Source organism: Musa acuminata, chromosome BXJ2-10 (genome assembly GCF_036884655.1).
Source record: "Musa acuminata AAA Group cultivar baxijiao chromosome BXJ2-10, Cavendish_Baxijiao_AAA, whole genome shotgun sequence".
Taxonomy (NCBI): Eukaryota; Viridiplantae; Streptophyta; class Magnoliopsida; order Zingiberales; family Musaceae; genus Musa; species Musa acuminata.
In genome coordinates this window covers 29,151,050-29,211,997 of record NC_088347.1, presented here as the reverse complement: position 1 = coordinate 29,211,997, position 60,948 = coordinate 29,151,050, and the positions used below count along the sequence as shown (strand labels likewise).

General features: G+C 42.3%; 8 protein-coding genes and 1 long non-coding RNA gene across 10 annotated transcripts; 7 read left to right on the top strand and 2 right to left on the bottom strand.

The window, feature by feature from the left end:
- Nucleotides 1-2,125: 2,125 nt before the first annotated feature.
- LOC135625760 (auxin-responsive protein SAUR78-like) lies at nt 2,126-2,509 on the bottom strand. Its single transcript, XM_065130850.1, has one exon. It carries the CDS (start codon nt 2,507-2,509, stop codon nt 2,126-2,128), a length of 384 nt encoding a protein of 127 aa, XP_064986922.1.
- A 3,673-nt stretch (nt 2,510-6,182) lies between these two features.
- On the top strand, nt 6,183-17,318 carry LOC135624987 (phosphoinositide phosphatase SAC3-like). Its single transcript, XM_065129161.1, has 16 exons — nt 6,183-6,886; nt 7,514-7,718; nt 7,844-8,009; nt 8,636-8,858; nt 9,080-9,156; nt 9,333-9,520; nt 9,594-9,691; nt 9,860-9,993; nt 10,161-10,271; nt 11,302-11,674; nt 13,050-13,171; nt 13,287-13,397; nt 13,744-13,941; nt 14,288-14,443; nt 15,567-15,675; nt 16,926-17,318. Exons 1-16 carry the CDS (start codon nt 6,764-6,766, stop codon nt 17,022-17,024), a joined length of 2,493 nt encoding a protein of 830 aa, XP_064985233.1. The 5' UTR covers nt 6,183-6,763; the 3' UTR covers nt 17,025-17,318.
- Nucleotides 17,319-20,423: 3,105 nt separating this feature from the next.
- Nucleotides 20,424-21,593, top strand: LOC103969790 (ethylene-responsive transcription factor LEP-like). Its single transcript, XM_009383438.3, has one exon. It carries the CDS (start codon nt 20,559-20,561, stop codon nt 21,408-21,410), a length of 852 nt encoding a protein of 283 aa, XP_009381713.2. The 5' UTR covers nt 20,424-20,558; the 3' UTR covers nt 21,411-21,593.
- Nucleotides 21,594-22,016: 423 nt separating this feature from the next.
- On the top strand, nt 22,017-23,507 carry LOC135625759 (pentatricopeptide repeat-containing protein At5g61800-like). The gene has a single exon (XM_065130849.1). It carries the CDS (start codon nt 22,017-22,019, stop codon nt 23,505-23,507), a length of 1,491 nt encoding a protein of 496 aa, XP_064986921.1.
- Nucleotides 23,508-23,551: 44 nt separating this feature from the next.
- LOC135625646 (calnexin homolog 1-like) lies at nt 23,552-27,173 on the top strand. 2 transcript variants are annotated; one of them, XM_065130708.1, is made up of 6 exons: nt 23,552-23,899; nt 23,985-24,054; nt 25,207-26,336; nt 26,439-26,510; nt 26,691-26,807; nt 26,867-27,149. In XM_065130708.1, the coding sequence occupies exons 1-6, from the start codon at nt 23,702-23,704 to the stop codon at nt 27,005-27,007; spliced, it is 1,728 nt and encodes a 575-aa protein (XP_064986780.1). In that variant the 5' UTR covers nt 23,552-23,701; the 3' UTR covers nt 27,008-27,149. The 2 variants fall into 2 exon arrangements, with proteins under 2 accessions (XP_064986780.1, XP_064986779.1); XM_065130707.1 differs by having other exon boundaries at nt 26,691-27,173.
- Nucleotides 27,174-27,901: 728 nt separating this feature from the next.
- Nucleotides 27,902-32,710, top strand: LOC135624984 (calnexin homolog). Its single transcript, XM_065129160.1, has 6 exons — nt 27,902-28,144; nt 28,227-28,296; nt 30,556-31,682; nt 31,779-31,850; nt 32,101-32,217; nt 32,312-32,710. The coding sequence occupies exons 1-6, from the start codon at nt 28,064-28,066 to the stop codon at nt 32,450-32,452; spliced, it is 1,608 nt and encodes a 535-aa protein (XP_064985232.1). The 5' UTR covers nt 27,902-28,063; the 3' UTR covers nt 32,453-32,710.
- Nucleotides 32,711-33,173: 463 nt separating this feature from the next.
- LOC135625757 (inositol polyphosphate multikinase beta-like) lies at nt 33,174-33,548 on the top strand. The gene has a single exon (XM_065130848.1). The coding sequence runs from the start codon at nt 33,174-33,176 to the stop codon at nt 33,546-33,548; it is 375 nt and encodes a 124-aa protein (XP_064986920.1).
- Nucleotides 33,549-35,910: 2,362 nt separating this feature from the next.
- On the top strand, nt 35,911-38,534 carry LOC135624986 (uncharacterized). Its single transcript, XR_010491861.1, has 3 exons — nt 35,911-37,799; nt 37,918-38,039; nt 38,229-38,534. It is a non-coding gene; the product is annotated as an uncharacterized LOC135624986 (long non-coding RNA).
- Nucleotides 38,535-53,076: 14,542 nt separating this feature from the next.
- On the bottom strand, nt 53,077-57,893 carry LOC135624983 (respiratory burst oxidase homolog protein C-like). Its single transcript, XM_065129159.1, has 11 exons — nt 57,168-57,893; nt 56,929-57,085; nt 56,803-56,851; nt 56,604-56,717; nt 56,088-56,519; nt 55,630-56,016; nt 55,334-55,545; nt 55,148-55,250; nt 54,995-55,077; nt 54,335-54,912; nt 53,077-54,109 (listed from the first exon to the last, which is right to left on the bottom strand). The coding sequence occupies exons 1-11, from the start codon at nt 57,742-57,744 to the stop codon at nt 54,000-54,002; spliced, it is 2,802 nt and encodes a 933-aa protein (XP_064985231.1). The 5' UTR covers nt 57,745-57,893; the 3' UTR covers nt 53,077-53,999.
- Nucleotides 57,894-60,948: the final 3,055 nt, after the last annotated feature.

The following is a 60,948-nucleotide window of genomic DNA, read 5'->3' as shown; positions in this document are numbered from 1 at the left end:
AAAAAATATTTTGTTTACGAGTAAGGGAAAGACAGTTGAGTTGATGACTTAAATATTATACCTTAGATAGATAATACGTAAGAAATATAATTCATTAAAATTGGATTCATTCTTGAGAGTTTTATTTATTTTTTGGAAAAGAAAAAAAAGTTCCTTGTAATTCTTTAGCAAGCGGTTTTCGTTTCACAAATGCATATCTAATGTGATTTTATATGCTATCTTTTATAATATTGCAATTCTAACTATATATATATATATATATATATATATATATTTATTTATTTATTTATTTTTGAGATATTTTTTCTTAGTTGCGTCACTCGGGTCCAACCAATGATGCTCGTAACATTCTAATTGGATTTGGCGCATTGGGCTCTCCAAACAAGTCGGGCCGAAGCCCACTAAACAACAATAAATGGGCCGACCTGCCGTGACCCAAGTCGCGTCCGCAGGTCTCGGAAGACTCGACCTTCTCCATATACCCACTTCCGAAACCTTCGTGTCTTTTGTCGTTAACAAACTTGTGTTGCTTTTCCTCTTCCATCCATTTCTTACGTTTTGGAAAACTGACTTATCCTAAATTCACAGTATCCTAAAGAAATAATCTTATCATTTCACTAAGTTTATATTTTTCGATTAATAACTTTTCTCCATTTCAATAAAATATGTTCTTTTTTATTTTTTATTTTAAAAAATAATAATTTTCATTATATTAAACAATGCAAACATATAATATTTTCATCAACCATGGAATAGTGCATTAACCAGTAGCATGTCAGCCTTCTTGAATTGCTTCTATACCAAAGAAGAAAGAAATTTTCATGTAAATATTGTTTTGTGGTTTGATTATTATTTTTTTAATTTCTTATTTTTTAATAAAAGATAAATATTAAGGACGGAATTCAAGCTATGATCTTACGATAGATCTCATTGTTTGTGGCTTTCAATTTGATTTAGACATCTTTTTCCCAAGTCAATTGGATTTTAACATGAGTTGGACGAGTCACGTATACATCTAAACCTCTCCGAATGAATCCAAACATATGCCAACAATCTGTCCATTGTTAGGGCACGCTCATCATGTCCCTAAAAGCCAGCCAAAACTCTCCCTTCGTTTCCCATCACGGATGATGCTGCTTCCCTCGTCAAATATTAAGGTTCAGTGCGTCCACCGATCCGCTCCACCCTGTGTGTCCTCGGAAACAACAATGGTTTAGATCATGCATGCGATTTGATGCAGCCCACGAGGAAAAGCTCCTCCCTATCAACTCCACTGTAGGAACCCTACCATCAGGTACGTTGAAGCCACAGAAAAGCAACCAAGCCATGTGTAACATTTCAGTGTTTTCAGGTGGTCCAGATGAGCTTTTTGTGTTACGTCGTCGAACCTGAGGTCATGCTTTGTCCCTGTGTGCCCGATCGACGTGAGACGTTCAAGCCCAGAAGGTGAGGAGGATGCATTCACGTCGGAATGGTAGAACAGGTTTGACGAACTGCTATAATTGTATGTGCTTCTATTACCACACACACTCTCTCTCTCTCTCTTTCCTCTTACACTCCCTTGAATTATTAACCCGCTTTACGTTGTTCATCAAGTGTAGGTTGTCAGAAGGCAATGTTCTCCACGGCCACACCTGCACATGGGTGGTCCTCTTATCAGAAGGAGACCCTGCAACGACTGACCTCACAGTCTTCGCACATAAGCAGCAGGACTTGATGGAGACTAAGAGAGAGAGAGAGAGAGAGAGAGAGAGAGAGAGAGAGAGAGGCTTTAATCAGCAAGAAGAGTCGGAGGAACTGCTGCGTTCTACGCCCAATTAGCTCCGGAGAACGTAGTAGTGATGTGATTGGTATTCAATGGACGGAGTAAGCTGCTCGATTTGGTAACCACATCGGAGGAAGGAGGTGGAGAAGAGAATAAAAGACTACCCATGTTGACATTACAAAGTACATTAACATGGAGATGGAAAGATATCCAACCTTCATGTTTTGAACAGGTTAGTTCATTTGCTTTTATTTTTGCCTCGCTCGTTAATAGACAGAGAATTAAACGACACATCTCACGTTAACTTACATGAAGACATTTAATGCGGATGCGTGCATGCGAATCAATCAACCACTGTCCTCAGCAGGTGTAGTACTCCACGAGCTCGTCGACAGAATCGGGCTGCAGGTCGGCGTTCACGAGCATCCAGAGGAGGTGCTCGAACAGCACCACCTCGCAGCCAACCACTGTGCCGGCGCCGCCGCTGCTGTCACCGTCTGCGTGACGCTGGGCGATGATCTGGAAGAGAGGGTGGTCGATCACGTCGGAGCTAATGAGGTACCGCCTTCGCGACTTACCTACGTAGACCAGGTGGAGCCCGTCACCCTGCTTGTCGCCGCCATCCACGGAGGCCACCCGGCACGCGGCGTCGCTCGAGGGGCCAGCGGCTGCGGGACGGTGATGAGAGGAGTGCGGCCGGTGCTTGAGCATGTCCTTAAGCTTCCGTAGCAGCTTCCCGGCCATTAGCTCGGCTTTTTGGGCCGGGGAGCGGCGGAAAGGAAGGCTTCGGAGATACTGAGGTCCAGAATGGGCGAGGGAAGCAGGCCAGCCAGCAATAGGTAATGCTATCGATGGCAGTGATGAGTCTTAAAAGAAGTGATCGAATCGCAAGCACCGATAAAAAGTATTAGCGCAATTTAAATTATATTAATATTTTATTAATGAGATAAACTTAAAATTCTTGTGGCCTCTTATTGTGCATAGTTATTTATTATTGTTATTATTATTTTCTTTTTTTCCAAAAAATATTTTCATTATAGACACTCAAATTCAAATAATTAATTGGATATATATAGAACAAGACTCGTAGCTGACGAATAAGACTTGGGACTCAAGCTCCTGACTAATCTAATCTAGATTAAGACTCCTAATTTATATAAACTAAGTACAATAACACATGTTCTTGGAGTGTCGGAAGTGCATGTGGATTTGATGGGAATGCTAATGTCTTCTATTAGGTCTTTTCGGCTACTCATGATCCGTTAAAATCCGATTAGATATTGGTTAATTGGATTTGAGGGGGATACTAATAACAAAGACGGGAAATACTTGAATATGTTAGTAATATCATATCAGATGTTTTTTCAGGCAACTCACATCTGTCCAGTCCTCTTTGAGATGAGTAAAAATAAAAATATATATGTAAATGTATCTATCTATATAACTAATAAGATTTGATAACAGATATATTAGATGTCTTATATTTCTTAAAATATTTATTATTTTTATTTTTAACCCACATTTCTTAGACCTCAGCATATTAGTTGTTTGTATTAGAACAGATCTCAGAAGACTAGTCTCGTATATCAATCAGAGTTCCCCGTGTTGTTTTCTCTCCAGACAGTACCTGAGTAGCTTCAGTGTATCTCTCCCCGTTTCTCGATGCATCATATGAGAACAAAACGAGCTTCTCGTCTCTTCATCACACACTTCTCATCGGCAGCCACTTGATGAGTTGAAACTACGTGCAGGAGAAGCTCTAGTGGCAATGAAGAACAAGACGAAAGGAGCTGCAGATATCTTCTGCCGTGGGATATAGCCAGCGGGGAACGATAGGACTCATCCACACCGAGTGAAACACCGCGCACGGGCGGAGGTGTGGTGGCCATGGCTACGCCCCAAAAGTCGTGCCACTTTAGAGATGCTCTTTACTTTATTGGGGTTTGTGGCGCCCGAGAATGGATCGCCCGCCTCGTCCTCCTCCTCGTCGCCACTGTCTCTATCCACAGGCCCCACCTCCTGGTGTTCCTGTCTTCACCAGGGTACAAAAGCTAGTGGGGGAACACGCTCTTCGTCTTCTTCTCCTCGCGCAAAGTAGGCGATTCACGACGTGTTTGCCAGGGATGCCGACGGCTCCCGAGTTGCAGAAGAACAATCAAACTCAGCTCGACTCGGCTGATGTTACAGATACGTCACTCGATACATTGCATCAGGTAAATTATTTTTATATGCTCGATTGCGACCATTTAAATAGGACATTTGTTTTCCCTGAATTATTGCCTCGGCTCTGCTGTCGTCTGAACCCTTGACTAGATAATCCCCTTCAGCCAATCGATGCGTGACACGTCGAGCGGTGCTGTTGACGCCGTCTCTCGGGTCAGACCTGCATGACTAAACAACATCTAAGGCGAGGAACACGTGCGACCAATTTACAAGTTGGCCTTACGCATTCTGGAAGCTTCTTCGACACTCGCGGTGTTTGACAAAGTCAGAAGCTGATCGAACTGTTTCCCAAACCCCGGTTTACTTCCGGCTCGGTCCGAATGTAACAAAATGGCTCGGTCGGCCCATGTATGCAGACCGGTGGTTGATCCCGTGGAGGAATTAGAGTTGTGTTGGACTTGTTTATTTTCATGTGTTGCATGAGTTTGATTCCATTAGAATTAATATGTGATAGGTAGTCAAGCGAACGCAGAATATAAAAAGTATGGGAAAGGGTTTATATATATATAATAAGCTCAAAGTGGTCAATGAACAAGAAAGGGAAATAGATATAATGACCCCAGAGAGTGGTGGTATATATATGTCCTTTTTAAATATATGTATATGTGCGTGTATAATACATCAAGCAACTGTATTATTCAAAGTTTTATATAAATTATATTATAAATATCAATATTAATTATAGATTATTCTCTGGACTTATTAGTATCATGGCCCTTATTCTTAAAAAAATTAAAATTTTATAATTTTAAAAATAAAAAAAATAAATTTATTTATTTATTTCGATATCTTCAGTTGTATTAGCGACAAATATAATATGTGAGACCACGTGCAAAAGTGATGGATAAAAATATAATTTTAATATTTTTTATTTTTAATAATTTTTATCAATAAAATAGATAATTTCAACATCTCATATATTAAAAAACGAGAAGGATGTTGAAATTATATTTTTTATTAATGTAACCGACGATATTAGAGTAAATAAGATTATTTATTTTATTTTTAAAATTATAGAGATCTTAATATAAAATTTTGAAATATAAAAAATATGATGCTAAATAGGGTCCGGGATATTATGTAATTAGTTCTAAACATCTCATCTAGCCTAACCCCTACCAATATATGATTCAAACTACCAAATTTGCTTGGAAAAGCTAATATAAGAGTATTTTAATATGAATAATTTTGATGCCTCGTGTCGCACGAACGTGATTAGGTTCCAAGATCTCGATTTATCTCACGAACAATACTTTATAGCCTTCTATCAAACCACAAAAAGCCGATCTGCGTGTCTTCATCCTTATGGCGATGAAGCCAACGTGTGGAAGCTACCACATTGGTCATGCGAGTCACATGAAGCCTAAAATGACAAGCTATTGCATATATTCCATGCGTTTGCCGTGCTCCCAACGATATCTATGGCTAATATCTATTGCAATTGCTTGTGATGGATACATCATTGTAAAGTAATTAATCACAAATAATTGTCATGCACCTCAATTTCTGACTGGACATGATAGGTATATGGCTCACTATTTTAATACCAAATTATAATTGTAGACTTAAGTAGATAGGGGCTATGTAGATCCTATTTGTAGAGGTTCTGTGCAAACACTTTTTTTATTTTTGGACTCTTACATATTTATCCTTTGAAAGTTGACAATATTATATTTACCCTTTCAATGTTTAATATGAAATATACAAGTATATCCCTTTAATTCCTTAAAACTTGCACATGTATATTATTTCAATGATATAAATTCTTCATAGATTTTGCCACATATATATAATGAGTTTGAAAAATAATATTTAAAGTATACCTAATTATTTTTCATTAAATAGATAAATAATATTAATCATTTGTATTATTAATGTTATTACGCTAATGGTTGATTAGAAGAGTCTTGGAAGGATATATACATCAAACTCAAATTTACAGGGGTAAAAATGAAAAAGACCAGTCAGTCAACCCAAACAAATAGTTTTTCTTTATATTCTCGAATCACACGATTCCCCGATCCGACAGCGTAAACCGCGATCTGTCATCGAGATCCGGTGATCTACTGGATTGATCACAGTAAGTAGTGACAGTTATATTTGTTAGAAGCTACAAATCCAAGATGGGTGTGGTGATAAACGCACTCCACCGGTTCCTAATTGTACTCTCATCTCCGTCTCCCCTCCACAAGAAACCGAGGGCAGATAGCCACGACCCAAAGATTGAGAAGAAGAAACAAAAGCTCATAATTTTGGGCTGCGTGTTAATTTGTGTGTAATTATTATTACTATTATTATTGTGTGGAAGGCGTCGGCCAAACCTCCCTGTGGTCGTCGTCCGCCCCGATTCTTCTATATCTCTCTGTTTCTCTCTTTCTCCATCCCACCCCGCAATCATTGTGGCAGATTCCAATTCCCAGCCGAGTCATTTATTGAGCGGAAGAAAGTTTCCTTTTTGATCGACCTTGGCTGCTCTTTCCCCTAAGGAAGGAAGCTTCTTTCCTTTTCTTACTCGCTTTTTAATTCGGTTTCCTCTTGCTTGCGCTCAAGAACGGATTTTTTGATCTTTTATTGGAAAGATCGCAAGCTGTTCACAGAGAGAGAGAGAGAGAGAGAGCCCGTTAGTATTCTTTTTCCTTCCCCCCCCCCTCAGTTCATTGAAAGATTCTTGCTTTCGTTGTCTCCGTGCCGTCAATGGAAGAGAGCGAGTGGCGGATTAGGGCGAGACGGAAGATCTGCGACTGACTAGCTCCCCGGGCCCGACGAAGGCTCGGGATGGGTTCGGCTGATCAGATGGTGGCGGACAGCGAGACGGCGGATCAGTTGGCGGCGGCCGGGACCGGCGCAGCTGCCGGGAGCGGGTGCCTCCAGAAGTTCAGGCTTTACGAGACTCGATCGGTCAGTTGGGTTTTGTCGTAGAAAGTTGGATCCTTTATCGTGATTTGTTTTGCTTCATGGGTTTCTTCAATCTTGTTTCCTAGTGCTTGTTGTCTATCGTTATTGATTTCTTCCCTCTCCTATCAGATCTTGGACTCAATGATCAAATCTGTATGGTTTGGAGGGAATATTTTCTGATGGTTGACGATTTTGTTGTTTTATGCTCTTATCGCTTCTTTCGTTTCCTGTGTAAGAAATTTCATTGCTGGATTTGCCTATGGTTGAATCGTCTTACGGAAATATCATATACTATTTTGGTTCACACAGGCTACAAATTCGGGATCCGTGTACTTCTTTTAGAGATATGTGCATGGCAGTTTCTTCGTTCTTATTGATCTTTAATTACCCGGTAACCTACTCGGGAGTTTTTCTTATGTCCTTCAACGCCTTCATCGAGATCTGTTTGTGTGATGGTTTCTCAAAGAATAGATATCTTTATACCATATTTCAGTTGCTCGTCAAGAACAGATTACTTTTATGCGTTTTCTTATGCACAAAATGATTGATTTTTTCCTCATCGTCAATATCTAAACTGTTTATCTGGTATTCATATTTTTGTTGTTTGTTACACCTGGTATGATGCTGCAGATGTTTTATATAGTTGGAAGCAACAAGAGTAGGGCACAGTGGAGGGTGTTAAAGATCGATAGGTTGGAGCCTTCTGAGCTGAATATTCGTGAGGATCCAACAACATACTCCACAAGTGAATGTTATGACTTGCTGAAGCGCGTACATGAGGGAAATATTTCAACTGGGGGATTAAGATTTGTGACTAAATGTTATGGCATCGCTGGTATGTGTAGCCTTGATCTTTTCCATACATGGATAAAATTGAAGCTTGTTGCCAACCCCTCCGTCCAACACATTCAAAGTTGATGTTCAAGAATTTCTTGTGACATACATGTTGTACATTTTCAGGGTTCATCAAGTTCCTGGGTCCGTACTACATGCTGCTCATTACTAGGAGAAGGAAGATTGGTACCATATTGGGTCATACCATATATGCTGTCTCCAAGAGCGAAATGATTGCACTTCCAAATTCGGCTGTGCAGTCCAATTTGGTCTACTCTAAAGATGAGAACAGGTCCTTTGTCCATTCTTTACATGAAAAATGTGCCATGTACAATTTATGTTTAATTGAGGCCGTAATCAGTCTTCAAAAGCTGCTATTGTATTGTAATTAAAACTAGTGCAAGTTTGAACTGCTATAATTGAAGTCTAGTATTTAACCATGGAACAAATGCTCTACAGTGCCAATGGATTCTGTTTCTGAATTACTCCATGACACGCTGCGGATATTTTCTGTAAAGTGACAATGACAATTTGTTGAAAGGTTGATAGTGTTTTTTTCTTGTTAGCTAAAGATGTAGAAACGCTATTCTCCTTGTAAGTATGTAACGTTCCTTGAGGTAACTCACAGTTGTTATGGGATCTTTAATCATCTCAAGTCATTACAGTTTCTTGGGGTCTGTGTGCCAGATCGGTTTCTTATGTACTGAGGCAAATTCAAGTAATCGAAAGGAATATTTATGTTGTCATAAAATGTCGATGGCTTAAGGTATTGAGGCAATATTGACTAGTTTCTTAATAGTTTTTACTACCGGAAAAAATGTGACCTTCATATTAAATTTATGGTTGTCATTTTTGTACTCTGTGTCTTACATATTTGCAGAACTATTCACAATGTTGTCTTTCTTCTTTATTGCATAGATACAAGAGGCTACTGTGCACTGTGGACCTCACAAAGGACTTCTTCTTCAGCTACTCATACAACATCATGCGTAGTCTTCAAAAGAACCTATGTGATGGCAAGACAGGGCAAGTTCTCTATGAAACAATGTTTGTTTGGAATGAGTTCTTGACGCGTGGCGTCCGTAATCATCTCAAAAACACTATGTGGACAGTTGCATTGGTTCATGGATTTTTTAAGCAGGTATGATTACATTGAAATGTCTGGTGTGGACTCTTCCGGATTCAATCATGCTGTTAATAACACAATAAAAAAATACACCACTTGTAAAGCCAACATTGACCATTTCCTGTTTTAGCACACTGATGATATTGCTTTATTGCTTTGAGAAGTATGCTCTTTTTCTCTTTTAATTTGTTTAGTGTTTAAAAACTCACTTATGTATCTTTCTGTTATGTTTTCAGGCAAAACTTTCAATATTTGGTAGAGATTTTATGTTGACGCTCATTGCTAGGCGCTCACGTCATTTTGCTGGCACAAGGTTTGTAGGTGAAAATGTGGTTTAATGCAATTCCTTGTTTTCTTTGATAATAGGTTTTGTCACACTAATAAATTGTTAATTATCTTTGATCTGTAATATGAGCGTACAGATTTAAGATCTTTAATCTGTAACATTGTTATGGTTAATGATTTAATATCTGCTTTGTCCCGGTTTAGGTACCTAAAACGTGGTGTTAATGAGAAGGGTAGAGTAGCCAATGATGTTGAGACGGAGCAAATTGTATTTGAAGATACTCCAGAAGAAATTCCTTCACAAATAACTTCTGTTGTACAGAATAGAGGTTCCATACCCCTTTTCTGGTCTCAGGAAACTTCAAAATTAAATATTCGGCCTGATATTATCTGTAAGTTTTAGTAATATTGTATTAGTTTCTTTGTAATACAGTTAAAGATTTACTTTGGCACATCTTTTTTCAGTGCATAAGAAGGACAAGAACTATGAAGCTACACGGCTACACTTTGAAAATCTTGTAAAGCGATATGGCAACCCAATAATTATTTTAAATTTGATTAAGGTGGGTAGTCTCAATCTACTTTGGCAAAAAGGTGGATGTAACTTTGTATCTTCTTTTTTGTGCATGAATACCTCAATGATGTCAGAGGATTTTGGGTTTGAAGTAATCTTTCACTTCTTGGTTAATTTATTATGTTTTTTTATTTATTTCATGATCTAATACAATTAGTCACGTGAGAAGAAGCCTCGAGAATCATTGCTGCGTGCAGAGTTTGCCAATGCAATTGATTTCATTAATAAAGATATACCAGAGGAGAGACGCCTGAAATTCTTGCACTGGGATATTCAAAAACATTCTAGAAGGTATATATTTGCCTTTTTAATTTCTCTCTTGCATTATTCTTCTGTATGTTGTCTTTTTTGCAGGAAATGGGTTGTTATTATATTCTGTTCATTATTTTCATGTCCTTGTGCAAAAATAATAACCTCTTCAACTTGCTACTAATTGTTGGTTGCTAAAATATGTCCAGAAAAGTTGCCAACGTGCTGGAATTATTAGGCAAAGTGGCAGCTTATGCATTGGATCTAACAGGCTTCTTTTATTGCCAAGTAACACCAGGCTTGCAAATTCAGGACCTTCCGTAAGAATCTTGTTTCATGATTTTTTTCAAGCCAGGTTTTTGTTTCAATATCAGTACTTTTTTCTTTCTTGATTCCATGATTAGTAATCTTATGTTTCAACATATTCTTTATGCTTATATCTAAAGTGTGAATAGGCTAAAAGGAATTATTATGAGCATGCAGCTCGATGATCAACCACATTGCATAGGCTTTAATCGTAATTGTTTGAGCATTCTGGCAACAGTAATCCCTACATTTGATGTACCAACTGAAGTATGAAAACACCAAATGCTTCTTTCATATAATAATTTCAGAAACATTTTTGCAATATGTTTATGTGCATGTAACACACAAACTAAATTCAAATTTTATCGAAATTCCAAAACTATCATGTAATCACGGATTCAAATATCATTCACACTGGTTTTACTCTGCGACATTCATTTTTTGTATTAGTAAACGGACAAGGCATGTATTTTGTATGTTAACTTGTAATTATTAAAGTATATAACCTTACTGTCATGTTTGTTTGAACTTGCATGTATGGTATTCTGTTATATGATTTGATTAACTTTGTATGCATACTAATACTTGTGCTTTTAGAAGATTTGTCTATGTTCTTTTATCATATGATTAATAACATGTCATAGTATTTAAAAGAACAAAACTGGTATCTAATCTGCATAACAGGGGAAGGGACTAGTCAGTACAATTGATACGAACAAACATAATAATAACATTCACTTTCATCCATACTGAAAACAAAAGTAAAGGCAGTCTTTCAGGCTTTTGCTGATCTCACAGAGTTAACATGGCACATCTATGAATTGTAAATTTTACTAGACATATGGTTATTGATTTAAATTCTGGATCTATGAACTGTTAGATATTTGAACTTCCATAATAATAACATTGTTTGATTTTATTTAGTTTCTTTTTTATCACTGCTTAAACTCTTTGTTCATTTATACAAGAGATGATGCAACTGAACGGTATTATATATATTTGAGTTGCTTTTTTCATTTAATCTCAATAATTGTTGTCATGCAGTAGCCGAGGCAGCACAGGAGAAGCCATTGGTTCTTATAGCAATTCCTTGAAGGATGAAAGTACATATTTTGGAACTGAACAGAGTCATGGTAATTTCGTTAATGAAGTTCAGAATGGAGACAATTTGGCTATATCACCTAGGTTCCAAAGAGGTGTCCTTAGGACAAATTGTATAGACTGCTTGGACCGCACAAATGTTGCCCAGTATGCATATGGTTTGGCTGCTCTTGGTCATCAGCTTCATGCCTTGGGATTTCTAGACATCCCAGAAGTCGATCTAGATTCTCCTTTGGGTGATGATTTGATGGTTTTCTATGAGAGAATGGGTGATACACTTGCCCTACAATATGGTGGTTCTGCTGCGCACAACAAGGTATTAAGTATGTTATCTCTTTTGAGGAATAAGCTGTTTGAGTGTTCATTTACTAATGTACTTATCAATAATATTCAAGTATGTTACTGAGTTTTTCTGTAAATGTCTTGAAGCATCTGAACTTGGGGTTGTGTTCCATCAGTTCAATATTGTGTTTTGTGCCTTTGAGGCACGTACCTTTTCTTCTTAAAAACTAACTGCTGATAGTTTCTTAGGAATCTTTGAGAGTGGCTTCCTGGTTGCATAAGTTTCAACGAAACTATTAAGTTGCTTACTGGAAAATCTCTTTCTTGACTGAAATTGGGCACCGACATCGAGGTTTGACATCAGATTGATCACTGTTTGTTGGAAAAGTTCCAAGGCTTGAATAATGATAGCTGAATATATCACACTGTATAGTTCTAATTTAATATCTCATCTTAGGCCTTATTTTAGTTTGTTTATATTAAGGTCCACAGAGGAGTCAATTGAAAAGAGTCTATAATTTGACCTCTTTTTTATGTAAGCTATTTCACACCAAAAATAAAAAAGTAAAAAGTACAGGACAAAGACAAAATAATGGTTTACTCCATTTGTTCCATTAATATATTTAGATCGTTTCTCTACTAAGAAACTTGTTGCTCGATCTAACAAATAACACACTTGACAAAAAGTGACATTCATTTTTCCTATTCTCATATTTCTCCATATTACAACTTATAGCTAGGTGCCTAGGTATTACATACATATGCATCAAGTATGCGTCTGGAACTAAGATGACTTTGGTTTTAATGAGTCTACTACTTTTAACTTCGGCTCAAGCATCTTGAGCAAGTGGTTCATACTCAACAAGTCTGATCATGATAAATGGTATCAAGGTCAAACTAGTATTTGAACACAGTGAGAGACTACCAGCATATAGGCTATTGGGCACTCTACAATGTGGAGCCACCATGACATTATGTACACCATATTAAGGTGCCATGTTAAGATTGATTCTAGGTTATATTGGTCCTTGAAGAAGATGTTAAAGATATTAAATCTTTAAGTGGAGAGATCACCTCATTTTAGTTACACATTGGAAGTCCATAAGTGGTCCATCAACTTGGGTCAGTAGTTCAAGCTCAACAAGTTAACGGATCTCTTATCCATTGGGTGGGTTCATAACACCTTGAGCACTCAAAAGAAAAAGGCAGTAGTGAAGAAATAAGTTTTTTGTTTTATTAGGTTAAAAAATCATAAGCTAGAATATTAAAAGATTTGGTTTCCATGATCCACTTACTGTTCTCATCTTGGACTGCTTGCTTGCCAAATAGTCTATTCCCAACTAGCAAAATATTTTACATATTTGCAGCATCACTCTGTTTTACTTGAACTGTTTCATAATTTTGCACAGATTTTCTCTGAAAGAAGAGGTCAATGGAAGGCTGCAACCCAGTCCCAGGAGTTGTTTAGGACCATCCAACGATACTATAGCAATGCTTATATGGATGCCGAGAAGCAGGATGCTATTAATATGTAGGATTTCACAATCTTTTCTGATAAATTACTTCTAACCTCCTTGTTACCACTGATTATAATCTTTTTTCTTCAAATAACACCTCTTTTTTTATAATTACTATTAAATTTGTAGATTCTTAGGGCATTTCCAACCTCAACAAGGTAAAGCAGCACTTTGGGAGTTGGATTCAGATCAGCATTGCAATATTGGTCGGCGTCATACTTTTGCCGATGAAAATGCAAGGTACTGAATTTTAGTTGAAGTGTTGATTTATCTATAGCATCTGGATTTTCTCAATGATATTTTCTAATTGTTGTGACAACTGAGTAATAACCATTGGAAGTTGTATATAGCTCGTACTTTATAAGATGATGCATGAGGTAGTGAACCTCAATATTAAAATTAATAATTTTGTGTGTGCTTTACTAGAAATTGTATAGTGCAGGACTCCTGCATGCTTACATGCATTTGTAAATCATATGATAACAATCATAGCTATTACAATTCATCTGGTTTTTTTAATGGTGTGGTTGAGGAAGTTTCAGGTGTATAAGTTAGGTTTGGTTTAACTTCAGCTTTTGTTATTCAGGTCATTTATCAAAAGATCCCTATCAGATGGCAATATTCTACGTGAAAGCCAAACACCTGTCTCTGGCTGTGATGCTGGACCAAACAAAGTAGCTTCTTCAGCACTGCCTTCAAGAGTACAACACGAGTCAAATGTCAAGGGTCTATGTGATTCTACACCAGAAATTTCAACTTGTGAAAATGACATGTCATATTCAAGGTAAGTTTCTTTAGATTGTTCATCGTTGATGCATTAATAAGCTCTCTACAAAACTGTTACTGCAGTCAAATAAGTAATTAATTGAATCGAGGGACATCTTTTTGGGCCTTATTTTTGTTTTATAACGACAAATAAACAAGAGAAATGTTGTGCTTTTCTTTTGTTGCATTTTTTAGCTTCTGATTGATAAGATAGAAAACCCACAGCAGCCAAAACCCTATAAACTAAGTGTCTAATTTCTTCTTGATCTCTGTTTCATCTGAAACTCCAGAAACAATGCCTTAGTAGGACATTCACCATGCATATTCATAAATAGCTTAATTCCTCTCTCTCTCATATGTATTAGGTGCACTCCGATGATCTCCAGGAGTCAACTCTTTTCAGATTGTGGGCATATATGTTTAAGCGAGCATAGATTTAATGATTCAAACTGTTCAAACTTCCTGGACTTTGATTGGCTTTCATCGTCGGGGAATTCATGTGATGATGAAGGTTATGAAAGGTAATCTTCTATGAGTGCTGTTTCCCCTATTTATATAATATTGTGATGGAATTTGATAATGTAACTAATGCATCATTTTTTTGTATTTGAACTTGATCAATATTAGTGTTTATGTATGTCATTGTTGTGGGAGAAGATACAGCTGTGTTTGAGATCATGATTTAAACAAATTTCTAGATGATCTTTTAACTTCCATGGTGTTATACATGGTGTATAGAATGTAATTTTTTGTGCATTGTGTAGCTTGTAATTGTAAATTGTTCTGCAGGTCAAGATAGTAAGAAGTAAGAACCAAGTAGACACACACAGTCATTGTCTTACATCAATGTGCATTCTTGAAAATATTGAGGGTGATAACTTTGCTTTTTGCTTGCTTTGAGCACATTAATGAAAATATTACTTATCCTGTATGTTAGGTGATAACCATGGCGTCAAACTGTCAATAAGAAAAAGATGGGTCTTATCACTTCATATCTATAGCTAAAGAACTCTAATATCTATAGCTCTTGTTTTTCACTTCATATTATACATGTTATGTAGATTTGATTGCTTGTGGAATTTAACATTGCTCAACTCTTCACAGACAAATATTCTCGTATTTCTTGATTATAATCAGATCCAATTGCTGTTCAAAACCATATATTAATACAAAATGTCATAGTTTGAGGAGCATGCAGTGTGCACATTCAGTAGATTTTATCTTCTAAGACTCGTGTATTGCAACCACATGTGTTGCATTCTGACATGACATTACATGCTTTGATAAGCTAACTTTGTTTTTTTATAAGAAGAACTTCCTTTGCTTGATCTAATGCTACAGTTTATAATGTTATCTTTGTTTAATGGTGTATACTAAGTTTCACTGGTTGAATTTAGAGAAGTCCCTGCAAATTGAGCAGTGTGATGCTAACTCATAAGGTTCACCATAGTTGAACTGCCACAGATGATTGAATTTCGTGCAAATATAGCACAGATTAAATGAGTATGAAAGAATTTGTTCTCTAAAATGAGCATGAAAGAGAAAGTGGTCAAGCCTTCTTGAGAAGTATTCTTCCTTCATTCCTTGATACAAATATTAAAATGGGTGTCTTTTTCAACCTCTTCCCTTTTCTTTTTACTACAGGTCACCTCTTATTAACTCACCGCCGAGGAATGTTTCCACTGAAAATGTCACTGATGGTGTAATTGCTGAAGAAACTTCAATTTTAAGTGAGGAAGGTCCTAATACTAAGGTTTGTTTCCTTTTGTCTTTGTTGTTTCACATCTTGAGTTCCTATTTGTGCAAGTTTAGCACTGATATTTTTAGAACTTGTGCTAAGCTTTTGCCAAAATTTTGAAGTTCAAGAATGGGTTCCTCTTGAATTGTTCTGTAGTTCGTAAAATATAATTAAGGTTTTAATTCTTAGTCTGGTACCAATAGCAGTCGGCAGATGGCTTGTTACAGTACCGATATGGGGTGGTATACCAAGTTGGTATGAATTAGTACTTATTGGAGGAGGCAGTGGAGAGGAGGTGGTGGTGGGAAGGAGGCATACCACTAGGAGATGACTGCAACATGCTTGGAGGAAGTAGTGGTAGCGACATAACGGGTAGTAGGAAGAGAGAGAGAGAAGAAAAATACATCTGACAGCTATAAAAAAAGCATGGGTATTGGGCCGTAGTCTTATAGCCTGTTAAAGTCTGGAATTGATTTGCTTACCATCTGGGTAATCGTAATATGATGAGCTTATTGAATGTTACATTCAGTTTATACCTGATCGAGCCACTTGAAAGTACCCAGCCCCATCTTGATTGGCTATCAGAGCAGCAATTAACAATTACTAGCCCATATGGACTGATAATTAAACCTTGAAAGGAACCGGTGTTGCAAAAAGTGCTAGTTAATCATAAAATAATACAATCCGCCTTAATTTATCCATTGACATTATTGAGTTCTGATGATAAGTTGATCGTTCTCTATGATTACCATAATGCCAAAATTGGCAAAAGTCCCCATGGTTCATCTATTTACGACTTGACTTCTGATCTCTTTCTGTAAAAATATAATAGTACGGTTGTAATTTCAAAATTTACATGATCCAGACAAGAAACTTCTTCAAGAACATTATATTAATTATTTTTCCTTTGAGGGCATCATTCCTTTGTATCTTTTAAATGCTTGGTAGTTCATGTTTAAAATTGGATTCTTATCGTTCCTCGGAATTATTATTCAAATATGCTACTTGTTTGATCCACATATGGGTTTACATTGACTACATCGATGTAGTACATGCCAAGGTAGATCAGTAGATAATTATCGGTGAAGCACTTGATGTGTGCCATACTTTGGCACAAAAACCTTAAGACCTGATCTAAAGAGCAAGGAGGCAATTCAAATTGATTCCATCTACCATACGAAAAATTAACTGGTGTCCAACTTTTGTCTTCTAATATCATGGAGATTTGGAGAACTTAACATACGTTACTTTTTTTTTTGACACAGGAAGCTGAAGCCACTGATGTTGCACAAAGTTCCAACCATGGCGAGTTTTCTGATAGTTTTGCGCATTGGATCAACCATGGTGGGGCTCTATGTTACTGATGTCAAAGCAGTCGTCGAATCATTCTCGGTATCACTCGCTTGCCTTGCGAATTATGTCAATGCTATAATTTCTAGTAAGGAGAGAAGAATGACATATGTAGGTGGAATTAGAACGTTAAATAGAACTTACGGCATTCATCTGTAAAATATTAGTTTATACTTTTCGATCAGTTTCTTGCAGAGATACAAGTAGTATATATTGGAACACAGATGCAATTCTTTAGAGCCAAGCTCAGTTATTTTTATGTCCAACAGGATGTTTTGTAAATAGTAATATAAATAAATATTTTATCACATGAGTCCAGTACATGTAATGTTATATAGCCGTCTCCAGGCAAATCCAGTATCTACGATAGACGATAAGATCGTCGAGCTTATTTTTCTGGCTTTGAAGCCTCTTCTTAGGCTTCCTTTCTGCTTTCTTGATATGTACTTAGTGCAATGATTTTAAGGAGCTACTCAATCTGTGTCATGCTTCAAGCACTTGTTTGTAAATACTACACTTCCACAAGCCTTGTATTATTTACTCATCGTTGCGTTCCTGACACGGAGATTGTAATTTTACTTGGCTCTACTTTACTAGTTGAGATCTGTGATGCATCTCCCATTTGATGTAGTATTGCATGAAGTAGATAGGCAAGTTGAAGCCATTGCTTGTAATCTTCGAATTGCCTCAAATATTTGGTTGAGGCCCTGCAAAGTGATTCTAAACCCACTTTACATTGCATCATTCATCTAATCATCTCCATGTTCATCCTATTTAAGTCAATCTACATCCCTATGGTTGTGGGATTGCAATATATATATACTCATTGCAAACTTCATGCAATCTCCTAAACAATCACTAAACTGGATTTTCCTTATCCGGAAAACATGCTAAATTTTGATGGAAAGCTTGCAGTTAAAGATCTGAGAAGAAAAGATCTGACATCACCTTACCTTGTTCGAGTCAGCGTAAGACAAGCAAGATCTGATGCACAGCAGTGGACCAAAGTTGCTCCAAGCTAAATCAGAGAGTATGTTGAAGGTGTAGGGTTAGAGTTGGGGGTTCTCTTTTTGGATCGAGTGTAGCATACATTGCAGAGCTCAAAGGCTTCCACATGCCTACACCTAAAACAATGTCCTCTCCTATCACACATCTATGCTTTTCTAGCTTTCCATGAGAAGATCTTTTGCATCTTATAGCAGCTAAAATCGCGCTTTAGATCTCGATGATGTACCTTAAGCACGAAGCTGGTTATAATACCAACAAGCATACTAGATGACAACCCAGTGCATGTTGCAGGATCTTTATGGTCCTTGTTTCCACACCCTGCAATACTCTCTTTCTGCTTGACTTGCTGCGATCTCATTCATGCATACGAGAAGTGAGGCACGAGTTTGAAGGTTGTGTTAGGATCCATGCATTCAGTGCATGCATGCATGATGATCCGATGGAGATCGAAGAGAATGGATGGACACTGAAGCAAGTTGTGCCTGTAGGTTTCCTGATGGCACACAACAGCAGGTGAGTCTTTTATCATCGAAAGAGAGATTGGTCTTGGTATGGTGTGTCCCTAAGAGCACATCAGACTCTGCAGTAAGCAATGACATGCGGTGTTGTCGGTCAGTCGTGGAAACTGTTTGTAGGATCACCAAAGAGCAAGAATAATGGAGAAAGGGTTGTCTTCTTCCTCTTACACTGCTTGATGATTAGAATATTAGGTGCCATGTGATCTCCTGCTCTTCGGAATCCATCCGACCGGCCATGAGACCAGTTGCGAAATCATTGACCAAAACGCATGCAGACAATCTTTCAATCCATCAGTTGTTGGTGACAGTGCCGATACTCTCAGAGGAATTCTATAGATAAACTACCCCGAGAAGAATTCTCCACTATCTCCGAAGAAACAAAAGATGACTGACAACGAAGATGAGGAGTCTGAAGATGTGAAAACATGCAAAAGTGTGTTTAGGTTTCCAAGATCTTGGAGAGTGAATGAATGCGAGAGACAACCGATAGCTATTTGATGCCAAGTAAATTCGGGTGAGATAAGCCTTGGATTCCATGCATTCCAAGTTCTCAGTCGAGCACATCATGGTTGGGCAAAGAACAAGATTGATCTTGTCAGAAGGATACTAAAAGGCACTATTAGTATTATTATTATTATTATTTCGAGTACATGAGCTTTCCAACTTTATTGATGTGCATCATATGGGTGATGAAAGTTTGTAGTGACCGAGTCATGTAATTACTTCAGAATATATATGCCAACAAGTTCTTCCTTCACATGCACCCCAACAAATGTTTTTGACTCATACAGGTTCCTGCGGGCCCTGCAACCAAACGCAGGACACAAAATTAAACTCCCAACACCTCCGAGACTGAACAGATTAAGGGAGACTTTGGCCTTCAAAAGGTGTTTTGGCTTGTGGAGCTTATCATTTGGTGGTTTTGCTCAATTTGCTAGCACATGGATGAGCAATGATAAGCCTTTCCTGCATCACCTATAGATTAATATTGTGTGTGTGAACTTCCCATAGATTAATGAAGTTTGTGTGTGTGTTTGTGTACCTAATCTTTTGATTTAACAACTACTTGGAATGCTCTTTACATGATTATTAGCAACACTAATAATGCCAGATAAAGTGGTGGTCAAGATGGCTTTGTGATGTCTTCCATGCCTCTCCATAACAAGCACCTCAGATGAGCCTAATGTGCAGTGTTCTTCATCATCAGGAAAGAATGTTTTGGATATGTTAACTAGTTTAATTTTCTGAAGAAGGTCTTCCATGTCATGGTTTGTAACACTACCACCAAGCTCTTATGAACATGGACTAATCCTAATATTGAGCATCCAAGATTCCACGAAAAGAAATGCAAGGGATAATATTTTCTGCAGGATACGATGAATTGATGATTAGCTTCTGAGATGCTTTGATGAATGCAGGCCAAGAACGAGGCAGTTGCCCACTGCAATATTGTAAGTCATGGCATCTGAAGGGAAGTGAGAGCACATGCTAATCATTTCCGGTGAGCCATGTAATCATGTTATGGCATTTGCTGTGGGATGGCCTCTCCTCATCATTAGCAACTCCATTCCATCAGAGAACAATCATCAGGCTTACATAAATGCAGGGGGGCCCATACCTGCGCTCTTTAATGCCGACCTCAGATCATGTTCTTCTTGCCCTGCCATAGATTTCCTACATTGCATCTTCTCCTCCTCCGACAGGAAAAGAACAGTTCCATTCCAGATTCTGAGTTTATTTGGGCATGAAGGGATCGACTTTGACAAGGTAACTGAGTTCATCAGTGGCACGGTGGATGGAGTCTACCATGAAAGTGATGATCACATACAATCCAAGTTACTAACTTAGAATCCACATTGACCATATGTGGACTCCACTCCCGATCAAAGAAAACATGGGCCGACCGTCAGAGAATATACATATCTATCCACCACCACCACCTCTTCTTGTATATAAGCCCCCCACCATGCAAACCTAATAATACACCTAAACATCATTGCTGGACTGCTCTTTCTCTTGGTAATGGGTTTCTCCTTCTTCTTCTCCTCTTCTTCCTCCTCTGCTTCTCCGGGCTCTGATGTCACTCAGGAGAAGAAAAGCAAACGCAGGACGCAGCAGGACAGCAGCAGCAGCAGCGAGAGCAACGGTAACGGCGCCAACAGCGCGAGCGCGGCTGGCGGTGGCATGAGGTACCTCGGCGTGCGTCGTCGGCCGTGGGGCCGGTACGCGGCGGAGATTCGCGACCCGGCGACCAAGGAGCGGCACTGGCTGGGCACCTTCGACACGGCGGAGGAGGCGGCCGTCGCGTACGACCGCGCCGCCCGCACCCTCCGCGGGGCCCGCGCGCGCACCAACTTCGCTTACCCAGACCTCCCGCCCGGCTCCTCCCTCACCCCCTTCCTCTCCCCCGACCTCCAGCCCCCGCCCTCCTCCTTCACCCTCTCCGCGCCATCGCCGATACAGGACTCCGGTCACCACGCCGCCGCCGCCTTCCCAGCTCTGGGAGGTCAGGGCGACTACAATGCTATTGCGGACAGTACAATCTCCGTCGACGGGACCCATTACTACTACCACAACCAGCAGCAGCACGAGGATGGGTTACAGTACACAGCCTCGACGCTGCCGGCGTCTCAGCCGGCGGTGGCGTTTCCTTGGGAGTCGAGTGGTGCTTCGGCAGCGGGCGAGGAGGACCTGGCGGCCATGTGGTGCGACCCGGGGGAGTTCGGCGGGTACGGCTCCCCGGCCTCGCACGGGATCTTCTTCGAGGAAGGCTACGTGCACAGTCCCCTGTTCGGGCCGATGCCGACGGTGGACGACGCCGCCGCAGACGGGTTCCAGCTCGGTGGCTCCTCCTCCTCCTCTTACTACTACTGACGAGTACGTAAAAGCTCGGGGTCTGCAGTTTGGTTGCGCGCCCGCCGGTGGACGTGGCGTTTTCCTTTTGGGTTTGGTCCGGTTTGGCTCTCTTCTCCTCTGGAGATTAGCTGGGGCCTTTTAAGAGTCTCTTCTCTTCCTCCTCCCTTTTAACGTTCTCTTCAAACTCCTCCCTCTGCATTGTATGTATTGCTTTCTATTGTCTCTCCAGTGATCCTTGTTGAGCTGTGATGGATGTTGTAATGAATTGGACATAAGATTCATATATATATATATATATATATATATATATATATATATATATATATATATATATATATATATATATATATATATATATATATATATATATATATATATGACTATTATTGACTTTAGTTTTGTATGCTGGTCTACCACATGGGCCTGAAATGTTCCAAGATTGGTAGATTTGACCGACCAAAGAATATCTAATGGAGGCATTTAAAGATTGAGAAGTGGAGTCTGCAAAGAAGGTTCCATGGCGGAGATGTGCAGTATGTGCCGATAGGAGGATGGGCTTCGGCATACAAGTGATGGGCTTTTAGGCTACCTGTCCAAGTATGCAAGCGATGCAAGTCTCCCACCATGACCGTTTCCGTCTCCTCCACGGCCACTGCAACACGCTCCGCTAACTCAAGTCCATCCATGCGTAGGCCACCGGCCTACGTCCTCACCCTCCTCATCCTCCCCCACCACCACCACCACCACCACCAAAGCCCCTCCTCCCTTCCTCCGGCCGCCGCCCTCATCGGCTATGCTCTTTCCCTCTTCCACAGCATCCCCAGCCCCTCCGCCTCCCCCGACAACCTCCTCATGAGAGCTCACACCCTTCTCTCCTCCCCTCTACCCGCCCTCCTCGTCTTCGCCCGCATGCGCCGCGCCGCCGTGAACCCCGACTCCCACGCCTTCCCCTTGGCCCTCCAGGCCTGCGCAACCTTCCGCTCCCCCGCCCTCGGCCGGGCCTTCCACTGCCAGGTCCTCAAGTTCGGCTTCGCCGCCGACTACTACGTCCGCAACAATTTGATTAGTGCGTACGCTCCATTCCACTCCATGCTTGAAGCCCAAGGCCTCTTCGACGAGTGCCCGTCGTCTCGTCACATCGTCACCTACAACACCTTGATGGACGGCTATGTCAAGGTCGCTGACATCGCGTTTGCACGTAAGCTTTTCGACGAGATGCCTGCAAGAGATGCGACGTCGTGGGGCACGTTCTTGGCAGGCTACTCGAAGGTGGCCCGGTTCGAGGAAGCGATCGAGCTCTTTGATGGGATGCTCGCGATAGGAACGGCGCCCGACGATGTTGCTTTGGTCTCGGCACTCTCTTGCTGTGCTCAACTGGGGAAGTTGGACCGAGGCGAAGCCATCCATGAGTACATCAAGAAGAACAGAGCTGAACTCAATGTCTATCTGTCCACGGGCCTGGTAGACATGTATGCAAAGTGCGGCTGCATTAGTGTTGCTACAGAGATCTTTGAGTCAACGCTATGGAAGAACTTGTTCACGTGGAATGCCATCATCGTTGGTCTAGCCATGCATGGGAACGGTGAGATGTCACTGGAGCACTTCAACAGAATGCGAGCTGTGGGTGTTCGGCCAGATGGGGTGACCTTCCTAGGAGTCTTGGTGGCTTGTAGCCGTGCAGGACTCGTTGATATGGCTCGGAGTCTCTTTGATGAGATGGAGAGCGTCTATGGTGTCGAACGGGAGCTCAAGCATTCGGATGCATGGCAGATTTGCTCGGACGGGATGATCAAGGAAGCGATGGAAATGATAGAAGGGATGCTAATGAAGGGCGATGCTTATGTGTGGGGAGGTGTGCTTGCGGGTTGCCGAATCCATGGGGGGAATGTGGAGATTGCAGAGGTTGCAGCACGGCATCTATTAGAAAGGAACCCTGGGGAGAGTGGGATCTACTCGATTATGGCTGATATATATGCTACTTCAAGGAGGTGGGAAGATGTTGCAAGGATTAGGAAGTTGATGGGCGACAAAGGATTGAAGAGAAAGAATGTTGGTCGTAGTTCTATTGAGGTGGATCATGAGACAGAGACAACAACAGCAGTTGTGGCTCTTTAAGTTCGTCGATCCGATAGGATAAGCCATCAAACTGCGTTTGGTGGGCTTCGATCTTTACTTGTTTGTTGCCTTTCTCGATATACTCAGAATAACGTTCAACAACGAATTTAACGGTTACGGTGACGTGGCATCTTTCCATTAGCCAAAGTAATTGGTATCATTGACACCGAGGTGTCGCCCGTGCCCTTATATTGATGGCAGCGCCCTTCTTTCATTCTCGTTGCCCCGGAAAGAGAGGCGAAGCGAGAGCGGCACTTTCGTTAAGATCCCAACGGCCGGTTGTCATTTGCCCCGGTCTTCCTCCCCGCAAGCTGATCCTGTCGCAGATGGCCGTGCCGTTCGTCCTCCTCCTGATCGCATCCTCCTTTCTCCAGATTTGGGCGTCCGATCCGGTGACTGGTTTTCTCGATGGATTGCTCTTATGTTTTTGTCGATCTGGGGGTTCTGAATTTGACGATTTTGTTCTCTTTGATTCAGTTGTACTATGAATCCTTTGACGAGCCCTTTGAGGGGCGGTGGATCGTCTCCAAGAAAGAGGATTACGAAGGTAAATAACATTTAACTCCAAATCCCTCTGTGTTCTCATCGTATATATTCCTGCATTCGTGTCTTTCCTTGGTTTGGACGACAAGATTTCATCTTTCGGATTGATTGATTGCGCATCATGATCTTCAGTGAATGGTTGGTTTTTCAGTTCGTTGATCTACGCAAGTTTATAAATTTATATACGAGTTTAAAATTAAGATAAGTGAGGCTGCAAAACTCCAAATTTCTGGAATATAAAAGGATAAATGTGCCTTTTGCAATAGCATTGTTATAATATATGCTAGATGGTCATTGGGAGTCTCAGTTTTTAATCGTAATGACATTGTGGCTTCTATACGCGGAATTGTAATTGTATATAAGTCATATTGGCTTGTATAAACTGGGATTTACGACCTTGTGCATGAAGAACTAAATGTTTAATTGTCTAATGAAAAGATTTGGCTGTTCTGTGAAGCTTTGAATTGTAAGCTCATGAGAGCTTTTTGAGTTGCATAACATGGAACATTTTTTTATTGTCGTGCATCACGAGTTCTATTTTCTAGCATTCTTGGCACTGAATTTAGTTTCACTTGTTTGCTTGGTGAAGCTTTGTGTGGCAAAAAACAGCTTAACAAACAACATTTTCCTCTGTTCTGTCATTTGTGAGACATTTCTGATCTTGGAGAACGTGCATTTTTTTGGGGAGACAATTTGCAGCCTTGTCTTTATTTTACAGAAAATTTGATTTGTTTGCACCTGCACATTGGCTTTTATCTCAGAGATTGATATATCCAGATGGCTACATCTGACTTGGCTTATTGATTGTGTTTGGTTTAACTTTTCAGCTTGAATCAAATCCAGACTATAGCCTTTCGATGAGATTATCAGGCTTTCATATTGTTTTAATCATCTTATATTTGCCACACAATATCAGCACTTGCAATGTAGAAAACAAAGAACAATCTTAAGTGAACTTTTCAATAATTTCAAACAGACCTCAAAAAGTCAAATGTCAATGGCAACTTCTTGAATATCTTGATTGCGTTAAAAATCAATTTAGTCAGATAGGATCTTCACGGGTTTCAAAGGAACACTCCAATGACCTTATTTTCTCTTCTTCCCATCTTTGGCATCCAGTCATTTATCTCTTACATAATTTGCTACTTTTGACAAGGATTGTGGAGACACTCTAAGAGTGATGGACATGAAGATTATGGGCTTCTTGTGAGTGAGAAGGGTAGGAAGCATGCAATAGTGAAGGAACTTGATGAACCTATCATTCTCAAGGATGGAACTGTCATTCTACAGTTTGAAGTTCGACTACAGAATGGACTTGAATGTGGAGGGGCATATCTAAAGTACCTCCGTCCTCAGAAAGCCGGATGGACTGCCAGGGAATTTGACAATGAGTCTCCATATACTATCATGTTTGGACCTGATAAGTGTGGAGGCACAGATAAGGTGCATTTCATTTTCCCGCACAAGAATCCTAAAACTGGACAGTTTGTGGAACATCATCTTAAGTACGCTCCAACTATCCCTTATGATAAACTCTCCCATGTCTATACTGCTATTCTGAAACCTGATAATGAGCTGAGAATTTTGATTGATGGAGAGGAAAGGCGAAAGGCAAATTTCTTATCTTCGGATGACTTTGAGCCAGCATTTATTCCACCCAAGACCATACCTGATCCTGATGATAAGAAGCCTGAGGACTGGGATGAGAGGACAAAAATTCCAGACCCTGATGCTGTAAAGCCAGATGACTGGGATGAAGACGCACCAGAGGAGATTGAAGATGAGGAAGCTGTCAAGCCGGAAGGGTGGTTGGATGATGAACCGGAGGAAATTGATGATCCTGGATCCATAAAACCGAAAGACTGGGATGACGAAGAGGATGGGGAATGGGAAGCAATAAAAATTGACAACCCAAACTGTGAAGCAGCACCTGGATGTGGAGAGTGGAAGAGACCAATGAAGAGGAATCCAGCGTACAAGGGAAAATGGCACGCTCCTTTAATTGACAACACAAACTACAAGGGCATCTGGAAGCCACGAGAGATAGATAACCCCGACTATTTTGAACTTGACAAGCCAGATTTTGAGCCAATAATTGCTATCGGTATTGAGATTTTGACAATGCAGGATGGCATTCTGTTTGACAATATTCTGATATCTAGGGATGAGAAGGTTGCTGAGTCATATAGAGCAGAGACATGGAAGCCTAAGTATGAAGTTGAGAAAGAAAAGGAGAAGGCTGAAGATGGTGCTGCTGGGTTTTCAGATATGCTTTCAGGTTTCCAGGTAATGTTTCACTTGTTTTCAGTTTTTTGTGCTAGCCTTGTTCTGTTTCTTCCGTTAAATTGACAGCATGTTAATTGTTGTCTTACTCTGTGGTTATTTCAGAAGAAAGTGTTTGATGTGCTTTACAAGATAGCAGACATCCCCTTCTTGGAGGCATACAAGAATAAAATTATTGTAAGTAGTAACTGTTCTTTTTCCTTGTAACTTTCCAGTCTTTTCGGGTAGTCTCATCTTTGTTGGAAGTCAGCGTTTTTTTTCTCTAAAAAGAAAATTAATTAGTTTTAGTGTTTCTTTTTCTTGTATTGCATCAAACAATTTATACTTGTTTAAGGTCTGATTTAATTTCTTATGCAGGATGCAATTGAGATGGGAGAGAAACAACCCAACCTCACTATTGGGATCCTGGTATCCATTGTGGTGGTTATAGTTACTGTTATATCCAGGGTTCTGTTTGGAGGAGAGAAACCCAAGGTGTGTCATTTTGGCTTTAATCCATCCTTACCTTTTGTTGACCTTTGCGCATTCTGCAGGCTCCTGCTGCACCTATCAGTGAAACTGAGATTGCTAGAGCTGGTAAAACTGAAGTTCCCGAAAGCAACAAAGAGGAAAAGGAGACGGACAAAGAAGATGAATCAGCCCCGCGCCCCAGGAGGTCCAGGAGGGAGACGTAGACCTGACATGTCTTGAATTTTTTGATCGTGTTGTTTATTTCTAGATTTAATCTTAAGTTGACCATGAGATTGAGGGAACCATTTTCCTCTTTCAAAATTTTGGGACATAATCTTCACACTTAAATATTTTATTCATCGTCATTCATTTTGTTAAGAACTCTCTCTTACGTGATTTATGGAAATCGATTTTTTTTTTTTTTTTGTAAGGCTACCTTGGTTATATATGCAGGTAGTTTTAGAGTTGTGGAAAACTAGGTTTTTCTTTTATATAAAAATGGATGTAGAATATTTATCTAATGCTTTGTCAAATTAAAATACTTGAAGGTGTTTGTTAGTATAGCTGATAAGAATTTTGATATTATTATCTTTTATTAAAAAATATTTATTCTATTTATAGACTGATGCAATTGAGGTATTATTATCAGCTGTTTTCTAATATTTTATACAATCTCTTTTAAAAAAAAAATATTTTCTTTGTCTTAAGTATAATTCTTAAACTTGGTTTTTGGTAGTCGTCCTTTAATATTATTCGCCTTTTGCTAAGTATGATTCTTAAATCTGGCTATGTTGGCTGCGGATCCTCGCTTTTAGATCCATAGCTTGTCGGATCCGGGCTCTGGTGGGCCAATCTGTATCCGATCCATTAAACACCTGGCCACGCGTCGACTCGTCATCGGATTGAATTCCCGCCGTTCGTTTCGATGTATAATAAATCATGATCGTACCTTTTCGATGCTTTCGTGTTTTCGCCGTCCGAGCGATCAAGCTTGTTCGACAACAGGGACCCGGAAGATGACATGGCATATTTCTATTGGGCTTATCAACGTGGCATCTCATACCATTGGCAGAAGCGAGTCAGTAGCAGACCTTTTATTGACGGTCGCGACCGGCATGCGTCTCGCTCTCTCATCGCCTCCTAAGCACGGAAGAAAGCGAGAGCGAGATCTGTTCCCGTGGGTGCATCTGCTCCGTCGGATCATTAGCTCTCTCATTTGCATCGTTCCCAATCGCGATCTTGCGCTAGGGTTCCTGCGGGATCCACTGTTTCCCTTCACGATGGGTGGAAGGAAGATGGCCGCGCCGCTGCTCCTTCTGCTAATCGCGTCCTCTCTCCTCCAGATTTGGGCGTCGGATCCGGTAATTCGTGCAGTCGGCGGATTGTTCTCGTAATCTTTGGTTTTTAGACTCAAAGTTTAAAGATTTGTGGCGTTTGATGCAGTTGTTCTACGAGTCGTTTGATGAGCCTTTTGAAGGGCGATGGATCGTGTCCGAGAAGGAGGACTACACAGGTATAACATTACCTCCAGATCTGTTGATGATCTCTTCGAAATGATATCCTTGCGCTCATGGAATAAAGAATTCGTCTTTTAGTTTTGTCTGTTTGCTTTTACAATCTTCTGATTGATCAGTGGTCACTGTTGCCAGATCTTTTCCACGAGGCGTTATATTAAGATATGTTAGTGGAACCTAAGAGATCTAGTACTTATGATAAACTAGTGGAAGCTCAGATTTATGGGACTCAAAGAGTCTAATGTGGATCAGCTTTATTACACTGTATATAATTGCTAATATTTTTGTGTTTATGATAAGCTGGTTCTGTGTAGGAAACAAACTGAGTAACGAAGGGCCCCACTCTTTTATTTTCTTGGAAAGGGTGTTGTTGGTTTGGTAGAGATGTCATATGCATTTTAAGTATCTTTGGTACCTAAGCGGTGGACTACTGGTTAGTTGTTAAGGAAAGGTTTACTATTGCTATGGCGAATTTGCTCAAGTAGTAGTATTTTTGAGTTGCAGACGCTAAAATATACTGTTTGGATTACATGATTCAGATCTACTACATTGCCTTAAATTGGTTGAATTAGTCTTGATTTGTTTGCTAGTGAAAATATTGGTTTTACAAAGTAAACCACCACTGAAACACTTTTTTATACTTTTGGTATGATTACGTGTCTTTAACTGAAAAATCTCCAGTGTTGGTGGATGTAATTTAGTATCTAAATGTCAGCTTGTCAGGGATATTCTCCTTACTTTGCACTTCTATGGAATTGCCACGATTTATCTCCTACCTTGATTTTGATATATTCAGTAAGGTAATTATGTTCTTGCTCATATTAATTTGTTCAAACATGGGCTATTGGTTGAACCTCCTTTAAGCTGGGATTTCCAGGAGGTGCTTCGTTGATTTTTGATTAATCACTTAAGGAACTTTCAAGTGTTGACTTGTTAAATTTTGGGTTGATTAAATGGTATGGTATTAGGTTGTTTTCTTCATGTATTCCTTATGAAAGGATACTGATCAACCTATCACAACTTGACTTTATAAGTTGGGCCCATTGACTATGAAAATTATCAACAATTAATTGATTATTTAGGACCTGAATGGATATTGGGCATTTTTTTAGTGTGAATGAATTCACAAACTTGGTTAAGACTATGTCGTCATCGGAAAAAATTGTGAATGATCCCCGTTTTGGACAAGTTCAACAGGGTTTTTTGTTTAGTTCTTTATTTTTTTTTAATTCCAGATATATCAATGCCTGATTACATCAATCTTAGATTTTGGTAGTGGTCATATCTTATTTATTAATTAGGTTGATGATAGATGATAACTGTTGATGGATAGAAAAGGAAGTTAGAGAGTTATGCAATACAGAGCTATAATATATATAGAAGAAACACCATCAAAATGTAAGCTAGTGAAAACAGAGTCATGATAAATATATAGAAGAAACTACTATCTGGAGATTGAATTATTGACTGTCTGGGCTCTTTTCACATGTTTTGGGTTTTTATTTCTGTTATGCCTTGATCAATATTTTGAATTTCTATATTTGTCTTTGTGGATATGATTACCTAATGTCAGTCACCTTTGGAACTTTTAGAAGAACTTGGTCATGTAAAAATCAATATAGTGAAAATGAAACTTGGTCACATAAAAATCAATATAGTGAAAATGAGTGTTATATGCTTAAATCTCTGTTTTCTGTACTAAATGAAATCTTTTGGTCCAAAGTTTTTGTTACCTCGATGTGTCCTGGCTGTGGTCAAATCCAATCACATATTTGTATTTTCCTTTTGTGTTCAATCATATGTTTTTTTAGAATCTTGTTAAGATGAGTTCTTTTGGTTACATTGTGGGTCCTGTTCTTGCATCAAAATTCTATGCTACTTTGGGCCCATGGCTCATTGATCAGTTTAATCTTGAAAATTATTTAATATAATTCTCAAAACCATTGAGAATCTGCTGGAAGTGTGTACTTTACCCTACATGTGCATGCTGTATGAGTGACATATATACGATAATCATAAAGGTGTTCTTTCCCATTGTGCACCTAAAGAATAGTATGTTGAATGTCAAATTTTGGATAATAGAAATGTCTTGTAAAACTGTGAGTTATCCAATGCTGTTGGTGACCATGTTATTGCTTCAGTCTCACTCTTCTTGGTATTGATTCCGGGGATCTGCTTTAGGTTTACTTCTATCTTTTGTTTCATCCAATCCATTGGTGCCCCATGTCTATTTTGTTACAGAGTTGTGTTTTGACTAGGTTTATGGAAACACTCTAAGAGTGATGGTCATGAAGACTATGGACTTCTTGTGAGCGAGAAGGCTAGGAAGTATGCAATAGTTAAGGAACTTGATGAACCTATCATTCTCAAGGATGGAACTGTCGTTCTACAGTTTGAGGTTCGACTACAGAATGGACTTGAATGTGGAGGGGCATATCTGAAGTACCTCCGTCCCCAGGAAGCTGGATGGACTTCCAAGGGATTTGACAATGATTCTCCATATTCTATCATGTTTGGACCTGATAAATGTGGATCAACGAATAAGGTGCATTTCATCCTTCAGCACAAGAATCCCAAAACTGGGAAGTTTGTTGAACATCACGTTAAGTACCCTCCATCTGTCCCATCTGACAAACTCTCTCATGTCTATACTGCTATTTTGAAACCTGATAATGAGCTGAGAATTCTGATTGATGGAGAGGAAAAGAAAAAAGCAAACTTCTTTTCTTCGGATGACTTTGAACCAGCTCTTATTCCACCCAAGACCATACCTGATCCTGATGATAAGAAGCCTGAGGACTGGGATGAGAGGGCTAAAATTCCAGACCCTGATGCTGTAAAGCCAGATGACTGGGATGAAGATGCACCAATGGAGATTGAAGACGAGGAAGCTGTCAAGCCGGAAGGATGGTTGGATGATGAACCTGAGGAAATTGATGATCCAGAAGCCACAAAACCAGAAGACTGGGATGATGAAGAGGATGGAGAATGGGAAGCACCGAAAATTGACAACCCAAAGTGTGAAGCAGCACCTGGCTGTGGAGAGTGGAAGATGCCAATGAAGAGGAATCCAGCATATAAGGGAAAATGGCATGCACCTTTGATTGATAACCCGAACTACAAGGGTATCTGGAAGCCACAGCAGATAGACAACCCTGATTATTTTGAGCTTGACAAACCAGATTTTGAGCCAATTACTGCTATCGGTATTGAGATATGGACAATGCAGGATGGCATTCTCTTTGACAATATTCTGATAGCTAGTGATGAGAAGGTGGCTGAGTCATATAGGATGGAGACATGGAAGCCTAAATATGAAGTTGAGAAAGAAAAGCAGAAGCCTGAAGATGCTTCTGTATCTTCAGATGGCCTTTCAGGTTTCCAGGTGATGTCTTTATTCCACCAGCTTGGTAGTGTTAAATTATATAGTTGCTTGAGTTTGTTTGTTTTTTGCTTATGGGTGTCTTAAATATTATTGCAGAAGAAAGTATTTGATGTTCTTTACAAGTTTGCAGACATTCCCTTCTTGGAGTCCCACAAGATCAAAATTATTGTGAGTTCCAATTGGTCTTTTCCTGGTCTACGTTACAAACTGTTCTAGGAGTAGCTTTTGTTGCTATTTCAACTAGCTGACAATCATCTGCATAATGTGACTAGAAACTTAAGTGCTTGTATATGTCTCTTGTCATTTTCTTCCCACAAGTCACCATGTTTTTAAAACTCTTGTTTACCTGTTTTTTGTTATTGTATTTCATTTATCAACTAAGTCCTTTTTGTGATTTCCCACAAATCTTTATTTGTAGGATGTCATTGAGAAGGCAGAGAAACAACCTAACCTCACTATTGGGATCCTGGCATCCATTCTGGTGGTAATTCTTACTGTCATATTCAGGATTCTATTTGGCGGGAAGAAGCCTCAGGTGAGTTATTTCAGTATTCTTCGGGCTTCTTCATTTGCTTCCATGTTCAGCTTAACATGAGATTATCCTTTTGAAACCATTTCACATTTTACAGGCCCCAGTTGCACCAACCACTGAAACTAACAACTCTGGAGCTGCCGAGACTGAAGCTACAGGAGGCAGCGAGGAGAAAGAGGAGAACGAGAAAGATGATGCATCAGCCCCGCGCCCCAGGAGATCTAGGAGGGAGACATAAGGCAGCCAGGTCTCAGATTTTGAATGAGGTATTCGTTTTAGGTGTTTTCCATTCGAGCGGGTGTGAGGCTTGTGAACCAATGTCATTGGCTGAAAGCAAAACAGACTCGCATTTTTTGCCTCCCTAGCTTGTGTTTTCTGGTCAGAGTGAGTTCAGGCGTAATCTTATTGTACTTGTAAGTCTTCAAAGGATCTTTATGGCTCGGTTATCCTCTTAGGAACTCCTTTGAGTACTATGGAAAATCAACTTCTCGTAGAATGTGCTTGGTTTGCTTGGGTATTAGTTGCGCGAACAATCTTTCTTCAGGCGAGGACATATTTGATTGGTCTGCTACTTTGGATGTCTCCGAATGCAGCAGTTCATTTCTGCGATTGCTGCCAGCCGGGATTATTGTTGCCGAGTGACTTCTAATAATTTACGGAGTAGGGATTTTTTATTGAATATTTTTTTTAAGAAGTCGAGATATATTTCGTCACGGCTTCTCTTTTCTAGTAACAAAGAATCTAATAAATAATGATACCGATCGATTTTGAATTTTTGTGAGCGACTGTCCGTCGTACTACACACATTGATTCTATTGTGATTTGGGACCTTTGTAATTGCATCTATTTTTCTTGTCTATGTTACGAGGAGGGGAACTCAGCGACCGTTCCCGTGTTTTCTTCCACGGCAGCCTCGTCCTTCCGGCAAAGGGGGCCCGCGCGGCCCACCTCGCTCATCGATGTCCAAGTGCCTAGCCGAGGACCGGGCGACCACCAGCATCGCCCTCGGTTTCGACGTCTTCGGCGTCCAGATTCAAAATCCGGGCGAGACCGACGGGTTCTGGTGCCCGCCAGGGCTGACGTCAGGCAGGACCAGGCTGGAGCGATTCGACTTGCAGAATTCGGCCTGCGACGATAAGAAGCCCGATTGTGCCTTCGCGCCCGCCGTCTACGGTGGGCCGAATGGCGTCCTGGCGCAGCTGCTGGAGCCAAGGCGTGGTTTGAGGACCAGGCGTACGAGATCGATTCTGCTGCAGTCTGGGAAGTCCTCAGGGATGCAGATGAAGCTCGTGGATTTTGCTCATGTCGCGGAGGGAGATGGGAGTCGTCGGTGACAATTCCTTGGACGGATTGTGCTCACTACTAATTAAGTTTCTCTTCCACATTCTCACTGACCACGAAGCGGGACAGCTGGGACTCGGACAAAGTCTAGTTAAGCTTCGAGAACATTGGCAATTCGATGCCTTCGACTTGGACCATTCACGAGACGACTCCTAAAATTGCTGGTTAGCCAAGTTATTTCTCCAAGAGTTTAATTCAGTGTTATTTGTATACTCCAGCTGTTCATATTCTGAGCATACAGTCAGATCCTTATCAGAACACTTGGCATGTAGCTTCGTGTCATGGTTTTTGCCCTAGACAGACTCATCCATTTCGACTGATTTGGTATCTTCGTACTCTGATGTTCAATTCTTGCAGTTTTGCTGTTTCGTTAACGTAGAATTCTCTCTTTGGTTCACAATGAATTTTTAATGCTATTGATGTCTACTCAATAAAGTTTTATCGTTTTGAAATCAGTATGGATTAAGTACTTTCTTGTATCCGTCTCCTTTGGGACCTTGCAATGATGGCCCTTACCTTTTAAGCAACAATGCCATGTTACAAACCGGTAAATAGGTGTTTCCTTTTTCTTGCAAATATTCCATCTCTCTCTAAAACTCAACAAATAAATGCTAACTTAATCGCTATTTTGGTCTTATCAATGATCTTAGTTCTACTTCTTGTTGATTGTCATGACATGAATTGGGATTATAATTGGTGCCTAGCTAATTGATACATGAGCTGAAGAGCTGCTATGTATTACTTAACATGCCAATGGTACATTTTTGATAATTTATATGTATAACATGTGTGCATACATAAACAGACCCATAATATTATAAGAAAACCTGAAATTCTGGATTCCCAAAATGCTTATGGATCAAAATTCTTTTCTCATAAGTTAGTTACCTTTAAATACCCAAAGCTCAATATTTAATGACTCGAAATGTAAAACGAGTTTTCTAATGACTAGCGTTGAGAATTTGTGTCATGTCAAGGTGAAACCTGTCTTTTAGCAACTGGCGGGGTTGGTATGGAGGTAACTTCTGCAAATCTACAAACAACGATATGGACATTATGGTGTTGATTTAAATAGGTCATAAATTAATTAAGTGGCTTCTGTTTGCATCAACTACATTTGTCATAGAGTTTAATTGATTTCTCTCACTTCTCTGTTTGATCCAACATGGTTTGACTTAATTTTGGCATGTAGAAAGGAAACTGATCGTATTTGGAACTTTTATGTTTATATAAAGTCTCCATATCAAGATTTTTAGAATAAAGAATGACAGTTTCTTACTTACTGTACCTGTGAATTTTTCTTTCTTCTTACCATCTCTATGCTGACAGGTTTGATAATGAGAAGTCCCTTTTTGGTGACTCCATAATGTCATGAAACTGAATACGCTACAAAAGAACTCGGTATAAGTGTATCTGAATCTTTTGAGTTACAGTTCATCTCATTTCCTATTCAATTAGCAAGTTCACATGGTGACAGTGATGGCTTTACTGGTATTTTTAAGTTAGGAACATTTTGTACCTCAGATTTTTTTTATCTTCTATGCATATCTAGATTGGCACCCTAATACCCAGGTTTAGGATTCATGTTCACTAAAGACTGCAATTATAGAAAACTACTTGATTCCATTAAAAAAATAATTGGAACAAACATGAGTCTAGTTGCAAGAATATGTCTATTGGTACTAATTTCAGTTTGTACAAGTGATTTCTGTTACCACTGTTTATCACTTCACAATTCTCACACGTGACAAGTCCATGAAAGCTGCAGATGATTGCTGCATCAAAGGAAATCCTTGTGATGTCTACTATAACTCAGGCAACTGTAGTTATTGACAAGGGTGAAAATTAAAATGTCTCTCTTTGTGAGTCAATTTTCCAATAGTGAAGGTTATCTTGATGAACTATTATCAAATAATCATATCGAGAAAAAGAATGCTAATATTCTTGGTCTCTTAAGCATAGGATATACATTAATCCATCTTTAAATGTTCGTCTTCAGATCTCAGTTACACTGTTTATCACTTCATAAATTCCCATATTTGACAGTCATAAGTTCATGGAAGCTGCAGAGGCTTGCTGTATCGGAAATCCTCGCCCATTTCTGATATAACACAGGCAAATGAGGTAGTTGTTGGCAGAGGTGAGATGTTTTTCTCTTTGTGAGACAATTTTCCATATTTAGATGATTCTATTATCAATGCTTTTGGCCTCTTAAGTATGAATCTGTATTTAAATGTTTTTCTTCAGATTGAACCGAGAGACTGCAATCCTCTCCAGCATGAAAGTGGTTTTCATCTTAAACTGAACTGACTGGTAAAGACGAGCTTGCAATTTGGGTAAATTCATCTATTATTGCTAGCTGGAGTGGGTACTCTTTTAATTTGCAGTCATTAAAAAAAAAAAAAATTTCCTAGCAACTAAATGCATTTACACATTTATTTCATTTAATATCTAGTTCTGTGTTCTTCCATAGATTTCAAATATTAAGTATTATGCTTTTAGACTCATAAACCATGCTAGTTAACCAAGAAATGAGCTGATTAGATGACTTACATGTAACTAAATTATCTTTAAAAAATGCATCTTCTTATCTCTATAGTAAAACTTGTCTTCTCTGTCAATTGCTTTGATGAATTGAATGGTAGCTATTCACTCACTGGTATATTTAATAACAAGACTAAAACCTGAAATCTAAGGGTTCAGATATGGCTTCAGGTGAGACAAATCAAGAGTTCTGGAGTATTTGGAAGCCCCAAAACAAAAAAAATCACAGTCAAAGTACATATCGATCTTAACGAATTTCTTGAACAGGCAGATCAAAAGCCATTGATGACTTCTGATTAACCAGAGGTTGAAAGTGAAGCAGAGGGTGACCATAGACTTCGTTTTTGGAGACTTTTAAAGTAGCTTTGGAAGTCATGCTTGCATAATGCTGACATACACAGATACATATAATCATAAATAAAAGTCATATATGCAACTAAAGTTGGGCACCTATAAAAACTATCACTGGATGAACTATGTTGATATTGCCATTCCTGGAGTTGAAAATGCTACTCCATCATATTACAATTCTTTAGGAAAAATATCTTCTTGTTCTTGTGTGCTTTTAAATTTATCTTTCAGTTTTTAATTGTAGCTTGGATTTTGTTTAGTCTGTATGACATCAAAACTGCAGGTGGTTCTAAAATTATCAATCTCTGTTTCTCTTTTAAGGATATAACTGCTTAGCTCTTTCCTTGAATGATACATGAACCTAATCCAAGTACATCAAATATCTTGCCTTGCTAGTCGATTAAAAAAGGGTGTAGGGTTTGTGATACCCAAGAATGGCAATATGGCCTATCGGTCTAGAGCAATCATGTCCACTTAGGTCTGGATAACCACCAAACCTTTTGAAAACCACTAAACTTGCTTCATGGATTTGGTGAAACTTTCTCAAGGATATCAATCATTAAGCAGTTCCTTTTTCTTTGCATGTTAACATAAAAGATAGTCTTTGTACAGGGACCTAACCTAACTAAGTGACACAAAACTTCATATATTAGGTTATCACTTAGCATTTTAGCTTCTGGGTTTCCTTTCCTATAATTTATTTGAATTGCATGGTTTGCTTTGGTGACTGTTTGATATTGCATCAAGTTTTTTTTTTTTTTTTCTGTTCTTGGTTCTGTAAAGGCTTGTTTATTGCTTGCACTAACTCGTGGGATGTCACCATCATATAGTGTGGCTGTCAGTTCAACATGTGAAGGCTGATCGGGATGCAGAGTCTATGGAGTTGGCAGAAGACACTTACCCTGGTGATATTGTCCTAACTTCTCAAGTCACATTTGATAGGTTGTGGTCATTAATAGTGTCGTATTGGTTACAATATAATGTCATCGCAGTATATCCTTGTAGCAGTCATTAAACTCTTACCAGGCTCTGTTTCTATCTCTAGGGAAATAAGAGGAAAAAGTTGGTGAATGATTAGTATGTTCGCAAAAGCTGCCACATACCTTAGTAGTAAGATTTAGATAATTGATGAGGATATGAATCTTTATTTTTTGGTTGAAGTGTCATCACATGTATTAGCATTTCTCTTCTCCTTTAAGATGGCATCTAAATTTGTCCAAAATCATTCCACATTTCTACATGAAAATTTCAGGTCCCAGTAAGTGGCCAATATCAAATCATATAATGTTAAGATTAGCTGTATTGGCATCAAATACACGAGGATCTGTTCAGTTACTGACTTAGCCGAGGTGAACTTTCCAGGATGAACTCTTGTCAATCTGATGAGTTTCTTCTGTGTATCTAATCATCGCAAAGAACAAGAGAAGCTGTGGGCTGAAGGTGTACTCTCCTCTTGTTTTCTTGCAGATCACTTGAGAATATAGTGCAATCCAAGTCAGCACGCAGATCGTAATGGTGCCCATCAAGATCGTATGAATACAACGGAACACCTACAACCTTACCGGAGGAACTTCCTGCTTGAGGAAGCCGTAAGAATTCCATTCTCCTTCTTGACATAATATTAGCACTTTATACCTGAGTTTGACATAGACATAGATAAAATGTTGCCTGCTGGGCATAATATATCATTTCTATATTATGCCTGTTGAATCTCGTATTTTGATGATGAAACTACTTGATATATGTTTATGATTTAATCTGCGTTTTGAGTGACGCAGGATGCTTCGATCAGGATGAGACAATTAAAGCAGGATAATCATGTTGTGCCGAAGGAACATGTCAGAAGATTGGACGTCGGGCCGGTGGATCAGTCGACATATCGACAGAAGGCTTCGGGCCGTAAACTCGGGCATCGGGCCAAGAAGAGCGGGTATTGTGCCAAGGATATCGGAGTTGCGGAGTCAACTGGCCGATTGGGCAATAGGCTGCACGAGAGGACGATGCGCCGAAGAATCGGACGAAGCGTCGAGGGACCAATGACATGTCGGACAACTTGGTTAATTGCTTAGGATTAATTGTCTCGATTGAAGTTTTGTTTTGTTGTGCAGGATTAACTACGATAAGAGTAAGACAAGCAGCAGGTGTTGCGCCGGAGTCAAGATCAGGATCACGTTGGGAGTTCGAGAGTTCGACGGAAGTTCGGACGGTGTCGGAGGTTCAGCGTGAACAGATCCGAGAAGTCCAGAAGCTTGCCAAGCGAAGCTCGTCGGAACTCGCCAAGTGGATCGTCGCAAGTCCAGGAGTATGCCGGATGTCCGCAGAAGGATCACCGAGGGTTATCGGTTGATCGACGGAAGTTGGCCGGAAACTCGCCGGAAGAAGCGATTGACGCATCGGAGCAAAGCTGCAGAAGTTGTCTTAGAGTTAATCGTAGTTAGCATGATGATTAAGCATGAAAATGGGAGGTGATCCCATTAGCTTAATCTTGGGGCAATTGGGCCCCTGAAAAGATTCAAAGTGGGCCGAATGGAGTGAACCATTCGGACCCTGATTGCACCAGGAGGTGCAACCGCCCCAGCCAAGAGGTGCAACCGCCTGGGCTGTGGGGTTGGGAGGTGCAACCGCCCCAGCCAGGAGGTGCAACCGCCAGGGCTGCGAGGCTGGGAGGTGCAACCGCCCCAGCCGAGAGGTGCAACCGCCCAGAGCTCAGTCTTCGAGCTAGACTGGGCGGTGCAACCTCCTCTGCCAAGAGGTAGCACCGCCAGAGCTCAAGTTTCGAGCTCTGCCAGGCGATGCAACCACCGAGCTCAGTCTTCGAGCTCTGGCAGAGAGGTGCATCAGCCTGAGCTCAGTCTCGAGCTCTGCCAGGTGATGCATTCACCGAGCTCAGTCTTCGAGCTCTGGCAGAGAGGTGCATCAGCCTGAGCTCAGCTTGGAGCTCTGCCAGGTGATGCAACCACCGAGCTCAGTTTCGAGCTCTGCCAGGTGATGCAATCACCAAGCTCAGTCTTCGAGCTCTGCCAGGTGATGCAACCATCGAGCTCAGTCTTCGAGCTCTGGCAGAGAGAAGCAATCGCCTGAGCTCAGTCTTCGAGCTCTGCCAGGCGGTGCCACCTCTCCAGTCAAGAGGTGCAACCGCCTGATCCCAGAATTCTGGGATTTGATCGATTTGATCGTTTTGAGCTCGAATTTTGAATTGGGTTGGGGCCTATAAATACCCCACCCATTCAGCACTGAAAAGATACAGACCTACATCGAAATCTTGATCTTTTCTATGATTCTAAGAAGCTCAAAAGTGTTGTAAAGCCTTTAAGTCTCCTCCTTCTGTTCTTCAAGTTTTCAGTTGTAAAGTGAGGAGAGAAAGGTCTGTAAAGGTTGTCTCCTGAGCCTGTCAAAAGGAGAGAAATTGTAAAAGGGAAGTTTGGCCTTCGCCCATTGAAGGAAGGCACCTAGTTGACGTCGGCAACCTCATCGGTGGATGAAGCCAAAAGTGGAGTAGGTCAAGGCTGACCGAACCACTCTAAATCTTTGGTTTGCGTTTATTTTCGAGCACTTTATCATTACTGAAACCTCCCTCATTACTACTGCTCTCTGCGCTTTCACGAACAAGTTCTAAGTGTTGTTCTTCCGAATCTGCATTCAGACGTAAATTCGTATTTTCATACATTACAGTTTACGTTTACGTTTGATTCTGCAGAACTGTTTTCCGTGCTTTTACGAACGAGCTTCTTTGCAGTTTACACTTACACTTTAATCCTATTGATAACTGCAATCTGTCCTCTACGATTTTACGAACGATTTTCAGCATTTAGACGTAAAACTGCATTCAGACGTAAATCGGCTTTCCTCGCTCAATCATCAGATCTCAGTTCACATTTACATCTTGATTCCAACTGCATACTGCCTTCTGCAAGTATACAAACAAGTTTTTGAGTTTAGACGTAAATCTGCGTTTAGACGTAAAACTGCGTTTAGACGTAAATCTGCGTTTAGACGTAAATCTGCGTTTAGACGTAAATCTGCGTTTAGACGTAAATCTGCGTTTAGACGTAAAACAGCGTTTAGACGTAAATCTGAGTTTAGACGTAAATCTGCGTTTGGACGTAAATCTGCGTTTAGACGTAAATCTGAGTTTAGACGTAAACTGCGCTTAGACGCAAAACTACGCTTAGACGCAATCTGGGCTTAGACGCAAACTGCACTTAGATACAAACTGAGAATTTGCTTTTGCATCATAACAGTTTTTGAACGAACGCAGCTTTTGGTTTTTAATTATTGTAAGATTTCCGCTGCACTAATTCACCCCCCCCCCCTCTTAGTGCTCTCGATCCTAACAATTGGTATCAGAGCGGGGTATTTCTCATTTCGGATTTACACCCGAGAGAAATGGCTCTTCAAGAGGGCTTTTCGGTCTTTCGTCCATCGTTCTTTAACGGATTGGACTACACTTATTGGAAAACTCGAATGAGAGTTTTCTTAATTTCTCTAAATCTGGATTTATGGAATATCATTGAAAACGGTTTTCAACTTCCCTCCAAACCGATGAACGAATGGTCGGTTTTGGAGAAGAAGAATTTTTCTTTAAACGCAAAGGCTATGAATGCCTTATTTTGCGCATTGGACAAAAATGAGTTCAATCGGATTTCTACGTGTGAAACGGCTTTCGATATTTGGCGTACTCTTGAAATCACGCACGATGGAACTAGTAGAGTCAAAGACTCGAAAGTTAATATTTTACTACTTGATTTCGAGTTTTTTCAAATGCAACCAAGCGAGACTATAGGCGACATGTACACCCGTTTCACGGATGTCGTCAATAGTTTAAGAGCTCTTGGAAAATGTTTTTCGGATTTTGAACTCGTAAACAAGATTTTGCGTTCTCTTTCTAAAAGGTGGGATTCAAAAGTAACTGCAATACAAGAAGCTAAAAATCTAAACAACTTACCACTTGAAGAACTAATTGGTTCATTGATCACATATGAAATGACGTGCAATGCACGTGAAGAACTTGAGAACCACCTTCCAAAGAACAGGAAGGATTTGGAACTCTGGACAAATTTTATGAATGCCACTTGAGCGATGACTCAAGTGATGAGGACAATGATGAACAAACCAACCTTCCAAAGAACAGGAAGGATTTGGGACATAGAACATTTGAAGACCACTCGAGCATAAGCTCAAGTGATGGTGAACTTAAACTACAAATGAAACGAAAATTAAAAAGCAATCGAACTACTTGCTTTAAACGCAAGAAGAAGAACAAAAATTGGGATGAATCGAGCTCATCTGAAGACGAGAAAGTCAACAAAAAGCGAGGCGACAAAATACGCCTTACCAGCCTACGACGTCGAGGTAATTAAAATGCCTTTGGTTTATTTTGAAATTACTTGATGCTTTCATGATATATTTTCTTTTTTAGTTTAGAATTAATTTTCTTGAAAATTACATGTTTAAAAATAAAAATACAAAAATTATGATCATGCTGATAATTTCGAAAATAATTGCATATTTTATGATAAACAAAATGATTTTGATCATGAAGTAATAATGTGTATCATGTTTAATTAACATTGTTGAATGAAATCACGTTTGATTTAAAGTAATGCATAAAGATGTAATATGAAATGGTTATTAACAATTTTATGCATGTGATTTTAAGTTATCCATGATCATGAGCTTGTTTGATCTTCTTGATTTAATTTCAAGATCTATAGCAAAAATCATGTCTGAATATATGAAAATGTTAATTTCATCCTAACAATCAGATTTTCTCATACACTTATGAAAAATATTTTTCTAAAATGGATTTGATGAAATGATTCATGCTTATAAACTCCATCTTGAAATATGAATGATAGTGTTTTTGTTTGCAAAGATTTGTTTCACATTCATATCTCCTATGATTCATGTGCAGAAAAAGAATTTATAAATCATAATACAATGAGATTTCTTATGCAAAAATGAAGTGCTTTTGTGATTCTTTGCTAAAGAGAATAATCATAATCATGATCTTGATAATTATAACATGAAGCTCTTTATAAATCAAGATCGTTCATTATGCTCCCTACATTTATCAAAAAGGAGTTTTTCAAATGAAATGCAATTCAATGAAGTGTCATTTTGATATCTTGAAACTTGGAATATTTTAAAATGTGATCTTTGATAAGAATGTTTCAAGTTGCTCCTTGTACTATATCTCTTCAAATGAATCATAAGCCTTGATATCATATATCTTATAATACAAGATTTCTTTGCCTTATGCTTATCTTAATTTGGCATATAAAGACTAAGGCATGTTTAGATGAAAAAGAATCTCTTAAAAAATGCTTTTCCCATTTGATCGAGATTAATGATTTCATGATATTTTATGAATCTCGAAATTAATTTTAATGACTTGATTATGAACTTCAAGTTAATGATTTAATTTGAATAAGTTTTATCTAAATCATAATTTTGATCTTGCAAAATTGAAGTCACAAATAATATCTTGTGGTAGTCATGAATTGATACTCACAATATGAAAACATTGATATTCATGACTTAAATTGGATTGAAACATTGTATGCTTAATTTAATCATTCTCTTATGTTTCAAAAATTCCTTAAATGCCTTATGTGATGATTGAAAACTAATCTGCTTTATGATGAATTACGAATCATGACTTGATCTATGATATAAATGCCTTGAAATGATTGAAATATTTAACACTTTTAAGCTCTTCCCCCTACTTTCTTCTTGTTTTCAATGATAAAATGGGGAGAAGTTTTGATCATGCATGGTAGGATATAATTTGACAAAATTGATACCATCATGATATGAAACATTTATGATGTACAATTATGCATGCAATACTTGTGCCTTCTAAATATGATGTGATGTAAATCATGATTTAAAATGCTATGAGTGCCAAGTTACACATTTTGAGAAGAAATTGTTATATTGAAATATTAATGTAATTATAAATGGTGATATGATATTATGCATGTAATACTTCAATTTATGATAATAATACATGCAATGATAAAATATTCATGATGAAAAATTATCTTGACATTCATAACTTGATTATTCATCATTTGTCATGATTTTGAAATCATTCTAAAAGGAAAAGAGAACTACAAAACTGTATTCTCTCTTTCATTTTTACAATGACAAAGGGGGAGATAGTTAGCTTGTACAAGTCAAGAAGATGCAAAAACTTGATTGCGAGCTTGCCTATTTTAAGAAGCAAAGATTGCTAACTTGCTTATTTCAAGAAGAAAAATTGTCTTCTTGAACATCACTATCTTGAATATCTCAAGAAGCAAAACTTGCAATTTGCACATTGCAATAGGAAGCAAGAATCATGAGCTTACACAAGAAATTTATCTTGCATTTGCTTTCGAAATTTTTGCTAGCTTATATATTGTGAAACTTGTATATAATAAAAATTGCTAGCTTGTTGGTCTAAAGAGAAGCAAAAAGTTGCTATCTCAAAAGAAGAAAATGTGCTATCTTGCCTATCTCAAGAGGCAAAAATGCTACTTGCGCATCTAGCAAAATGAGCAAAATTTTCAAGAAGCAAGAGTTGCCTTCTTGAACATCTCTAATTTGCTAGCTTGCATAATATAGAACTTGCTATCTTGAACATTACCAAAAGTGCTATCTTATATGCTATAAAACTTGCATATCTAAAACTTGATAGCATGAATGTTCTAAGCATGATGTAACACTTGCTAAATCTTCTAGCTCCAAGATTGCATGATGATAAAACTTGATATTATGATTTTCATGCAAAGAGTTGAACCAATATCACACACAAACACTTGATTGTGATACTTCTCCTTTTTGTTGATGACAAAGGGGGAGAAGTGTGTTGATGAAAGTATGTTGATGACATGACATGCATAAGTTTATGCATATGTTCATGTTGAAGTATTGCAAGTATCCATGATAAATATTGCAATGACTTGAATTCAGTTTGAATTCAAGGTTCTATCAACATGGCATATTGATAGGGGGAGTTTGTTTAAACTCCGGGAGTTAAGTTTAACTCCGTCATCAAGTGGTTGTCATCATCAAAAAGGGGGAGATTGTTATGGCATATTGATAGGGGGAGTTTGTTTAAACTCCGGGAGTTAAGTTTAACTCCGTCATCAAGTGGTTGTCATCATCAAAAAGGGGGAGATTGTTGAATCTCGTATTTTGATGATGAAACTACTTGATATATGTTTATGATTTAATCTGCGTTTTGAGTGACGCAGGATGCTTCGATCAGGATGAGACAATTAAAGCAGGATAATCATGTTGTGCCGAAGGAACATGTCAGAAGATTGGACGTCGGGCCGGTGGATCGGTCGACGTATCGACAGAAGGCTTCGGGCCGTAAACTCGGGCATCGGGCCAAGAAGAGCGGGTATTGTGCCAAGGATATCGGAGTTGCGGAGTCAACTGGCCGATTGGGCAATAGGCTGCACGAGAGGACGATGCGCCGAAGAATCGGACGAAGCGTCGAGGGACCAATGACATGTCGGACAACTTGGTTAATTGCTTAGGATTAATTGTCTCGATTGAAGTTTTGTTTTGTTGTGCAGGATTAACTACGATAAGAGTAAGACAAGCAGGTGTTGCGCCGAAGTCAAGATCAGGATCACGTTGGGAGTTCGAGAGTTCGACGGAAGTTCGGACGGTGTCGGAGGTTCAGCGTGAACAGATCCGAGAAGTCCAGAAGCTTGCCAAGCGAAGCTCGTCGGAACTCGCCAAGTGGATCGTCGCAAGTCCAGGAGTATGCCGGATGTCCGCAGAAGGATCACCGAGGGTTATCGGTTGATCGACGGAAGTTGGCCGGAAACTCGCCGGAAGAAGCGATTGACGCATCGGAGCAAAGCTGCAGAAGTTGTCTTAGAGTTAATCGTAGTTAGCATGATGATTAAGCATGAAAATGGGAGGTGATCCCATTAGCTTAATCTTGGGGCAATTGGGCCCCTGAAAAGATTCAAAGTGGGCCGAATTGTCACGAACGGTCGTCGCGCACCCGCAACAACTTCGTTCAACGATCCGTTCGTCGCTCACACCCGCTTGTACAGCTGCTTGACAGCAGGTTTTCTTTTGGTTTTGGGTCATTTTGCTTGTAAATATGTAAGTTCGAACAAGCTGCAGCGCTGCAATGCGACCGCTCACCGAACCGAGCAAAACAGCCCCAAAACAGCCTCAAAACAGCCCAAATCAGCCCCGTTTTCGCGTGCCACGGGCTCGCGCGGCGAACTATCTCGTCGAAGCAAAATGTCAGCCATTTCAGACCCCTGGAACCCCCCAGGTGGCACCGGGCTGGATGGGGCTTCGGTTATATACCGGGCGTTGAACACTCTTTCGCAAGTTCGCACGTGACCTTTACGGGAACTTGGTGTTGCGTCCGGGACCAGGTGAGCGGCTGTTTGTGGGCTTGCAGCTGTTCGTTCATCCTTGAAAGCCTTGCTTTTCCCCCTCTCCCTCTTTTCTCTTGTGCACACAAGGTGTTCGACGATTTGCTTGTAAAGCTTCCCTTTTCGCGAGACTTCGGGACTTGTCCGTTGCTCGTTCTTTCGATCTAACTTTCTTTCTCTTTTACAGGTCCTTCGGGACCTGCGAGAGGTTACAAAGTGGCTGATCCTTGCGGAGCAAGATCGCAAGGGCGAAGCGCGACTTAGGCAACGCAAGCTAAGTTTGCGTCTTTGCCGCACGGGTGACCCGCGACTTTGGCAACGCACGCTAGCTTCGAGTCTGTGGCCGCAAGGGTGCCTCACGCCTTAGGCAATTCCAGCTAAGGTCGTGACATTGTGGTATCAGAGCGGGCAAGCTCTTCGATCGAACAGCGAACGAACTTCGTAACTTCGCCATGGCAAAGCATCGTGGCGAATCAAGCAAGACGGGGCAGGCCGGACCCTTGCCCCAAGCAGCCGCAGGTGGGCTGCATGTGCACACTCGCTCTCATGCTGTTGGAGCCGCTCATGAGGATCGCGGCAGCGAACAGGATGAGCGAGAAGTTGGCAACTCTCCGCGAGCGGAGGAAGCGCAATCTGGTGCGCTAACTGGGAAAAAGAGTCATAAGGAGAGACTCACGACGGCGGAAACCCGCCTGGATGTTCTGGAAGCGAGCATGGAGGAACTCTACCGTGGCCAACAAAGACTTGTTGGGGTAGAGAGCTCGCAAGAGGAAGCGGAGTCCAGGATCGACAAGGTCGAGACCCTAGTCGACCGACTGTCCGATGACACCAAGGACTCCGTGCAGCACTTACAAGATGTTGTGGCGGAACTCACGGCGAAGGTGGCTATGCTCACAAGAATGCTAAATGCGGGAGGAGGCAACACCCGCGTTGCACCGCCACAAAACTTGAGGGCACCTGAGCCCCATGGATACGGAGGGGCCAGAGATGCTAAGGAGCTCGAGAACTTTCTGTTCGACATGGAACAATACTTCCGAGCTACGAGACCCGATTCTGAAGATACCAAAGTTTCAATAGCAACAATGTATCTGAATGGAGATGCGAAACTTTGGTGGCGAACTCGTTGGGAGGAAATCCAACAAGGTCGGTGTCGAGTCGACACATGGGAAGACTTGAAGCGGGAGTTGAGGACTCAGTTCCTACCGGAGAACACAGAGTTCGTCGCAAGAAGGAAGTTGAGACAACTCCGCCAAAGTACCACCATCCGAGACTATGTAAAGCAGTTTTCTGCACTGATGCTGGACATACAGGACATGTCCGAGAAGGACAAGTTGTTCAGTTTCCTTGATGGTTTGAAACCATGGGCTCAGCAAGAGCTGAATCGAAGGAATGTTACCGACGTGGTCGGGGCAATTGCAGCTGCAGAAAGGCTCACCGACTTCGTTTCCTCTGAAGACCCAGCGAGAAGGAAACAATCTTCAAGCAATCGCCCTCAAAAACATTCTCGAGGGAAGGAGCTCGGGGGTGAACAAAAGAAGAAGAGCTCCCACAAAGGGCCGAACCCGAAAGGCAAGGCCTCAAAACCGGGAGGATGCTTCTTGTGCGGAGGACCGCACATGGTAAGGGAGTGCCCACAAAAACAGGCACTCAATGCGTTGACAGCATCCATCCACCCTCCCCGTTCGGACAAGGGCAAAGCTGTGGCCCTTAGCTCAAGCAGTTCAGAATCCAGCAGCGACGATGAAGAGTCGCAAGGACCCCGAATGGGAGCAATGCGTCTATTGAACGCTATGCGGGGTCAAGTGGGGGAGAACAACAAGACAAAGCAACAGAAAGCAGGAAGTGGTGAGTTGATGTACGTAGACATCAAGCTGAATGGCCAAATGACCCGTGCAATGGTGGACACGGGCGCTACCCACAACTTCATAGCCGATCGTGAAGCACAACGACTTGGGTTGATCTTGGAGAAGAGCCAAGCCGAATGAAAGCGGTGAACTCGGAGGCCAGGCGAATCTCCGGGTTGGCGAAGGGTGTTCCTATCAAAATCGGGACTTGGAGCGGAAACACCAACATGATGGCCGTGCCACTGGACGACTTCCAAGTGATTCTTGGAATGGAGTTTATGCACGTGGCGAAGTTGGTGCCGATGCCGTTCTTGAACTCCCTATGTATGATGGGAGGCGATGACCCCTGCGTGGTTCCCGTCTCTCGGAGAGGAACCAAGGAGCCCCAACATATTTCGGCGTTACAATTGAAGAAAGGGGTGCGAAAGGGCGAACTGACATTCGTGGCTGCTATGAAGCTAGAGCCACTCAACGAAGAAGCCATTCAAGAACCTGCTGTGGTGGCGAACGTCCTGAGGGAGTTCAAAGACGTTATGCCACCCGAGTTGCCGAAGACTCTTCCACCACGCAGAGGCGTGGATCACAGTATCGAGCTGGAGCCAGGAGTGAAGCCTCCAGCGAGACCACCCTACCGCATGCCCCCACCAGAGTTGGCAGAACTCAGAAAGCAGTTAGGTGAACTGCTAAGCGGTGGTCTCATCCGCAGCTCAAAAGCACCTTTCGGAGCTCCAGTTCTCTTCCAGAAGAAACAAGATGGGAGTCTCCGATTATGCGTCGACTACAGAGCCCTCAACAAAGTAACATTGAAGAACAAGTATCCCATCCCGCTCATTGCGGACTTGTTCGATCAATTGGGCAAGGCGAAGTATTTCTCGAAACTCGACCTTCGGTCGGGATATTGGCAGGTGCGCATTGCTGAAGGCGACGAAGCAAAGACAACTTGCGTGACCAGATATGGAGCGTTTGAGTTCTTGGTGATGCCTTTCGGCTTAACCAACGCTCCGGCCACATTCTGTACTCTCATGAACCAGCTATTCAAGGAGTATTTGGATAAGTTTGTGGTCGTCTACTTGGACGATATCGTCGTCTACAGCCAAACGCTCGAGGAGCATGTCAAACACCTTCGGACAATTTTCAAGGTTCTCAGGGAGAACACGTTGTTCGTAAAAAGGGAGAAATGCTACTTTGCTCAAACTGAGATCCTATTCTTGGGGCATCGAATCGGTGATGGCTCCATTCAGATGGACAAGTCGAAGGTGCAAGCAGTTGCGGAATGGCGAACTCCAAAGAAGGTGCCAGAGTTGAGATCCTTCCTTGGTTTCGTCAACTACTATCGACGCTTCATTGCCGGGTATTCGAAGCGGGCAACCCCACTGACGGAGTTGCTGAAGAAGGAGCAGCCTTGGAAGTGGTCGGACAAATGTGAGATAGCATTCCAAGACCTGAAAGCTGCTGTTCTAGAAGAACCAGTGCTCAAATTGCCAAACTATGGAGAGCCCTTTGAAGTCCATACAGATGCTTCGGACTTTGCTATTGGTGGTGTACTCATGCAAGAAGGTCATCCGGTGGCCTACGAGAGCCGCAAACTCAACGAGACCGAGAGGCGGTATCCAGTGCATGAGAAGGAGATGACAGCGGTGATCCACTGCCTACGAGTTTGGCGACACTACCTCCTTGGGTCGCGATTTGTGCTGAGGACAGACAACATCGCCCTGAGCTATTTCCAAACTCAGAAGAAACTCTCACCAAAGCAGGCACGGTGGCAGGACTTCCTGGCCGAATTCGACATGGCAATGGAATACAAGCCCGGGAAGGCGAATGTCGTGGCCGATGCACTGAGTCGGAAAGTGGAATGCGTGAATGCTGCACAACTGGAGGGCAGAGGCCAAGCAAGTCAGTTACACTCCACCTTCCTTTCCCGAATCAGAGATGGACTGTATAGTGATCCCCAGGCAGTTATCCTGATGCAGCTCATCAAAGAAGGCAAGGCACGACGATTTTGGGTCCATGAGGGACTTGTTTACACAAAAGGGAATAGGGTTTATGTTCCCCGAGTGGACAATCTAAGGCGTGAACTCTTGAAAGAGTGTCACGATTCCCTTTGGGCTGGACACCCCGGCATTCACAGAACGTTGGCTCTCGTGGAGAGGGCCTTCTACTGGCCAAAAATGGGGATTGATGTGGAGGAGTATGTTCGAACATGCCTTACTTGCCAACAAGACAAGGTGGAGCAGCGGAAGCCGGTGGGACTTTTGGAGCCGTTGCCCGTACCAGAAAGGCCATGGGAGAGCATTTCCTTAGACTTCATATCAAGTTTGCCACCTGTAGGGGGACTTGGATCGATACTCGTGGTGGTCGATCAGTTTTCAAAGTATGCAACTTTCATTGCTGCCCCCCTACATTGTTCAGCTGAAGAGGCGGCTAGACTGATGATGAAGGGTGTAGTGAAGTATTGGGGAGTCCCACACAATATCATTAGTGATCGGGATGCTCGGTTCCTGGGACGATTCTGGACCGAGCTATTCAAATTGTTGGGGTCAAAGTTATACTTCTCTACAAGCCTCCACCCCCAGACGGATGGTCAGACTGAAAGAATAAATTCGCTCTTAGAGCAGTATCTCCGGCACTACGTGAGTGCCAATCAACGAGATTGGGTGAAGCTGTTGGACATCGCCCAATTCTCCTACAACTTGCAGCGGAGCTCTGCATCCAACAAGAGCCCCTTCGAAATTATCACAGGACAACAACCGTCGACTCCGCACACCATGGCAATTGGGTATACTGGAAGTAGTCCTTCAGCCTATCATTTCGCAAAGGAGTGGCATCAAAATGCAGATATTGCGCGGGCTTACTTGGAGAAGGCGGCAAAGAAGATGAAGAAGTGGGCTGACTTGGGAAGGCGACCGCAAGAGTTCAAAGTTGGCGATTTGGTGTTGGTAAAGCTCCAACCGGCATCCCTCCAATTCTTCAGGAACAGAGTTCACAAAGGATTGGTGCGTAAGTATGAAGGGTCCTTCCCAATTATCAGCAGGGTAGGCAATGTTTCTTACAGGCTACAGCTGCCGGCGTGGTTCAAAATTCACAACGTTCTTCACGCCAGCAACCTGAAGGCCTACCATTCGGACCCGCAAGATGCTTCTCGAAGTGTTCCAACTCGGCTACCTCCCATCACAGCCTCCTACGAGAAGCGAGTGGAAACCATTTTGGCGGATCGCAAGATAAAGCTACCCAACGGAACGGAGCAGACAGAGTACTTGGTGAAGTGGCGAAAGCTTCCCCGAACTGAAGCCAGTTGGGAGCCCGAAGACGCCCTGCGACATGAAGAAGAAGTCATCAACAACTACCAACAAGCGTCGACGAGGGCGTCGACAGTTTAAGTGGGGGAGAATGTCACGAACGGTCGTCGCGCACCCGCAACAACTTCGTTCAACGATCCGTTCGTCGCTCACACCCGCTTGTACAGCTGCTTGACAGCAGGTTTTCTTTTGGTTTTGGGTCATTTTGCTTGTAAATATGTAAGTTCGAACAAGCTGCAGCGCTGCAATGCGACCGCTCACCGAACCGAGCAAAACAGCCCCAAAACAGCCCCAAAACAGCCCAAATCAGCCCCGTTTTCGCGTGCCACGGGCTCGCGCGGCGAACTGTCTCGTCGAAGCAAAATGTCAGCCATTTCAGACCCCTGGAACCCCCCAGGTGGCACCGGGCTGGATGGGGCTTCGGTTATATACCGGGCGTTGAACACTCTTTCGCAAGTTCGCACGTGACCTTTACGGGAACTTGGTGTTGCGTCCGGGACCAGGTGAGCGGCTGTTTGTGGGCTTGCAGCTGTTCGTTCATCCTTGAAAGCCTTGCTTTTCCCCCTCTCCCTCTTTTCTCTTGTGCACACAAGGTGTTCGACGATTTGCTTGTAAAGCTTCCCTTTTCGCGAGACTTCGGGACTTGTCCGTTGCTCGTTCTTTCGATCTAACTTTCTTTCTCTTTTACAGGTCCTTCGGGACCTGCGAGAGGTTACAAAGTGGCTGATCCTTGCGGAGCAAGATCGCAAGGGCGAAGCGCGACTTAGGCAACGCAAGCTAAGTTCGCGTCTTTGCCGCACGGGTGACCCGCGACTTTGGCAACGCACGCTAGCTTCGAGTCTGTGGCCGCAAGGGTGCCTCACGCCTTAGGCAATTCCAGCTAAGGTCGTGACAGAATGGAGTGAACCATTCGGACCCTAATTGCACCAGGAGGTGCAACCGCCCCAGCCAAGAGGTGCAACCGCCTGGGCTGTGGGGTTGGGAGGTGCAACCGCCCCAGCCAGGAGGTGCAACCGCCAGGGCTGCGAGGCTGGGAGGTGCAACCGCCCCAGCCGAGAGGTGCAACCGCCCAGAGCTCAGTCTTCGAGCTAGACTGGGCGGTGCAACCTCCTCTGCCAAGAGGTAGCACCGCCAGAGCTCAAGTTTCGAGCTCTGCCAGGCGATGCAACCACCGAGCTCAGTCTTCGAGCTCTGGCAGAGAGGTGCATCAGCCTGAGCTCAGTCTCGAGCTCTGCCAGGTGATGCATTCACCGAGCTCAGTCTTCGAGCTCTGGCAGAGAGGTGCATCAGCCTGAGCTCAGCTTGGAGCTCTGCCAGGTGATGCAACCACCGAGCTCAGTTTCGAGCTCTGCCAGGTGATGCAATCACCAAGCTCAGTCTTCGAGCTCTGCCAGGTGATGCAACCATCGAGCTCAGTCTTCGAGCTCTGGCAGAGAGAAGCAATCGCCTGAGCTCAGTCTTCGAGCTCTGCCAGGCGGTGCCACCTCTCCAGTCAAGAGGTGCAACCGCCTGATCCCAGAATTCTGGGATTTGATCGATTTGATCGTTTTGAGCTCGAATTTTGAATTGGGTTGGGGCCTATAAATACCCCACCCATTCAGCACTGAAAAGATACAGACCTACATCGAAATCTTGATCTTTTCTGTGATTCTAAGAAGCTCAAAAGTGTTGTAAAGCCTTTAAGTCTCCTCCTTCTGTTCTTCAAGTTTTCAGTTGTAAAGTGAGGAGAGAAAGGTCTGTAAAGGTTGTCTCCTGAGCCTGTCAAAAGGAGAGAAATTGTAAAAGGGAAGTTTGGCCTTCGCCCATTGAAGGAAGGCACCTAGTTGACGTCGGCAACCTCATCGGTGGAGGAAGCCAAAAGTGGAGTAGGTCAAGGCTGACCGAACCACTCTAAATCTCTGGTTTGCGTTTATTTTCGAGCACTTTATCATTACTGAAACCTCCCTCATTACTACTGCTCTCTGCGCTTTCACGAACAAGTTCTAAGTGTTGTTCTTCCGAATCTGCATTCAGACGTAAATTCATATTTTCATACATTACAGTTTACGTTTACGTTTGATTCTGCAGAACTGTTTTTCGTGCTTTTACGAACGAGCTTCTTTGCAGTTTACACTTACACTTTAATCCTATTGATAACTGCAATCTGTCCTCTACGATTTTACGAACGATTTTCAGCATTTAGACGTAAAACTGCATTCAGACGTAAATCGGCTTTCCTCGCTCAATCATCAGATCTCAGTTCACATTTACATCTTGATTCCAACTGCATACTGCCTTCTGCAAGTATACAAACAAGTTTTTGAGTTTAGACGTAAATCTGCGTTTAGACGTAAAACTGCGTTTAGACGTAAATCTACGTTTAGACGTAAATCTGCGTTTAGACGTAAATCTGCGTTTAGACGTAAAACAGCGTTTAGACGTAAATCTGAGTTTAGACGTAAATCTGCGTTTGGACGTAAATCTGCGTTTAGACGTAAATCTGAGTTTAGACGTAAACTGCGCTTAGACGCAAAACTACGCTTAGACGCAATCTGGGCTTAGACGCAAACTGCACTTAGATACAAACTGAGAATTTGCTTTTGCATCATAACAGTTTTTGAACGAACGCAGCTTTTGATTTTTAATCATTGTAAGATTTCCGCTGCACTAATTCACCCCCCCCCCCCTCTTAGTGCTCTCGATCCTAACAATGCCAACAATTTAGGAAGCTAATAGAAAAGTAGAAGCAAAATTTTCAAAGAAAGTTTGGTTGGTTCCTTGGCCCCTTTGTGGCCGAGGATGCACCTCAAACATCTTATAACTCGTTTGTCAGTCTTTGGTTGTCGTGGACCAAGTCATGTTCATACATCCAACCTATGACCAACTACAGACAAACTTTAGTGGCTTAATCTTAAGACATTGGACAAGGAATCCAATACAAACGAGTCTACCTATATAAATACTGTACAATAAGTAATCCTATATATATCTGTATGGGCTGCTACAACCATAAGTCCAAAATCTATGGCTCAAAAGTTCTCTTTGTGGAAGTCGAACTTTGTAGTGGTCTTGTGCGAGAAGTCCTGCGCTAGCTGGCGTAGCTCTTTCGTCAGTGTTGGGGCTCCGCAGTAGAATACACCTGCAATGACAAGGAAAGTTTGCAGGCGTTAGCAAAAGTCCAAACACCTAAGGTATATATAATTGTCAATGAATGAATGAAGGTAGGGATTTATGCACAGCTTTCATAAGCTGTTGACTTTGAGAGTTCCAATAGCTAATGCCACTGTGAATGGTTTAGTGTTCCATAGGTTAAGGTTTTAGGGTCGTCGTATGGAGGAAGAGGAGAAGTGAATGGGTGACCTACCGATGCGTTTGTCGCGGTGGTTGAGGGCGATCCGCTTGTAGACGTTGCGCCAGTTGGGGCGGGCGAAGTGGGACTTGACGCGGGTGCCCGACACCACGTCCACGCCGTGCTTGGCGTGGTTGAGGGACTGCAGCATGGCGATTAGGGCTGAGCGGGCGTCGCCCTCCTCGTACACGCTGGTGCAGTAGTTGTGCAGCTCGATCACCCCCTTCTTGTCCGTCTCTGCCACCTCGTTCATCACCCCCCGGAACCACTCGAACGAATCCTGCTCCCGCGTCACCCAGTAGAAGTAGGCCCGCCGCGTCCTGAAGGACGACGTCGATACCGAGGTGGAGGCGTGCCGCTTGTGGTCGCCATTGCTGCTGTTGCTAACGCCGCCGCCGCCGTTCTTGAGGTCGTCATCGTCGATGTCCGACAGTCCCAGGGACTCCAATTGCTTAATGTTGTTGACGATGTCTTTGACGATGCTGATGAATGGGGTGGCGCCGATGCCTAGCCCCACCAACAGCACCACCTCGTACTTCTTGTAGTCTTGGGCGGGTGCACCGTAAGGCCCATCGATCAACACCCTCGGAAAGCTGTAGAGGGTTATTGTTAGAATCATAATAACAGTTGCGGGTAATTGGTCAAAATGGGGCAGACAAGACGGATTCAACTCACCTCGGATTGGCTCTATTGTTGCTGCTGTCGCCGTAGTCAGCTCTCAGCAAACCACTTTTCCCGCCGGTCGGTGGCTGACACACCTAAACAACACCAAGCTTAGTTAGCATCGCTGCTAAAGTGTTCGAAGATATGCCTCGCAGAATTGCATACCTCGGAGAAAACCGCTTTCAGCTGCCTGGTCCAGTCACCGAGCGTCCGTATGTGCACGCTGATGTAGTCGTCTTGCGGAGCCGAGGTGATGGAGAACGGATGCCTGTTTGCAGCACATAAGAGAACTGATATATTTGCAATTCTAGTATATTTTTTGTGTGGAATGAGACAAAGAATAATGTTTACCATTGGAAGGGGGAGACGGCAGCGCAGTTGACGAAGACGTACTGTCCACTTCGGTACTTGAAGCCCTGCGGCTTGGACACATGGAGAGCCAACACGTTGCCGGGATACACCGCCACCTTCCGTATCTTAACCGGCCTGATGCTCGACCTGAAGGCCCTTATCAGCCGTTCGCTCGCGTAGAGGATCATCGGGACCGCCAGATACATCCAAGTCTGAGGAAGAACAATTTGGGGATGTTCAGTGAAGTGATCGATGATGCGATGCGATGCGAGCGGGAGAAGATTTTGGTTGCTTACCGTTCTCTTGTACCATTTCTTTGTGAGGTAGAGGAAGTAGCCGTGGACGATGAAGAGGATGTAGACGATGACGAAGAGGTGGTGGGAGTACCAGAAGGCGTTGAAGCCGGTGAGGCGGTTAAAGGGCCTGGGCAAGCTGACCCGGCCGCGGCGGAACCACGGCGTGGCTAGCGTGAAGGCGACGGCCATCAGCACCACCATCACCACCCCCGTCCAGCCCTCGGTGCCCTTCACGAACCACCAGTAGTTGTTCGGCCTGGTGTACCCGAAGAAGTGTTTCATCGGCTCGTACTCCGCGTCGGTCGCGTGCAGCAGCCGTGGGAAGTCGCACGTCAAGTGCGAGATGGCATGTAGCCCGACACCCACAGCAATCCCGACCGCGATCACCTGCACTCGGCTCTCTGTCATCGTTTCTTCACAATTTATGCTTGAGATTTGTGTTGGGCTTGAGAAGCTACCTTGTGGAAGTTGAGATTGTCATCGAAGGGGACGATCTTGCCGAGCTTGGTTTTGGTGCGGAGCCAGGTGACGGTGTTCCGGCAGACGGGGAGGAGGATGAGGGCCATGTTGAACTTGAGGGTCTCGGCGCCGCCCTTGGCGACGCAGACGCAGTAGCCCATGACGTGGTACACCGCCCGGTGGCGATACTGGATGAACTTCCAGGTGAAGAGGGCGGCGCAGGCGCAGAGCCACAGCGCCATCACCCACACCCGCTGCCAGTTGTCCTCCAGGAAGTACTTGGTGCGCTGGTACCACCGCCGGACCGGGTTCGGCTCCTGCGTCGGCCTCAGATTCTGGCTCAGCAGCTGGCTCAGGTTCCGGCTATTGGTCGTCCCTATCCTCATCGACTGGCTCGGGGCTTGCAGCAACAGCATCTCCAGGTTGTATATCTGCTCATCATGTGAAAACTATCAGCTCATTCCATCGACATCAACCAGTCAAGCTCAGTTGCAGTGGTTGCTGTAAGTAATCACCTCAATGTAGCCAAGCTCGTTGGGGTCGAGCTCTTCCATGATGAGCCGCGCATACTCCTCCGCCTGCTCTTGGATCTTCGACAGCTTGTTGGCGGAGGCGCTCAGGGAGATGATCTGTTCCGCGGACATTTGCAGTGTTAACCGGAAACCTCGAATCGATTGCTCACAGGCATCAGGTACGAGTTATTGAGAAGATTACCTCTTTGACCTCTTCTTCTGTTATTCGTCCGTCCAAGTTCTTGTCCACCCTGCGCATTGGGAGACAGTGAGCGAGTTTGAAGACTTCGTAGGGACTCGTCTTCTCAAGTTAATGTCAGTTACATACATGTCGAAGAAGGTCTGAAGCCTGGAGTCGAAGCTCTGGTCGGCGATCTGCTCCCAGAACTCTCGTAGCTCGGCCTTGGTGATCTTGTCGCCGGTGATATTTCTCCTCCTCGCCATCGCGTCGAATAGCTCTCCGGCGAACTCCTTCTCTTTCATGCCTAAGTATGATGACAGATCATCCGAAGCAAAAAAATGATCAGTTTGATTACCAAGGGAAACAGAGCACAAATGAATAATTACCGATGCACTGGCCGAAGACGGAGCGGTGGAGAGCGCCGTCGACGGCAAGCTCGTCGAAGCGCTTCTCGACCGCCGGCCACCCGGTGGCGCCGTCGGTCTTGGTGATGAACTTGAGCCCCTTGAGCGCGTGGGCCGCGGCCGACCTGGACCGGTCGAATTTCCCGACGGCCGGCCGCTTGGTCGCCGATGCCAGCTGCCGGAGCTCCTGGGACACCTGCCGGATCCGCGACGAGGCGGTCCGGATCACCGACGACCCGAACGACGCCGACCGCTGCTCCAGCGTCCGCGCCAGCAGCGACATCTCCGGATTCTCCACCTCCCCGCCCCCTCCGCCGCCGGCCGCCGGCTTGACGCTGTGCACCGCCACTGTGTCCTCGCGCACGTCCAGGGTGATCTCCACGTAGGCCTCGTCATCGACTCCGGCGGCGGGGGCCGGGAGGTTGAAGCGGGCGCTCTTCCGGCTGCCGCGCTTGCTGAGCGGGCCACTGAAGCCCCCGCGGTCGCTGCCGACGCTCTCGGTCTCGACGATGTCCGACCCCTCCTGCTTCCCATCCTCCTCGTTTCCGGTCCTCTGCATGATGACTCAGTCTCTCAACCTCGCAGTCCAAACTAGCAGCCTTCGAAGCGATAGAGATCACACCACATATGATCCTAGACGCGCGCGCGCGCACACACAAATATATGCATCGATAACAGTAGTGATTGGCTTTGTGGAATGTGAGAGACAGTGACGTTATGCAGGTCGGTGCAGTTTTGGTGGCGTTTGACCGAGAAGAGGAGGCGATCAAAGGCTCGGTCTTTCCCCAGTTAAGAGAACGCGTCCCCTCTTGACGCCATCCATGCACCGAATCAACCAACCCACGGAAGAGCTGCGGTGGTAGGTCATTCGCAGTAGCCACACGCGACCCGTCTTCGTTTGGTCGGGCTCAACCCTCGCACGAGGGGAGGACGGAGCTCGCCACGAAGCGGTCTGATGCATTCACGGGTAACATTCGTGCTTGCTTATTCTGTCGTCATTCTTACCCACGCAAGAATATGTTAGACTAGGAGCATCTGATGGACGCAGGTGCAACCCACCGGTCCGAGCTGCTTGGGGTCGACACGCGCGAGAGGAGGACGTCAGCGGCGAACCAAAGTCGCCGGGGGTGGGGGGAGCAACACCGTGAGAACCCCGTCCCGCCCTCCAACTGTTCGTCATAATGACGGGTGGGAGTCACTTTATCCAACCCATTTTCGCCTTATGTGAAGGACTTTTCTTCGGAACAGAAAGAAAGCAGTGAAGAATTCCTTTTCGTCGAAAGGACAGAGCGTGACTTCGTCGTATGACACGCTCACACTGCATTCCCCTCGCGCGGATTTTTGCATGTCCTTCTGCTTCACTTTTACTCCAGACAACTCCAACCAGAAGAGTTGTCATCTCCCTGGCAATCGAAAGCGAGGCTGACGAATCTGCAGCCACAGAGACGGTGTGGAGGTCGACAAGGTTAGGCTGAACTCTCGTTTGTGCACTACTTTTGAAGGCTTTTTGACTAGTAGAGGACGTTTTCTTGTTCGCTTCGATCTACTGTTCCTAACCAAATAAATACTCGCCACAGACATCTCCCACTAATGGAGGAATACCTACCTATAAATAGAACGTTTCTCGCTAGGAAAATATCGTTGATATTTATCAACATGATATGGTTCTAATTCATACGTGAGAAGTTCTCCGAGATAGAGTATGATTTTTTTCAGACTCGTTTATTGCATAAAGATCGTTTCTTTTTTTTTCCCCTAATCTATAGCTAAGTATGTATCTTTTTACTAATCAGTATGATTTTTTCACACTCGCTTACGGCACAAAGATGATTTTTACTAATCAGTATGATCTTTTCCCTAATCTATAGCTAAGTATATAACTTTATACTAATATCGAGGAGGAAGAATATCTCACAAAAATTCTGTAGTGAATATAATTTGTAATCAACTAGAATTACATTATGATCTTTCGAAAATATTTCAATGAATATTCAACAAGGTGTCGATTTATAATTGACCCGAATTGCCTTATGGTATTTGAACAATATTTCACATAAAATCAGTTCGTAATCGAGCCAAACTACCTTTTGGTATTTCGAGAATATTTCTGTGAATATTTTATAGGAGAGTCGGTTTGTAATCGACCCGAATTACCTCTTGATATTTCGAAAATATTCCTATGAATATTTCACATGAGAGTTGGGAGTTGGTTCATAATCGATCTGAATTGCCTTTTGATTTTTTGAAAATATTCTTACAAATATTTTGTGAAGAAGATAGTTCAACGATCGGACAATTGATTTTTAGGCTTTTATTTCTGTGGATAGGAGGGTTTTGGCACCTGATATGACATTGACGTGGTGAATGATAATTAATTGATTTTATATTTCTTATAACTAAGATATAAATATGTTTTAATCATTTATTTTTTTTCTTAACAACGATATAAAAGAATAATCTTAATCCTTCAAATATTTTAGGATTTACATATTAATTCTTCAAATTTGCATATCTATCCAACAGTAAAGAATATTGTCAAGAAAATTCTTTTTGAATTTTCAAAGATTTGAGGACCTTAAATTTATTATAATCCTTTTTTTCTTAGCTCTCTTTTCTTTCAGCTCTACATCATGTTTTACGGTCCCAATGTTTAGAGTCATAGACTTTGAATAAGTTAACCCATTTGGGTGACACTCGGATACATTTTTTTTAGTTGACATTTGAATTTGTAAGTTGATTTTAGGTTAGTATATATATAGATTTGGAGGGGCAACATCTCGAGTGGACCAAATGAAGATCTAAAGGTGGAACGGTCAATCAATCAAGAGTTGTCATTGCAAAGACTATATGCAGATGTTATCAACCCATTTAAAAGTCCAACATTAGAACTGTGCATTCGTAAGCTTTAGTTGACTGCAACATGTTTTAATACGGCCGTGTGGGTTAGTTTTGTTTACACGCTTGCCTAATTAGATTCGACACGACGGAAGTGGGCAACGAGAAGGAAGACCAAGTCCAAAACTAGCTCGGTCGTCAGAAGCTATTTGGTCCCACGCAATTACTGTATTTAAGAAACACAGTAAGTTGTTCCACGTAGGGTTTCGATCTCTCCTTCCTCACTCGACGACTGTGATTGGATTTATTTTAGCATGAGCTTAGGATGGATGTACTTTGGTGATTACATTTTTTAGGGGTGTTAAGGAGACAAATGTTCGATTATGAATACTTAACTTTGATGTGTCAAATCAAATCAAAGTCGTTCGAGCTTATCAGATTCATTCATCGATTTGGAGTAGATGCGGTGACAATTAACCAACATGTGCATGCAATAAAAAATGGACGACTGACCTCTTTGGCCGAAGAGGCTTTTCATCATGCGAGCATGGGTAGAGAAGATATGAGCTCAGTCCCACCACTAATAGGGTTTTAATAGACCCAAATATCAGTGGAGAATTGGGAGGTGAGGTGAGGGCATCCATGCCAATGTGAATCGAGACTCGTTTGCTCGTTCTTGGCAAATGTTTTGAAACGTCGTCCACCTATAACAACTCGATTGTTGTTGTTTGTTGGTGTAGACAACTTGAAGCCGTGGTTTCGGGGCAACGCGGCTTGGTTCGGATCCGGATGGTGGGGGATTTCTCTGGGGCGTTCCTCGAGATTGCTGAGATGGCCGGTTGCGGTGTCCCGATCGGGACGGGGTCGTCGTTTCCACCGGGAGAGGACGCCCCGCCTGCGACTTTAATGGACGACCTCCGCCTTCGCA

What these genes read in the sequence shown, in the direction of transcription:
- LOC135624983 (XM_065129159.1), bottom strand. Translation starts at nt 57,744, where the DNA reads ATGCAGAGGACCGGAAACGAGGAGGATGGGAAGCAGGAGGGGTCGGAC. An exon ending in CTTCAGACCTTCTTCGACAT is followed by an intron (nt 56,852 to 56,928) that starts GTATGTAACTGA and finishes CCCAATGCGCAG; the next exon opens with GGTGGACAAGAACTTGGACG. An exon ending in TGAAAGCGGTTTTCTCCGAG is followed by an intron (nt 55,078 to 55,147) that starts GTATGCAATTCT and finishes GGTGTTGTTTAG; the next exon opens with GTGTGTCAGCCACCGACCGG.
- LOC135625759 (XM_065130849.1), top strand. Translation starts at nt 22,017, where the DNA reads ATGACCGTTTCCGTCTCCTCCACGGCCACTGCAACACGCTCCGCTAAC.
- LOC135624984 (XM_065129160.1), top strand. Translation starts at nt 28,064, where the DNA reads ATGGGTGGAAGGAAGATGGCCGCGCCGCTGCTCCTTCTGCTAATCGCG. An exon ending in CGAGAAGGAGGACTACACAG is followed by an intron (nt 28,297 to 30,555) that starts GTATAACATTAC and finishes TGTTTTGACTAG; the next exon opens with GTTTATGGAAACACTCTAAG. An exon ending in ATGGCCTTTCAGGTTTCCAG is followed by an intron (nt 31,683 to 31,778) that starts GTGATGTCTTTA and finishes ATATTATTGCAG; the next exon opens with AAGAAAGTATTTGATGTTCT.
- LOC135625760 (XM_065130850.1), bottom strand. Translation starts at nt 2,509, where the DNA reads ATGGCCGGGAAGCTGCTACGGAAGCTTAAGGACATGCTCAAGCACCGG.
- LOC135625646 (XM_065130707.1), top strand. Translation starts at nt 23,702, where the DNA reads ATGGCAGCGCCCTTCTTTCATTCTCGTTGCCCCGGAAAGAGAGGCGAA. An exon ending in AGATTTGGGCGTCCGATCCG is followed by an intron (nt 23,900 to 23,984) that starts GTGACTGGTTTT and finishes TCTTTGATTCAG; the next exon opens with TTGTACTATGAATCCTTTGA. An exon ending in CAAGAAAGAGGATTACGAAG is followed by an intron (nt 24,055 to 25,206) that starts GTAAATAACATT and finishes ACTTTTGACAAG; the next exon opens with GATTGTGGAGACACTCTAAG.
- LOC135625757 (XM_065130848.1), top strand. Translation starts at nt 33,174, where the DNA reads ATGTCCAAGTGCCTAGCCGAGGACCGGGCGACCACCAGCATCGCCCTC.
- LOC135624987 (XM_065129161.1), top strand. Translation starts at nt 6,764, where the DNA reads ATGGGTTCGGCTGATCAGATGGTGGCGGACAGCGAGACGGCGGATCAG. An exon ending in TTCATGGATTTTTTAAGCAG is followed by an intron (nt 8,859 to 9,079) that starts GTATGATTACAT and finishes TTATGTTTTCAG; the next exon opens with GCAAAACTTTCAATATTTGG. An exon ending in AGGAAGGTCCTAATACTAAG is followed by an intron (nt 15,676 to 16,925) that starts GTTTGTTTCCTT and finishes TTTTTGACACAG; the next exon opens with GAAGCTGAAGCCACTGATGT.
- LOC103969790 (XM_009383438.3), top strand. Translation starts at nt 20,559, where the DNA reads ATGGGTTTCTCCTTCTTCTTCTCCTCTTCTTCCTCCTCTGCTTCTCCG.